At 44.2% G+C, this 72,089-nt stretch overlaps 1 long non-coding RNA gene across 1 annotated transcript; it reads right to left on the reverse strand.

Annotated features, from left to right (window-relative positions):
* Window positions 1-17,130: 17,130 nt before the first annotated feature.
* Window positions 17,131-51,684, reverse strand: LOC123373199. Its single transcript, XR_006580610.1, has 4 exons — window positions 51,553-51,684; window positions 49,789-49,944; window positions 19,288-19,392; window positions 17,131-17,486 (listed from the first exon to the last, which is right to left on the reverse strand). It is a non-coding gene; the product is annotated as an uncharacterized LOC123373199 (long non-coding RNA).
* Between the last annotated feature and the right edge of the window lie 20,405 nt (window positions 51,685-72,089).

Here is a 72,089-nt window from a genome sequence, read left to right on the forward strand (position 1 = left end):
GCCTAACTTAGGCATTCAGGTTTAAAAATTTTGGCGTTAATATTGAATGTTATCAATGTGCGATGAAGTTTATAAGTACAGCAAACACTATAATAGCAACTTCTGGTTTTTATTAGTGATTCTTAAAGCTCCAACCAAGTCAAAACACTAATACAACAACCTATAGTGCTATACAGTTTTTAATGCAATATATTCACTGCAGAGCAGTTATTCCCCTTCTCTGTGTTTTTGTCAACAACTGATCACTTGTCTCATTCTTACAGCCATGAAGTATTTCATGTACTCCAATCATCTCACACTCCTTTGCTGGCAGGGGCGGCTCTAGGCATTTTGCTGCCCCAAGCACGGCAGGCAGGCTGCCTTCGGCGGCTTGTCTGCGGGAGGTCCCCGGTCCCGTGAATATGGCGGCAGCCTGCGGGAGGTCAGCCGAAGCCGCGGGACCAGCGGACCCTCCGCAGGCACGCCGCCGAAGGCAACCTGCCTGCCACCCTCGCGGCGACCAGCAGAGCGCCCCCCCGCGGCTCGCCGCCCCAGGCACGCGCTTGGCATGCTCGTGCCTGGAGCCGCCCCTGTTTGCTGGATAGTAATACAAATGGTCTGTGATCATGCAACAATCTGTCCTAGTGAATGGCTGTCACTATTTGAATCCCCAAATCCCAGTCTCAGGGGAAAAAAAGGCATCCTAATTCCTCCATTTTCTGCTGCCATAGAAGAAGGTGACAATATATTCTAATTGTCTGCACTCTGTTTAGTTGTTTAGACTGAGAAGAGTATGGCTACAAATTACTAATTAATTTTGGAAGACACTATTTATATTTATCTTCCCTTAAATGTCAACATCATCTGCATTTTGGCTGCCCAGGTAAATGGAATTCTCTGCTTTTTCTCCTTATAAATGTCAACCTGTCTTCTTCTATTAATCCAGCCTTTGTCATCCGTGATTTGGCAGCAGAGCCACATAAACTATGGCTGCTGGATCTCTCCAACCTGCCCCTCAGCCTCAGTTATTCTCTGCATCTGCGACGGTCGCTGGAAACTCTAATAATATCATTAGCAAAGTCAAAATTGGCAAATTTCTAAGCTGAATGCATATTAAACTGCCTGGCCTTATCTCCCTTTCCTCACCAATAAGACACGTCACTATTTAGTGAGACCAAATGTGCCAATAGCTGTTTTTAGAACCCATGAATTCTATGAGAAAGAAAGGGAAGGGATACATATTTAGGCCCCAGTCCTGCAAACTCTCACGTAGGCTTAACTTTAAGGAATAGCCACATAGAAATCCATGAGATTATTTACAGGCACAAGTGTTTACAGGGCCAGGTCCTAAAACTGCAATCCGATTAGTATTAGTTACACATGACAATTATTTTCTATGCTTAGTAACTATATAGATTTTAAATTGATCATGCTGGTATTTTTTTTTGGTCTTTCCTTTAGTGGTAACTCCTGCTCACTTAACTCACCTGACTTTGGTGAGACTAAACAGGGTGACTACAATTTGGCCTCCATTGATGTTTGTTTAAATAACTCTCTGCCCCTCCAGCATGGAGCCTGGAACTTAAGGGGCTGTCTACACTGCAGCTGGACACTTGGGGCTGGCCGTGTCAGCTGACTCAGGCTGGCAGGGCTTGCTCTACAGGGCTATAAGATTGCAGCATAGATATTCGGGCTCAGGCTGGACCCCAAGCTCTGGGACCCCACGATGGGGCAGAGTCCCAAAACCTAGGCTCCAGCTCAAGCCCAAACATCTACGCTGCAATTTTTCAGCCCTGCAGCCCGAGTCAGCTGACATAGACCCATACGGGTGTTTAATTGCAGTATAGACATTCCCTAAGACACATCAGAACTCCTGTGGTTCTGTGGGCAGGAATAGGGAAGGACACACAGGAGTTTGCACCCACTATGGTGTACAGCATAGCTACACACCATTTCCCTGTGCACTGTTACACCAGGTCAGGGCCTGAGCATATCAGGTGAGGAGAGAGGCTTGGGAAAGGACCAGTGGACCTGCCATTATATGGATCCAATGGCCATTGCCCCTTCCAGAAGCCCTTGCCATCTCAGTGCTGTTTTGTGGTTGTTCTGTAGCTTCAGAAGGATTCCTTCCCTTTCCCCTACAGCAATCCCCAGCACACAACTCACTTGCTGTTCCTTCCACATATTGGTCTATACGACTGATCACCTGGGAGCACCTATTAAAGTATGAGTTCCATGACCAAAAGGAACGAATACCCCAACTGAAGACAGTTAAACGATCTCAAAATCTGCTGTGCAATGACCTTTAATAGGAGTGACCGGATGGATATTGCTGGGGAATTCGGGACTTTTTTATATTTTCAGTGGAGACCACTGCTCAATCTACTACATGAAAGCGAGTTACCATTTCACAGAGTTCCAGCTAAATTCCAGCACACCAAGGACAGCGGGAACTGGAAATAGATCTTAGATAAACTGTTCCTTGATTTTAGCTCTATCCCTCTAGCTATGACAGCATGAATAGGTTGTCTTCTCAAAACTGGACATAGTCTCTTGCCTGCAGATAATCTGCAACAAAAGCAGCAAAGAATGTGCACATGTTTATTTGACACTTGTCCTGATCTGAATGGGAACGGAAAGAACACCATTGTAACTGATTGTTCCAGACATATCTTGGTTGCATAAACAGCTGCTAGTAAATACGTTTATCAAGGCAGGCATAATTCTTGAGCCGATGCCACAATGGCTCTCTAGTGACACAGTCAAAGGTTACATGGATTAGAAGAAGCAACAGGAATTAAGGAAGAAATTAGATAGGGAAGAAAGGAGGAGAGGAGATGTGCAGATCCTTAAAGGTGAGTTGGCAACCTCTGATCTTAATGAAGGCCAGGGAAACAGGGGAGTGAAATATGCAGTACTGAATGCTAAAACATTTACCTTTTACATGGACTAGGAAGTTCGCAGCTTTCCATTGACCTTAATGGAAAACTCACAGGTGTTTTTTTTTATAAGCAGCACACAATATATTCACCCACAGAATAGCAAATATTCATTTTACAAAGGCAGTAGTGTGGAATTCCAATTTTATGATGTTCTCCAGGAACACCTGCAAACCTATATGAAATCAAGGGCTCAGCTAATCAGGCAATGCCAGAGAGCGTCAGTCCTGGAGCTCAGAAAATTAGGGTTTTGTAGCTGAGGATTTAAGGCACAATCATTTTCATTTTGAACAAAAAACAGTTATGGAAGGCCAATGGTTTTGGTGATTTCATTTTGCTTTTCTCTTTAGCAAAGTTTCTAACAGCACAGGGCCATGTAAACAGAAGAACATTTCAGCTGTATTCAAACTTCTCATGCAAACTCTGTTTACAGTCCAAGTGAGGTGGCCTTATCACAGTACTCTGTGCTCTAGCAACTTTTGTTCTTTTGTCATTTTCTGTAAGTTAGTATCTAACGGTGATTTTCAGTACTTTTGCCATGTGTCATCTTGGATTTTTTAGTTCTGTTATTTCAATAGTAACTTGTTCCAAATGGAAGCCATTTCATTGCAGATCTCAAAAGATACAAAAGTAAAATAATTTCAAGAATGTTGACTGTATTACTAGAGAGAATTTCCAAAATATACTTTCTAGACACATAATAAAATGGGGGTGGATGAACCAGTTTGGGAAAAACAGCATGAATAAAATACAGATGGAGCAGAATCTTTGCCCAATATTTAACCAAAGTATTTAAAGGATCATAAAAAGTCAGAAAACCCAATAAAAATGCACTTCTTGGTTTCATTTGTAAGTGGAAGTAGCAATTCCAAAATTAGAGCTAAGCAGAAAATGTTGTGTTTTCCCATCCTCTTCCTCCAGGAAAAATTTTGATTTTGGGCGGGCGGGGGGATTGCAAAAAGAAATTAAAAAATTTGAATATTTTGGCTGAAAACCAAAACAGTTTGATTCAGAAATTTTGCCATGGTGTCTCATGCGAGTTATAGTTCAGGTGCCTCTTACTCCTTTTTTACTCTATGCAGGATTTCATGGCTGGACTACTCTACATAAGTAAAGGGTAGAGATAGTGGGGAAAAAGGTAAGTAAATTTTGAAAAAAAAATTAAATGTTTTTATTTCATTTGAAATTTTTCATGAATTTTTTTGTTTTGCACCCAAAATGTTTTTATTTCCTGTTTCAGAGTGGTAGCCGTGTTAATCTGTATCAGCAAAAACAACAAGCAGTCCTAGTGGCACCTTAGAGGACTCCTCGTTGTTTTTATTTCCTGTGAAATTTTTCATGAAAATGTTTGTTCTGTGAACAAAATTTTCTGAACAATTTTTAAAAAAATTAAAGAATTTCATTTTGGAGGGGAAAAAAACATTTTCTCTCTACTTATTTTTCTTTTTTTCCACAGGAAAATGAGAAACAAAGAATTTAAAAATTTAAAAGTGAAAGAAAATAACCAACCTTTATGTCCTTCCCCCATTCATCAGTGAAAAAACCTAAATGGAGAAACTTTTGGTTTCTTTTCCATTTTCACTTACTTATTTATATTTTACCATTGAAAGGGGGAGGAAAAAAACTACAAGTGGGATTTTTTTCCCCACATGAACAAAGTTTCAACAAAAACTGAAATTTTGGTGCAAAAAGATGTTATGTCAACAAGCCATTTTTTGTTTAACAAAACACCAGTTGGCCAGCTCTGGTACAGAGATTTGGAGCAAGTTATAGGCGAGGCACCAGGGTTTAGTGGACAAGGGACTGCCTGACTCAAAGCCTGATTCTGCCACCCTTACTCAACTTTACATCAGTGGGATTACTCGAGGACTAAGGTACTACTCAGTGTCAAAATGGTGGCAGAATCTGGCGCTCGTGGATTAGGATTCTGTTCCCTGCTCTTCCACAAGCAGAGTAACTAACTGTGGTAAGTCACATACACTCTGTGCCTTGATTACCCTATTCTGAAAAGGGAATAATAGTTCTGGTCACCCTAGTGATGGGGACTCTACCTTACACTGAGTGCTACTAGCTCTCAAGGACAATTCTGGCATCAGAGGATCCTGGCATGCCAGGACTCACTAGCCACTTTCCAAATCCCAGTGGCCAAAGCAGGGGTGGTGGAGGAGCTGCTGCAGCAGTTCTATGCCACATAAGGATTCCCTAATACAGAGGGAAACCTGCAGTGGCCAGAGCTATGGAGCTGCTCCAGTAGAACAGCCAGGGGCGGCTCTAGACATTTTGCCACCCCAAGCAGGGCGGCATGCCGCGGGGGGCGCTCTGCCGGTCGCCAGGAGGGCGGCAGGCGGCTCCGGTGGACCTCTTGCAGGCGTGCCTGTGGAGGGTCCGCTGGTCCCGTGGTCCGCTGGTCCCGCGGCTTTGGTGGACCTCCCGTAGGCGTGCCTGCGGGAGGTCCACCGGAGCCACCTGCTGCCCTCCCGGAGACCAGCAGAGCGCCCCCGCGGCATGCTGCACCAAGCACACGCTTGGCGTGCTGGGGCCTGGAGCCACCCCTGAGAACAGCACAAAGCAGACCCCCATATGCCAATCAGAGCCCACATCATCTATTTCTTTGAGAATGTCTATTAGCTGTACAATGATTTTAAACACACAAAGAACTTTAAAACAGTACTGGCTCTACCTCCTAGGTAGTATGGGCAGCAACTTGAGTATTTGAGGTGCTAAAGTCCAAATGTTCTTGCTTCAGAGTCTAGTTTATGAAAACTTTAGGAGGGCCTAGTGAAAAGTGAGAAATCTTCTGAGTGAGATGCTGTTTCTCTTAATCTTTGTGTCATTCTTGACCTCTCTTCTGAAACTCTGCCAAAAGGTACCATGAAATTAGTGTTGGTCCTGCTCAGCGTATGGGCCTAGGACACAGCCAGTAATACTGAAGTTAGTTAGTATAGCCTGAGTTCATGCTAAGCACTGTGTACACAATAACTGAGCTACTTTTAGGGGAGATGATTTGTTTAAAACCAAACGATCTCTGGGGCACAGATTAATTCACTGACTGATTATTTACAAGATGAATTGCCTACTTCACACATTTTGCAAAATAAAAGCTAAAGACTTATGTGAACGCGGCTGGTGTGTTTGGGAGGATTTGTGAGCACTCAGTTTCATATGAAAGTCTGACTGAGTCTTGGAAAACATTTGGCTTGCTAGGGACAGGGAGATTTCTGGGGGCAAGTGAGCACCAAAGGGGCTCAAGCACAACCGATCTCGTTTAAAATGTATTACAAATATTTTCAGAAATTCCCCATCTCAGATAAACAGCTGCCCTCTAATCTAAACATGGGATGGCCAGCCCCAGAGCATTGTCATGTACTGCGGAGGGCTGGAAGTCTGAACCTTTTCAAATTAAAATGGTCTGATTTTACTCAAAAAACATGGCTTGTCAACTCTTTCCTCCCATGCCCCCTTCCTAAACCATGCACTGAATCTTACATGTTCACTTTACCCCAGTGTCAGAGTGCCTGGTGTTATAGGGCCGGAGGGAAATAAAGAGCTTCATCTGTTATTGTATGATCAGCTGGAAAGGCATGAAGGTGAACATTGGCTATTATGCTTGCAAACCATAAACTATATGATATTTACCAGAGGCGCTGACTTTCTCATTTCCCCAGGGGTGCTCAACCCCAGCTCCACTCTGCCCCACACCTTCCCCAAGGCCCCACCCCTGCCCCACCTCCTCCCAGCCCTGCTCTACCCCAACCCACCTCTTCCTGTCCCTACTCTACCCCGCCCCACCTCTTCCAGTCCCTGTCCACCCCCTCCCCCAAGTGTACCCCACCCTCACGCCACCTCTTCCTGCCCCCACTCTTTCCCCCCCCCCACAGCACCTCCTGCATGCCGCTGAACAGCTGATCGGGAAGGAGATGCTAGTGAGGAGGAAGAGGAGCTGATCAGTGGGGCTGCCGGTGGGTGCTGAGCATCCACTATTTTTTTTCCGTGGGTGCTCCATTCCCCGAGCACCCGCTGAGTCAGCACCTCTGTCATTTACAGCCCTGCCATAAATAACTCATTGCAATATGAATTCTAAATATAGGAAATACTACAGTAAAGTAAATATCATGGAATATCACAGGGTTGCGGGGAGGGGTTTTGTGTGTGTGTGTGTGTGTGTGTGTGTATACAGGTATGCTTACATATATATTTAACAATTTGGGATCCTAAACCATTTTTTAAAAATATTTACAAAAGTTACAAAAGCTTGTTAATTAGCTTTTAAATCTACATAATTTTCTTTTGTATCTAGAGGTCATGTTTTAGTTCAGGCCCAATCATAATCAATCAGCATAAGAGCTGGACAAGGATAGCCTGACAGCTGGGTTTTAGAAAAAAGCTCTTCTTCATGCGTGTTTTAAAATCTTCCCTGTTAATCTTGCCATGAAATCTCAGTGAAATGACTGTGGAGCACTACATCAAAGTTATCCAATGATCAGCAATGTGACTTATTTTCTTTCAGGCACAACTCTGTCATTTTTATCTTATGGCTATCACAGCTTTACACAAAAACAGCTTCTTTTTTCAGCTTAGCTCTAGTGCAGCCTTGGATTCCTGGCATCCTCTTCTTGTTTGATGAGTTTTAGAAGAGTCCAATTGTTATTTTGTCCCCAGAGCAAAGCGAAAACTGGCTTAACCTGATAACGACACAATTTTGCTGCCCTATAAACAGTCATTTTAACTCCATGATATGTGGCTGCAGCCTCAAAATTCAAGCAATGGAAATGACATCATTATCAGACAACTCTAGATGATGAAAAATGGCCTACATTAAGGAACAATCTGAACCCAAGAAAACTTCAGCTCTCAGTCATTACCAGTATAATGTACTTGTCTCGATCTGCAGATTTGGCGCTATGATGAGGTTGAACTTACAGGGAAAAGAAATACAGTTTCCAAAGAATGTCATTATAATTAAGCAATAAGACCACTCCAGGGGCACTGCATTTCTAGGGGGATCACTGCATGCCTCAGGCACAAAGAGAAGTATAAGGCTTGAAGGCTAAGGGATTTCAGCCATGCAAGAAATGCAATAATCCTCTATGAACATGCTGCCTGGGGTGCTCTTCAAATATGAATCTCTTGTACTTAGTCATTTTTAAAATGAAATCAGTCATTGTATGCACGTTTCCCAATATATGCCTTCTGCTATGAGCAATAGGTCACAGCTATACTGTTCAATACAACTTTATTCTAACATCTTTCCTACAAACTGTGTCCCCAAAGAGTTTAAAATAAAAGGTGACAGCAGCAAAAAGAGAAATTAAGAGCTACAAGGGGGAGGGGGGAAATACGTTTCCATATGAGATTTGAGAGCAAATGGAGATCTGATAAAACCAAGAGCTACAGAAAGGCTGTTCCAGATGGCAGGGGCAGCAGAGAAGGATCTTCCCTCAGCAGTGAGGATTATGTGACAGTACAGAGAGGAAGCCAGTGAGTCCTGACACACACCAGGAGCAAGTCCAAGGAGGGTTTTAAAAACGGGGAAGACAAGTTTGAACTGAATTCTGAAATGAATGGGGATGCTGGAGATGTGGTGGCAATTCTTGGGAGAGTGGCATGATTCGGGGAGCGCTTCGGGGCAACGTGGTCATGGGCAGCAGTGTTTTGAGATACAAATACCTGTCTTAAAATACTTGTATAGAATTTGTGCTGTGCACTTCCTGTTTTCAACTGGGACAGGAAAAGAAAGTATGAAGGTATTGCAAGAAAGCTTGTGCTCACCGTGCATCCAGGTTGGCTGAAACCAGAAAACAGTGGAAATCTTATAAGAAAGTCTGTTCTTATGAGATATTTGGAATAAACAACTGGAGAACTCCAAATAATTCTTTGAAATCAACTGATTGCTAATTATAGTCATACACAATGGCGCAAAGGAAACAGGCAGCTTGCCGAACAGCAGTGTGCAATCTGGATTTATTTGCATGTGCCATCCACCAATCCTTATATATGGATCCTGATTCTACTTCCACTAAGATACTGCAAAACTCCCATTGATTTCAATGTGAGCTGGTTCAGCTCCTTAAAGCTGCCGCATTCTCTCATGTCAGTCTCTTACACAAAGAATACTCCATCATAAACAATATGATGTTTTGTCAGCTCTTTCCTCCCATGCACCCTTCCTAAACCACTGGAAACGAAACCATGCACTGAATCTTGCATGTTCACTTTTCCCCAGTGTCAGAGTGCCTGGTGTTATAGGGCAGGTGGGAAATAAAGGTCGTCATCGGTTATTCTATGATCAGCTGGTAAGGCATTAAGGTGAACATTGGCTATTATGCTTGCAAACCATAAACTATATGAGATTGGTGCAAGGAATACCGGATATGCAAAATGTTTACAATGAAACCCATCAGATCTGGAATTGGCTAACGTTTTTTGAACCAAAAGTGTTTTTCATCAAAAAATGCCCTTTTATTAAAAACAACAAACAAAACCAAAAAACACTTCATCCAAATATGTTGATTTTTTTCAGTTGGTTGGCTTGTGCAAACATTTTCATGAACCATTTGTTCAAAATTATCAAAATTATCATCTGAATTAGCAAAAACATTATCAAAGCCATTATTGGAATTGTTATCAAACTGGGTTTTTATAACCAAAAACATGTGGTTTCCAGTCAGCAAAAAATGTCAATAACCCTTCAATAAAGGTTTCAGTGCCGGTTTTGATAAAGTTTTCAATTTTTAAAGTGACAAAATTTTAATTTCAAATCCGACGAAATGGAAAGCACTTTGATATTTCAAAATTGGTCTTTTTAAAATATTATGAACAGATGTACTTTGGAGCTTTATTATAAAAATAAATCTCAGATGGAGCCACATATGAGGTGAACAACACATTAACACAGTGGTGGCCAACCTGTGGCTCCGGAGCCACATGCAGCTCTTCAGAGGTTAATATGCAGCTCCTAGCATAGGCGCCAACTCTGGGACTGGAGCTACAGGCACCAACTTTTCAATGTGCTACAGGGTGCTCACTGCTCAACCCCTGGCTCTGCCCCAGGCCCCAGCCCCCACTCTACTCCTTTCCACAAGGCCCCCGCCCCTTCCCTTGAGTCTGCTGTGCCCTTGCTCCTCCCTTAGCCTCCTGTACACCACAAAACAGCTGATCTTGGTGCAGGGATGGAGGGTTCGGTGCTGATCGGAGGTGTTGCTGGCAGGTGGGAGACACTGGGGGTTGTGGGGGGAGCTGACAGGGGTCTGCTGATGTGTTACTGTGGCTCTATGGCAAAGCACATTATTAAATTCTGGCTCCTTCTCAGGCTCAGGTCGGCCACCCCTGCATTAACACTTCCAAGATAGCTCCATTTCCAGCAGTGCCAATTCTTGCAATGTTATCACAGGTTTTGTGATGTTTTGTGTTTTTCTTAAAGCTCCAGCTCCTGGAGTCAGGTGATTAAGGAGGTAAAGAATCTCAGCTTTCATTTTTTAATAATCTAAGTTTCATCCCCTCATGTTTGGTGGTGGGGGGAAGAAGCTTGAAAAATGTGACTTATAAATGCTCGAAAAGTGAAAAAGAAACAAAAAGAACCCCAAATGTATTATTTTTTAAATCTCACTATTTTTAAGCCAATCTCATGAATTTAGTGTGGCAAGCCTGACTGGTGGTTTTTGAATGCTTGGGCTCAGGAATACTTCATCTCTTCTGCAAAATTCAAACTTTTTTTAAAGAAAAAATGAGTTTCCAGTTCTTCTTGTCACAAAGATCTCCATCCAAATGTGAACTGATATAGTGCTGCCATTTTAAGGCTGCAGACAGCCAGCCCAAATTATAGGTGTAAGGTAGGTAGGAACTATCCCCTTTCCTCACAATGTGTCACTAACTGTGAAACTTAAGGGTCATTCATTTAAATATTACTATTGATAACTATTTCACTACTAACCATTTAGAAAAAACTTCCAGCAAGTTTGGCATTGTGGGCAAGTCTTTGGAAACTCTTGACTCCTGGTCAAAAGGTTCCTGTACTGTAGAAACTTAGGAGGTTGTGTCAAACCACACAAAATTCAGGGTTTTGCATGATTTTGATGAAACTCAGTTTTGTGGGTGTTTTAATTTGAAACTGTGGGTTCACTCATGAGGTGCAAATCCATGTGAAGCAAAACAAAGAAAAATTCTCATAAACTTCCACTTATCTTTCTGTCTTTAAATGTGAGCTCAGGATTGGGAACATCCCCTCTTGGCTGTCTGTAAAGCACTTCAGAGAGACAAGGTGGGGTGAGGTAATATGTTTTATTGGACCAGCTTCTGTTGACGAAAGAGACAAAAAAGCTCTTCTTCAGGATTTGTGCAATAGATGATAGCCAGAGGTGGACCCTACATACTCACTGCAGTTCTAAAGGATCTGTGAACTCTCCCATCTCTGTCAAGTATGCATGTAACAAACATATGACTAGCGGTATCAGGCAAAGTCTGAGATGCCCAATAAAAACAAATTAATATAAACCTGGCCCCTATACAAAACCATGCCACTCTGGAGGTGGAAACTGATGCGGTGAGAGATTATCATTTCCAGGAATCAATGTTCTTTGATTACTTGCTGTAATTAAGGTTACTGTGACTTAACTACTATATTCTGAAGATAGCCTAAATAGAAACCAGAAGAACCACATGTGAAGTCAGTTGTGCTCAGAGATCAGACTTACACTGCCTTGGGTCACATGATGTAACTGAGCAGCAGGAAATGTCATGGTATCCTTTGTCTAAGAAAAGAGAAAACCACATTATGAGTTGTTGGGCAACTATGTGCAGTTAAGACAGCACACTGTCTGTTGGATATTGCTAACTCCAATGGGTGCTTATTGCAGAAAATGGATATTGTTGAGTTTGTTTCTTTTTCTTAATCTATGGGTTTTTCTATATTAACGGTTTCGGTGGAGAGGGGAATGTACAAAATAGTGACCTGATCCCAAGCCCAGTGGTGGAAGTTTTTTCCAGTGGTATCTGTGAGCTCTGGATCAATCCTTAGCATGGTAGATATTGGCTGAACATCAATAGGTCACTATCAAAAATGAGGTGCAAGGGTCACTGAAAACAAGACAGGCCAGAATTGCTATAAAGGAGCCAGAATGACTCAGTCCAAACAGTTCTGTGAGAAAGCCAGCAGCAAGGAGAGGGATAGATGTGTGCCCCCACACTGAGAAAGGATGTGGATGTGTGAGTTCTGCAGTGAAACTTGTTTCAGTAGGAATGAGACTGGGACGCTGCTAGCAAGGATGATTGGTACCGATTTCTCTAGGTGCTGGTGTGGAGGGCTGGGATTCCTATAGGTGTCACCAAGGAGGAGCGAGTGGAGGAGACTAGGCTAGTCGTACATGGCAGCATTTATGAGCTAGGGAAGTTAATGCAGAAGACAGGGATTTCTATGAACCCAAATATCAATTACAAGAAAACTGAGATAATAGCAATGATCAGGAAAGGGGTCACAGGGGGAGGGAGGGCGCAGAGCTCCCTGGCTGTATGGATTAAAATGATCAAAGTAATTGCTTTCTATATTCATAGCACGCTCTGACATTTCCCATTAGAAACCTAACATTAGGAAACCTTTTAAGGGCAATGATCTTAAAAGATAATGCTTCATGGAAGGAAGGACAGATGCTGGTTGACAGTGGCTTTGATAAGTTTCATCTTGTGCTTCTGCTGGAGAACTTTTAAGCATGTTCTTGCCCAGAAGGAGCCTCTTACCAGCCTGTGGGGAGTGCATCTAGAATGCAAATTCTGAGAACAAGTGATCCATAGATTGCCTCTTACGATTTTAGCTATAATTGTCTCTCAATGTGATGCTGAACGGCACTTGAAATTATGCCACGGCTAATCCTGCTGCTGAATGGAATCAAGGCTTGGGATCTACTCACCTCTGCTTCTGTTTACAGCCTTTAATGCCACCAGTCTGAAGTGCTCCTCAAGCCTGCTCATTGACACTACCCCTAAATCCTGAGAAGGGATCTAAGCCAGGGGTCCCGCAGTGCATCTCATGCTAGTGGGCTCTGGGTACAGATAGGTGCCTACCATGGAGGAAGGATCTAGCCCCTGCCATTGCTGCCAGGCAGGAGTGGAGAAGGGTTCCACTTCCCCCTGCCACTTCAGGCTGTCTGGGGGGACTCCAGAGCTCCCTTTAATCACCCTTTCTCTCTCCTTTCTTTTCCCCCCGCTTTCTTTCTTTCTTTCTTTCTTTCTTTCTTTCTTTCTTTCTTTCTTTACAACAACCAGAGCTTGTGGGTAGGTCTCTAGGGGAAGTATATCAGTGTGTGCAAATACTGCGGCAAGTCCTTCTGAGCATAAAACCCCTCTGCACCGGGCATCTGTTTGCACTGAGTGCAGTTCAAATGATGGTTTTGATCTGTAAATGCCTGAATGGCCTTGGGCTACCTGCTTGAAAAGCTGTCCTTCCTCTAGAACCTGACAGCTGAGATCAGTTAATGGTCTTGCTCGCAGAACTCTCTCTTTCTCATGGATTATCAGCAGGTTATTTTGGGGGTGTTTCTTCATGATACAACACCACACATTTGTTCCACCATCTTTTAAATCAGGCTAATCAGGCAAAGAGGCAGTAATCTAGCATGGAGGGTTCACTGCTGTAATCTAGCCGGGGCTAGCCTGATAGTTTTAATCTCTTCCAGAAGCAGTGATATGGTGTACAGCAGAAAGGAACAACTGAAGACTCTGGGCTCGCCATCCCAGAGCAGGACAAAGGAACTCTGAGGCAACAGAGTCCTGCACTTAGGACGGAAGAATCCCATGCACTGCTACAGGCTGAGGACTGACTGGCTAAGCAGCAGTTCTGCAGAAAAGGACCTGGGGATAACAGTGCACAAGAAGCTGGATATGAGTCAACAGTGTGCCCTTGTTGCCAAGAAGGCCAATGGCATATTGGGCTGCATTAGTAGGAGCATTGCCAGTAGATCAAGGGAAGTGATTATTCCCGTCTATTCGGCACTGCTGACGCCACATCTGGAGTATTGTGTCCAGTTTTGGGCCCCCCACTAAAAACAGGATGTGGACAAATTGTAGAGAGTCCAGTGGAGGGCAACAAAAATGATTAGGGGGCTGGAGCACATGACTTAAGAGGAAGACTGAGGGAACTGGGCTTATTTAGTCTGCAAAAGAGAAGAGTGAGGAGGGATTTGATAGCAGCCTTCAACTACCCGAAGGAGGTTCCAAAGAGTATGGAGCTAGGCTGTTCTCAGTGGTGGCAGATGATAGAACAAGAAGCAATGGTCTCAAGTTGCAGTGGGGGAGGTCTAGGTTAGATATTAGAAACAATTGTTTCACTAGAAGGGTGGTGAAGCACTGGAATGGGTTATCTAGGGAGGTGGTGGTTAGAGTTTTTAAGGCTTAGCTTGACAAAGTTGGGGTTGGTCCTCCTTTGAGCAGGGGGTTGGACTAGATGACTTCCTGAGGTCTCTTCCAAACTTAATCTTCTATGATTCTATGAACACTGGTTCAGTTTGGTAAATGCAATCTTCCTGGGTGAACCCACCCCTGCAGAACCTCAAAGAAGACTTGTTACTAATCAACTGCACCGGTTTACCCAATCCCAGTGGTGAGGTGTATTGACTATCAGTACTGAGCCCTGCCAAGAGCATATAAATACATCAGGCATGATCCTTAGCTGATGTAAATCAGCATGGACCCACTGATTTCAGTGGAGCTATGATAATATATACTAGCTAAGGGTACATAGTTCATGGCTACGATTTCCTGGCTGTTCTGTTTGGAAGCAAATAGGAATGTCAATGTCTTGAATTTACCTTGTCCCCTCACCCTTTGAATGGCAGCAAGGATTCAAGAAAAAGAAGATCCCCTAATTGTGAGAGATGTGTCCAATCAAAGTGAAGGCAATAAAAAACTTGCTCTAGATTGTGTCATTGATGGGGAGTGAGCAAAGGTCTAAAGCTGAAAACCCACAGCACATTCTTAAGCACAATTGTAAAAATCTAAACCAACAACAAATACTCACAAGAAATCATTTTAGAAGTTAAAAAATGAGTGACCAAGTTCATCCCTCGTGTACAAGCCCAGCAACATCAGGGAAATTACTTCAGGGAGGAATTTGCCTCACAGTATATACAGCATGTATATGTCACGTGGTCTAATCATAGGACTGAAAGCAACATAGGAATTATATGGTCTATTCAAGCCTGTAAGGAGTGTGAACAAAGAATATAATTACACATCAAGCCCATTGATTAACCAATTACTAGTTAAAGCAGATTTAGACTTTAAATTAATTTGGTTCTGAATTCTGGGGATTTTTGGACGAAGATAAACAGTGTTTGAAGATTAATTATCCTTGTCTAAGATGAAGGCACTCATTTCAATTTTGTTAGCATGTCGAAAGACTCTGGCTGGTGCAAGGAACGTGGCAGACTGCAAGTCTCAGCAGTATTGAAACGCATGATTAAAACAAGTTCTGAGACTCAATCATTCTAATCCTCACAGAGAGTAGGGATATGGCAGGTTATAATGTGCAATTCCAAATTAATATTTAAATGAAAGACAGACTAACGTTTACCTAGAGGAGAATGTGTGCTATCTCCAAAGGTTCAATGGCAGTGCAGCCAGGGAGTTAGAAACTCACCAGCAAGGAAATTCTGGAGCAGAGCTCTTTGTGCACGTTTAATAAGAAATTGAAAACAATTGCCAGCCATGGTGATTTCTTCCTTTATTGCATTCAGATATAGAAGACAGTGTCAGGGTGGGAGAATTATGGCTGTAGACACCCCATTAATGGGCTACAAGACATTTTACCTCTAGGCCACCGGTTCAAATCTAATCTAGGGTAGGTAGTAGCTGAAAGATTGCACCACCTACAGCTGTTTGGTAGCCCAAACGGCCATGGCACAAAGTGTGCCTGAGAGAGGCAATATGCCTCCCAAAGCTCTCTGGGCTGTAGTGGGAGGACTGTTCCCCTCCATGACTTGCCAGTTCTGCTAGCCACACCAAGGTGCTGGGTACTTTGTACTGTCTTTTGGGAAGCTAATGCCCACTAAGATCAGGAGGGAGAGCTCAAGACAGCGCTGGCACTGCAACTGTGCTTGATGCCTGCACAGAAGTGGGGGCAGGGGAAGTAAGGCTCCCCCTTTGCACCCCCATGCAAGGGCCAGTCACCAGTGGTACCCACAGCTGTATCCATGTTATGCACAGTGTGTACCATTGGCAGGGGTGCCAAGTTGAGGAGAAGCAGTGTTGGCTGTCCCACCGCCCACTCAAGTTTGCCCTGCAGACCCTCTATCGTGAAAGAGAGGCTGTGGGGCCAAACCTGGGTAGCACTGTGGCCCTCATGCACCAGGTCACAATGTCACTCAGTTTGGCCCTGCTGCCATGCCCTTCCCCATCATGATGGAGGGCTTCTGGGCCAAACCTGAGCAGGGACTGGGGCAGCCAGCACTACTGCTCCTCACTGCTGCCATGGGGCCAGCTCCTGTACCAGGGGTCCCCTCCCCCCAACTGCCCATGTCCCCTCTGCTCTGCCCACAGTATTCACTCAGCAACAGCCCTTAGAGCTGCTACAAGTAGGGGGAGGGGAGCTGTGGTGAGTGCCTACACATGGGAGCTGGCAGGAGGCATGAAAGGGTTTGGGGTGTATCCTGGGAAGAATGTCTGAGGGAGCCCCTGCCAGACAATCAGCACCTAGTTAGTTAGCTTCCTGTAATAAGTTGTATCCCTAGGCAAATATCTTGGCAGCTGTTGTGTTCTGGGGTGCAATACGGATCAGCGAAGAGTTGTTTCACCTCTGACCCTGTAGCCCTTTAGTGCCTTGAAAGCTTTGCTATTGAAGCTCTCTGCCCAGGCCACTCGCAGTCAGCAACAAGTATGCACCCTAGGTCTATATATTGAGCAACCATGCTCAAATGCTTTGGATCCAGGAACCTGTCTGCAATACCACAGACTTCCACTGGTCTCCAGCAGCCTTGGCTAACAACTAGTAAGGTGACATCAATCTTTCCCCAGCCCCAGATTTCCCCAAGAACGTGTCTTCTGAAATATCCAGCTCTGCCCTGGAACAAACAGAAGAATGTTATGGTTCATTGCTTCTTTAAAGAGTCAATATCCAACAGTTTACCAGTAACTGGAATTTCCAAACAGTTCAAGTCAAACACAACACTAGAATGGTTTAAATTAAAAATAAAACAAATTTATTTAATTCTGAAAATGCAGATTTTAAATTGATACAAATATAAGGATTAAAGTCAGAAATGGTTAAAAGAGAAACAAAAATAAAAGGCTTTCTAGTGTCTACAACTTAACAAGCTAGACTTGGTTCAAGGTACTCATTTCATCAAGATGACTGACCAAACTCCTGGTCAGGATCTATCTCCTAAAATCAAAGGCCTGGTACCTTTGTCTTCTTAGGTGTAAGATAGATAACTTGGAATTTGTACCCATCTTTTTTATAGTCCATTGAATCATTGAAATGGATTCTTCTGAAGGATACCGCCAGTCTATTTCCAGCTGTGAGGTAAGGAAAATGGAGTCTGTTTTGAAGGAATTGTCCTGCTTCTTCTCCCACTGGAGCTGTGCCTGCCAAAATGTAATTTTTTTTTAGTTTCTGTCCCATTCAGTACAACTGAATGAACATGTGATTGTCAATCTCCTCCCCACTGTGATAGTGTGAGGTTTACCTCCACCCCCTGTTTTTGATATGTTAAGTATTTTATTGTCTTTCAAAGTACTTTGGAAGTAACTTCCAAGTGAGAAACCACACTCCTCTGTCTCAGGTAGGGTAATTCCTGGTTGACTGGCAAACACATTTTAAGAATTATAAGTTTCAATTTATGTCCATGACTCTGCATCAATTGCTTGCACCTACATTACACACTGATAATAACCAGTGAGTTATAAGCTTTTCACTCATACTTAGCATGATACTTAACAGATACAGTTCATGACAATAAAGAATTAGGGTACACTTGAACAGCTGAAATTCGTTAGCAGATATCAGGGTGCCCCTTGCCCTCAGGCTGTTCTTAATGTGACAGTAGCCCTAGTTACAAATAACCCCCCAACTTCATTCTAGGACAGGGGTGGGCAAACATTTTGGCCTGAGGGTCACATCGGGGTTCCAAGACTTTATGGATGGCGGGTGTAGTGTATTCAATTGCTCCCCATAGGAATGTGCTACTTACAGTGTACTACTTATGGCTGCCAGTCCTGGTGCCCCATAAGTAGCACATTCCTACGGGGAGCAATTGAATACACTACACCCAGTGGCTCTCGCAGCCGTGCTGGCTGGCAGGAACTTGTAGCTCCGCTGCCCAGAGCGCTGGCGGTACAGTGAAGTGAGGCTGTGGGGGAGGGGCCAGGGGCTAGCCTCCCCAGCTGGGAGCTCAAAGGCTGGGCAGGACAGTCCCATAGGCCGGATGTGGCCTGCAGGCCGTAGTTTGCCCACCTCTGTTCTAGGAGAACACTTGTGTCACGGTGTCACTCACCACTAGGTGCACCTCCTCCTGGCTGCTCTGGGGAATTAGCTCCACTCACATCCAATGCCCCCTTCTGTCACTCGTTCATGCGTCTTGTCCTTTATCTCTTTCTCTCTCTCTACAACTCAGTGTGCTCTCTCTTCATGACTTGGCCTTCTGACCAGGTCACTATATGTTTCCCCCTTCCAGGGGACCAAAGTCCCACTAGATGATTCTCCTAGGCAGTCTTCTGCTCCACTGACTGATCTGTGCAGCCTCTCCAGTACCTGGTAAAGGTCCTGGGCCTACCCACTACTCTAAGTTCCACCCCAGGGACCCTACAACCAGCAGCCAAAGTCTGCACTGTCCCAAACCTTGCTACTCTTTCCCTAGGCTGCTCTTACTATGTCTCTATCAGACCCTTTCTCCACCCTCCTCTGGGTACACCCTTTCCTCGGGGCCAGGATTTCTATTCTCCTCTTGGTTTCCCCCTTTCCCTCTCTAAGGCTAGAGAGTGACTGCAGGCCACACTGCCGTCCCTTTCTGCTGCCAACTTCCTGGCTTTATCTTTCTCATCTGGGCTCTACTGCCAATCAGGGGTTGCTTATCCAGTCTTATTCCCCCCCAAGTGTAGCCTATCAAGTTCATTCTCCACCTCTCCACCCTACTGCATCATTAATCCATTCAAGGCTGGTGTGGAATGAACACTCCATCACAACTTGACGGAAAGGATTTTTATAGTCTGATGAGCAGAGAAGTTCTGCTATCCTGCTGGATTTAGTAAGTAATCCAAACCCTACTTAAGATCACAAATTTTCATTTATGGACTGGCAACTGTAATCAGCAAAATTACCAAACTGTCATTGAAGAAACTCAAAGAGAATAATCACACTGCAATTGAAATGTTAAAGGTAATTCCAAACCTGTCTGCTGAGTGCTGATTCCTTGCCAGACAACCACAAATCAGTAGGAGAAAGCACGTGTTTCACGAAAACGCAATGCCATGTTTAGCAAGTAATGTGTGACAGCTGGTGTCAGGCATAGCAGTTCATAAGGGGGAGAGAAACAGAGGAAAAGATCTGTATTATCATTTGTATCACCATAATGCCTGAGAGCCCTAGTCATGGATCAGGACCACATTGTGCTAGTCACTGTATTAACAGAACAACAAGATGGCCTCTCCCCCAAACAGTTTACAATCTAGTGTGGAAAAATTGCCAGAGACTGCAATTGCTTTTGAACTATTCCATCAGATCAGGACCCACGTTATACTGAAGGTGGACTTCAATGGGCCAAACTCATCTTTGTTGTAATGTCATTGAAATAACTGAATTTGGCCCGACGTGTTTAGAATCATAGTTCTTGGTTGCCCAGCAGCTGTCCTGCTGTATGGTGCATCTGATTGTAAAACACAGTGGACCGCTGATGTGTGGCACTGCATTCAACAGAAGCTTCCTGATGCAAAAAGCTCTTAGATAATTCACAGACTTAATGCTCAGTCATCACCATCAGAAGAACTGCTGCTGCAGAATCCTGCACATTTCCAATGCTGAGTCACACAAAGAAAATGTAGCACGAACAGACACAATAAGTTGGGCCAAAGTGGGATTTCTAGAGCCCACAGAAGCAAAGCAAAGCCCACAGCAGCTAGGACTGCAGGACATAGCAAAAAAGTATAGTCCACTGACATCAATTAATGTTCCCACGTATCATAGTTTTCCTCTGTGTTCAGTGGAGATTATATATTTTATTTCTCAAACCCAGAGGATGACCACAGTGGATCAGCAATTACGTATATGAAGGAAGCTATGCATTTTGAGGAGTGGTGAATCAGTGCTGTTCATTTGCTGTAATAGTAGATGTGACACTAACCTCAGAATGAGTGCGATTTTTCTCTCTCACAATTTTGTGACTGGAATGGATCAATGAAACACCCACAATGTAATGTGGGTTTCTCACACTCTAAGAACTACTTAACATTTAAGGACTCTGCAGAGGACAGCAAAAATCTTCAATTTGTAAAAGAAGAGAGTAAGTATATGCCCTGTTTCTTCTTCTACCTATAAACCTTGTCCTGAGAACAGATTAATGTTGTGCTGTTTCCATTCTCATTGTAAGCTATGTTGCAAAAAGCATGTGTTATTGAAGCATGAAGTTCTGTTAGGTATAACTAAACCTGGAGCCATAGACTCAATTACCAGAAGTCTTGACTCAGCCCTTCAGCCATTAGAAGTTAGACAAATGAAATTCCGTGCTCTTTGTTTGTGTGGGTGTATGTCTTTCAGCTGGGACCTTAAAAACAGAGGTTATGTCTGTGCTGTGTGATCATTCGAGATCTCACTGCATTTCTCATAAGAACAGGACCCCACTCTGCTAAGTATTCTATACACACAGAACAAGGAGATGTTCCTGTCCCAAAGGGCTTATAGTTGAAAGCCCCACAACTGTGCACTGGTGTTACCTGTACGTTCCAGTGGTGCTAATTGTATATACATTCAAAGCAGTTTGGGTGCCTTTGAGAGGAAGGATACAGTATGAAGCTCAATTATTAGTATTACAGAGAAGTGATCTGTGTCCTTGACTGTAAGAGCATCTCCGCAATTTTCTGTGGTTAATATTTTACGCACTAGACCAGGGATGGGCAAACTATGGCCCGTGGGCCGAATCCGGCCCTTCAGGGCTTTGGATCCGGCCCGCGGGATTACCCCTGGTGGTGCTGCGGGCCCGGCGCTGCTCTCAGAAGCAGCCCCCGGGCCGGGAGGCAAAGGGCTCCATGTGCGCACGCAGAGCCCTCTGTCCCCTCCCCACCCAGGGGCCGCAGCACTTCCTGGAGTGGCGTGGGGACAGGGCAGGCATGCAGGGACCCTGCCCTGGCCCTGGTGTGCGCCACTGCCACCCCGGAGCCACTTTAGGTAAGCGGCACCGGGCTGGAGCTCAAACCCCTCCTGCCCCCCGCCCCCCAACTTCCTGCCCTAAGCTCTCTGCCTGTACCTCGCACCCCTCCTGCACCCAACTCCCTGCCCTGAGCCCCTTTCTGCACTCCTGTGCATTCCAACCACCTGCCCTGAGCTCCCTGCTGCACCCTGCACCCCATGCACCCCAACTCCCTGCCCTGAGCCCCATCCTGCACTCCGCACCCCTCCTGTACCCCAACCCCCTTCCCTGAGCCCCCTCTTACACTCTGCACCCCTTCTCTGCCCCAATCCCTTGTCCTGAGCCCCTTCCTCCACATCCCGCACTCCACCCCCCCCTGCCCCGGCCCTGCATATAATTTCCTCACCCAGATGTGGCCCTTGCCCCAAAAAGTTTGCCCACCCCTGCACTAGACTCACATTATATTCATCATTGTCTTACCATGAAGTTTCTAGGGGCCCTCAAGAAAACACACACACATATTACATACACAGAACATGGCCAATTTAAAGGCAAAATAAACAGTCAGTGGATTTTGTTTCTTTTCACTGAAGTAAACAGGTAGGATTAATCTGGATCCTTCAGTCAAAAATATGGTAGCCATCTTCTTTTCTCCCCCTTCCTCTCTTCTCTGACTCATGCTTTCTTTCCCCCCTTTAGCGTTCTCACACACATCACTTACTTGTCTATTCAGTTGTTAGGTACAACAAATCGCATCCCTTTAAAAATGAAACAAATATTTAACCTGCAACTTGTAAGGAGTTGCATTAAAATGGGCGACACTGATGATTACCTGTTCTGCTTATTGCCTCTGAAGCACCTGGCATTGGCCACTGATGGAAGACAGGATATTGGGCTAGATGGATCTTTGGTCTGACCCCGTATAGCCGTTCTTATGTTCTCATGCATTTCCAAACTGTGATGTTGGATTTATCATGTGACATTTTTAGTGAGAAAAACATACATTAACAAATAGTATGAAGCATAACCTCTTGCATGGCTCAGTATGAAATGTCTGACTGAAATGAGAGCACTTGAGAGAGTTCTGTGAGTTGCAAAGGACCCAACCCTGTGCTTCCTTGTGCCTTTAAAAGCTGTGGGGGCTGGACAAATAGTCAGGTAGCACAACGTCCTGGTAGTGGATCCTACACCACCACCACGAGCTGTTGGGGAAAGAATCATAGATGAGGAAAAGTGAACATGGCTGTGATTCCCTTATGATCAGCTGCCACAACAGCTGCTGAGAGTTACTGACTGCTGGAACATATTAAAGCAGCCAAAAGCCTGCTCTAAATTTATGCTGGGAACTGGACTAGAATGGCCCCATGGTTGAAGCCATCTATGCAAAATAAAACACCTTTTGCAGCCCCCGAATGCTACTAAGCCACAGCCCAGAATATGGCACTTTATATCTTCTGGGCAAAGGGGGCAAAAGCCTCAGAGACCCTGCAAGAAGAGATGTCTGTTCCCATGTGAGCCACAGTTAGTGGTGGATCTGTTCAGTGCACCGCCAGGGCATCCACACTGTAAAATAAATACTAAATTACACAGGAAAAAACCTACCTTAAAAGAATATTATCAAGGCTGCAAAGTCAAGCACTCAAAAATTAGGAAATGCCAGAAGTAAGGTAATATGTGCAACCTTAATTTTACCCCTTTGTTTTTCCCTGGAATCCCAGCTCCTTTTTAGATCTTTCTCCCCTTCCCTCCCCCTCTTTTCCCCACCCCACTATTCCAAGTCTCCTGCCCCGCCAGTCCCATTATTTCCCCCACCTCAGTATCCAAGTTTCATTCTCCCCTTGCCAGCCTCCAGACCAAGTCTCCTCCCTCCCTGACAGGTTCCATATCCAAGTCTACTCTCCATCCCCAGCTCCAACTCTGCTCCCTTCTGCATTCAAATCAGGTAGCTTCTTTTTCTAGGCTACCTATGCCTAGCACACGGGTGGCGACACTGAGAGCACAGGCCCACAGCAGCCCAAAACTGGGAAAGTCCTGCTTGCCCTGCTCAAAATCTTTGGGAAATGTAGCTGCAAAGTTCTAGCAAGTCTCCACTGAGTCTGTGTGAACTGTGATTTTCCAAAGGTGCACAAATGTAAGTGTGATATCCCAGAGATGGCAAAGGCACATCCCTGACACACATGCCCTGGCCAAAATTCAAGTCCCTGCTCCAGAGCATGGGGGCACTAGAGCTTCTCCAAGATAAAAGGTACCTGGAATTTTTTTAACCTGGGCAAAACAATGTCTTTTTCCTAGCCTTGCTCTTGGAAATGGCTGAACTGTTTTGGCTGAAATTTTCCAAAAACACTTAAGCTGAGGCAGGCATCTGTCATGCATTGAAAACTTTGTAGAAATTACAATTGGTCACTTGAAAGCCTAAAGGGCTTCCTGGTCCTCCTGCTTGCAAGCTAGGGGGCTCTATAACAAAGCATGTGATCAGAGTCAGTTTGCAGCAGCCAGCCAGCCTACAGTAAGGTGGGTTAAGCTGTGGCTCTCTGTTTTAGGGAGCAGCCTGCTTTGTCTCTCTCAGGTTTTGAGTTATGTGTGATTACTATGAATTCTAAGAAATCAAGTAGTGTTATGTTGCAACCTTCCAGCAAGAGTATTTTTTTTTGTTTTATATTTTATTCTGCTCTCTGTATGCTGTGAACATAACAGTAACCAGCATGGAAAATTTCTGCCCAAATGGTTAAAGGCTGGAGAAGTTATAAGCAACTGGAGACAGGGTCTTATAATGGGAGCATTAGGCAACCTTAATAATAAGTAGTGCTACCAGCCCTGTGTATAACTATAAATCATTCATTTCAGCCCCTGTGTCTGAGAGGAAATGATCAGCAACTGCACACCCAAATGTCACACTTTTCTTCAGTGAAGTTACTGTGCTGTAGAGAACCAAACCATTAATTCACTACCATGTGAAAGCTAACGGCTGGAGGCTCAAGTCTGTGCCAGAGCCTCTCAGAAGCAGCAGCTCCCAGTGCAACTCCCTTTTAGATGTTGAAAGCCTAAATTGAAGTGTCTGCTGTTTTAAATGCAGCTGTTTATTTTGCAGCATCCTAGGGGCTGAAAAAGTTACACGCCCCAACAAAAAATAAAAATGGAATTTTAGCTTGTTAAAATGGCACAGTGGGACTTAAAAAAGGATTTGTTTTGCTAAATTAAAGTGGACCTGAAAGGCATCTCTTCCCACTCCAGGTTCCTGGCCTCTGCCCCTACTCTGCTTGTTTTCATTTGGCTCAGTTCTGGATTTATCATTAACAGTGCTGCCCTTCGCTTTGTGTTCTGTAGTTGTTACTGTGATTTATTATTTCTACAGCGCGAGGGTGGGCCAGTCACTGTATACACTAGTGTAAGAGGGGAAAGAGGCCAGATTCTACTCTTGGTGACACCGGGGAAATCGGGCGTGTCCTATTGTTAAATATTTATGGCATTGCTAACCTGCGAGGATACAATGGACTAGGCAGCCAGTTAAAATACATCTTTTGAAAGGTTTTAGATATCCTAGACTATACTGAGTATTCAAACTATGCCTCGTTCCTACAAGAAGCATGGGACAACATTAATCCATGGGAGAAAAGATAGTAGTAAGAGCAGGGTCGCCCAGAGGATTCAGGCGGTCTGGGGTCTTTGGCGGCAGGGGGCCCCTGCCACAGGTCTTTAGGGCACTTCAGTGGCAGGTCCTGGGGCGGAAGGACCCCCCGCCATGGGTCTTCAGGGCACTTCGGCGGTGGGTCCCAGAGCAGGACCCCCCTGCTGCCGAATTGCTGCCGAAGACCCAGAGCGGAAGAAGTTCTGGGGGCCCCAGGCCCCACGAGAGTTTTCTGGGGCCCCAGGAGCGAGTGAAGGACCCTGCTCCAGGGGCCCTGAAAAACTCTCATGGGGGCCCCTGCAGGGCCCAGGGCCTGGGGCAAATTGCCCCCCCTCTGGGCAGCCCTGAGTAAGAGAGAAGTACAAATATCTCCTTTATAACTACAAATTGATACAGTTGCGAATCTCCTGATGGGCTGGGCCATGTCCTTTGCATAGCTCTGTTGGTGATACAACATTTTGGGGAGATCTGTAGCCACTCTTCTGGCACTTTGCCCTCCTCAGGTAGTGAACAGCAGCCAGAATATGTAAACGGGCATCTGAGGTGTCCCCTGATGTAGAGAAATCTTCAGGTGGCATAAAGCTAACTCAGCCACCTCTACATGACCTGCTCCTCCCCCTCCACATAAGGAGCATGTCGGGGCAGTGAGAGGTGGAGACCAACCAGCACTTTGGATGATCCTCAGCCAGCAGCATGGTGTCTATCAGCCCATTGCACCCGGTAGAATCATAGAAGATTAGGGTTGGAAGGGACCTCAGAAGGTCATTTAGTCTATCTCCCTGCTCAAAGCAGGACTAATCCCCAGACAGGTTTTTACCTCAGTTCCCTAAATGGCCCCCTCAAGGATTGAGCTCACAACCCTGGGTTTAGCAGGCCAATGCTCAAACCACTGAGCTATTCTTCCCTCCCTCCTTGGTCTGACTTAGAACAGCCATTAAGATGCTTTAAACCATGCTGGAGGATGTTTTGACCTATAGCTTGCCCCAAGATTAGGAAACCAGAAAGGTGGCTTAGAGCTCCCTTCCCTCCTTTCCCAGCTGTGCCAGGAATGAGCTTGACACAGCTGAGGATTTAGCCCACTGAATGTTGTATTTGACATACTGGACCGTATATTAGTTTGTCTAGTCCAGCATCCTATCCCAGGTAATATTTAGTTTAACATTTCAGAAGGAGAAAAACCTGTAGCGCACCTAGTGCTCTGTGCAATTCTGAACAAGGAAGGGAGCTACCTCCTGACCAGCCCCAGGCAACCAGTTTCCACCCTGATGAGCAAAAGCTGATCCTTGAATATCTTAGCTGCACACGTTGTTAGTGAACATGAAATTATCCAGGACTTTCTAAACATCCAGCTACCGGTACTTGACATTCACCCTCTGCAGCAGGGAAGTCCACAGGCTGTCTGTACAATGAGTAAAGTCATATTTCTTGTAATTCATTTTAAATGTAGTGGCTTTAATTCCACGGAGCCCCGTTGTTCTTGCATTATGGGACACAGTCAGGAGGGGGCTGATCAGTTGTCACTGTGCCCTTCAGAATTTTCAATATTTTAGTCAAGTCCTTTCTATTTCTGCTCCTTTCTAGGCTAAATAATTCTAAGTGTCGTCAATTTCTCATTCTTTAGAATATTTCTAACCAGCTCAGCTGATCTTCTCTAGACCCCTTCTCTTCTCTGCTGTATCTTTAAGGTGAAGTGAACCTACCTAGAGACAGTAGGCTAGAGGAGTGTATACATTTTTAGACATAATGGGCTAACATTCAAACCTTGTGCAAAGCTATTGGAATCAGTAGCTTTGCACCTGCTTACCTGAAGGCTTATCCCAAAAGAATAAACCTCTGCAATAGTTTAAAGTTTGCTGTAAATTAAACTCTGCCAGAAGTTGGTCAAAAAAGGGGCTGTACATTTCTGACAGAAGCCGCCATGGTCAAGCAACATGGTTCAGTGAAAATGGCCCCAGCCCAGGAATCAGGTTCTGTTCCTGGCTCTTTCGCTGACTCTTGGATTAATCTCTTGCACTCCCATGGCAGCGAGTCACCTGGGTTGACAGCCCAGCTCTCCCCACTTCCTCAGAACCTGAGCTCCAGCCTGAGCCACAACTTCAAAGCAACCAAATTAGGTCGATTTTTAGAGCCCTAGCACGAGCCCTGCTAGCCAAAGTCTATCAAGCCAGGCTGAGAGGCTAATAGACAGACCCTCTGTGCCTCACTCTCCCCAGCTGTATAATGGGAATAATAAAACTACCTACTTGCATTTGTGAAGAGCTTTGAGTGGGACAGATAAAAAGTGCCACAGAAGTGGTAAACACTCAGAGAACATAATGATAAGACCAGTAGAAACACCTTGATCTTCACTCAGCAATGGTGCAAACTAAGACTGTCACTTAGCCACCCAAGGACCAGACATAGGGAGATCTTATCTCGAAGATGGATCTCTAAGTAGAGGGCAGTCCATCAAGGAAAAGGCCCATGGAGGCTCAGTGCAGCAAATGATGTAAAAGCAGGCGCAGCTATACGTTGATACAATAAAGACCCCCTCCCCAGCCTCACTGTTACAACACTGTTGCCACCAAGCCAAGCGCCTCACATGGGGCCATCTGTGTTGTAGACCTACCAGCATTTCAGCACTGGTAATCTGCAGTGAAATGCCTCACTGACCATTGTATAATACAGTCATTTAAATGAAATAGCATGTCCAAGCTACACCAGGAAATTGACTCATAGCTAACAACAAGAATGGGGGCTCTGTACCAGCACTGAAAATGATTGCAGTAAGTTTCAGTCCTGCTTCTTGTTAGATCTGGTCAGGAATTTTTCAGCAACCCATTTTTTGGTTGGAAAATGCTGATTCATCAAAAGCGAGACTTCATGGAAATGTATCAGTTTCAAAGAAACTTTCATTGGGAAGGTTTCTCAGCTCTTGGATGGACTTTCTGCTCAGAGAGAGATCAAGCAGATGAAGGATTTGAAGCTTGAGCACCATATGAGAGCTCTAATCACTCAGCTCTTGGCTATTCTGGTATGACACTCACAAAAAAAATCAAAACATGTTGGGTTCATCCCAATGCAGCACAGGAAAATTATCTGAAATCTTGAAAATTTTCACAAGGTGGAGAAATCATTTCCTGTCCAGCTCTGCTTCTTGTAACATGGCTTTGCCCAATCTGCACTGGCAGTTAAATTGTTTTCTGCACAAGTTGAGAACAATCATTGCCAACAATGATCAGTTTTCTAGTTAGATGGGGCTTGATTGTAGCAGTACTGAATCATTCCTGTGATGTGTCTTTTCCCCAGCAAAACTCTTCTTGTGTTAAACTTAGCTAGAAGTAGTTTAGTAGCTATATATAAATAAAGATAACATATGGAAGTCTTATAATAGTTCTTAGCACTTAACTCGCTTTACATATTCAAAGCTCCATACCAACATTCATCCTCACAATATTCCTGTTAAGAATTCCACTCCCTATTTTACAGATAAGGTTAAGTGACTTGCCCAAAAATCACACAAGTCACTAGCAGAGCCAGGACTAGAAAACCTGGCTTCCTGTCTCTCAGCCTCAAGATCAGTCCATTAGCCTATGTTGCCTCTATAATTATAAGTCTTCCTCATGCCCTTATATCTTATAGTAAGATAATTAAGTGCTCTTTCTGGCTATCCCCTTTTACTCAAACAGTGCACTTAGCTTAGCGTGGTATTTATTAACTACAATGAGTTTTTTTAAACAATTTGAAGCAGCTGCTGACCTTTCCCGTGTGTCTATAGTGCTTGGCTAGCATTGTTCTAAATTTAATTATGCCATACAGCTCAGATCAGTCTCTTTTAGAAAGAGGTCCGTAACACAAAACATAGCCTCCAATTGCAGTCCATGCAGTCTGAACTAAGAACAGGCCCAGACTTGAACTAACACAAATAGATGTGCACTTCCTCCTCCATTTGAAGTAATCACAGTGGTTTATTAATTGTACGAGCAAGGTCACTGATGTACTTGTCTGCAGAAACTAAGGCCTGATCTAGACTAGAAAATTAGGTCAGTTTAACTACGTCGGTCAGGGGTGTGGAAAATCTCCTGACCTAAGCGGTATATTTAAGATGGCCTAAGGCCCTGTGTAGACAGCACTAGGTTGATGGAAGAATTCTTCTGTCGACCTAGCTACCACATCACAGAAAGGTCAGTTACCTACACCAACAGGAGTGTCTACCTTGAAGCGCTACAGCAGAGTAGCATTTTAAATGTAGACAAGCCCTAATTTAGCTGTACCATATCTGACGGGTAAGTAAATACAAGACTTCATATTCTGGTACTCCTGGTACTTCTTGGAGAAGCATAAATATATACCTCCGATTTAAAAGATCAAAGTATTGTTACATGTTAATATCTCAATTGCCTCGGCTGGCTTGACTAAAGATTGTTAGAACCACAGGGCAACCAATGAATTCCCTGTAGCAAAGAGCTCCTGGTGCTAAACTTCATGCTGGCCGTGAAGAACTGACTCTGGAGAAGAGGGTTGAAATGAACTGAATGAGACACCATGGCACAAAAGAATTATCTCCACACAGATTACTAAGAAGTTTCAGGTTTCAGATGAGACCATCCTTGAAATGTTCTGATTTAAAAAATACATTCTTGAGATCCTAGCTGTCAACTAATGTCAGAGGCTGCCGTGCAATTTGCCCTGAATTTTTTTCCTGGACTGGTACTAGAATAGGATCGGGATTCATTCTGAAGAAATAACCTTTAAAAGCACAGCAGGAAAAATAGCTTATAACTACTGTAATACAAGATGACTGGTGGTTTGAATTGTCTCCCTATCCCAAATTCCAAGCACACTTGGAAAGAGTAGGATAAATCTGGTTTGTGAGCTACTGAATGATTACCAAGGGTTGGTGTTAACACTGAATCAGGTGAACAATTCAAAATGGCAAGTTTAGTCCCTTCACATCTTTGTTAATTGTCCTTGAACAGACTCTAATTTGTACAAATGTGTTCACTATTTAAAATTGTTTGACCAATGTTTTGTATAATACATTTCAACCTGTGGCTGAATTGCAAACACTTCTCTGAAAGTATTCCTTCAAGTACTGAGTTTGATATTCAAGCTGAATGCTTGGTCATCTGAGTCACATGGTATTATTTTTGCTTTCTGGTTGGGTAACCTAACATTTATAAACTATTTTGCTTCCACCCAGTACAAATTTAGTTTAATCATTAAATGATTTTGTTTGTTTGTTTGTTTGTGATTAAAAGCATCTCAGCCCTAGGCCCAGACTTTGCTTGGCAAACATTCATAGCAGCAACATGAATGTTCAGAGAAAGTTATTATGCAGGGCTCAGAACAGAGATGGAGCTACATTGTGTTTAGAAACTGTCAAAATGTTTGCAAATAATTTTCCTCAGTATCTGCACAGTTCTAGCAGGAACCAGGCTTTACAGAAACGAGCTAACTACTTCCAATCTGAATGGAGAAGAAAGTTTCTAGTATCAGAGGGGTAGCCGTGTTAGTCTGATTCTGTAAAAGCAGCAAAGAATCCTGTGGCACCTTATAGACTAACAGACGTTTTGCAGCATGAGCTTTCGTGGGTGAATACCCACTTCTTCGGATGCAAGTGGTGGAAATTTCCTGGGGCAGGTATATATAAGCAAGCAAGAAGCAAGCTAGAGATAACGAGGTTAGATCAATCAGGGAGGATGAGGCCCTGTTCCAGCAGCTGAAGTGTGAAAACCAAGGGAGGAGAAACTGGTTCTGTAATTGGCAAGCCATTCACAGTCTTTGTTTAGTCCTGAGCTGATGGTGTCAAATTTGCAGATGAACTGGAGCTCAGCAGTTTCTCTTTGAAGTCTGGTCCTGAAGTTTTTTTGCTGTAGGATGGCCACCTTAAGATCTGCTATTGTGTGGCCAGGGAGGTTGAAGTGTTCTCCTACAGGTTTTTGTATATTGCCATTCCTAATGTCTGATTTGTGTCCATTTATCCTTTTCCTTAGAGACTGTCCAGTTTGGCCGATGTACATAGCAGAGGGGCATTGCTGGCATATGATGGCATATATTACATTGGTGGAAGTGCAGGTGAATGAACCGGTGATGTTGTGGCTGATCTGGTTTGGTCCTGTGATGGTGTTGCTGGTGTAGATATGTGGGCAGAGTTGGCATCGAGGTTTGTTGCATGGATTGGTTCCTGAGCTAGAGTTACTATGGTGCGGTGTGCAGTTGCTGGTGAGAATATGCTTCAGGTTGGCAGGTTGTCTGTGGGCGAGGACTGGTCTGCCACCCAAGGCCTGTGAAAGTGTGGGATCATTGTCCAGGATGGGTTGTAGATCCCTGATGATGCGTTGTAGGGGTTTTAGCTGGGGACTGTATGTGATGGCCAGTGGAGTCCTGTTGGAAGAAAGTTTCTGTGATTTATCACCAATTACAGCCTGATCCTGTAGTCTTCACACAGACAAAGCTCCTCTAACAACAGTGGGAGAGCTACCTGCATAATGACTGCAAGACTGGGGCACATGGCATTCAGGGCCTGATCCTGAGAGATTCTCAGCACCATATTAATTATTATTTGTATTACAGTTACATCTCAGGGTTCCAATTGAAATCAGGGTTCCTTGTGGTAGGCACGTTACAAATACATAGAGCTTACACTCTAGACAAATGTTAGAAGGCTAAACAGAGTCACAGAGAAGTGAAGTGATGAATTTCCATTGAGATTAGTGCAACTCCACGGTGCTCAGCACTTTCCAGCATCAAGATCTAAATGAGAAATAAACAGCTGAAGCTGAAGAACTTTCATATGGACCCTGTTTTTCTGCCAAAGAATTTAGTAATAAAACAAGAGAAAAATAAAAAACAGAAAATAGACAGAATTGCTTCTAAACAGAATGAGGCAAAAATCAGATCTGCTGTCCTTGGGTGCCACACCAGGCCTGAATTTAGCACATTTAAAAAAAAATGTCCATGAGACATTAGTGACTTTAATAAATCCTTCCCTGATGTATTAATTAAGCAGGGTTTACTGTAATATAGTCTATACACTTTATATCTCACCTGCATAAACAACAGTATTAATGGTCAGCAAGCACTAGACTTACAAGAAAATGTTGAGAGAGAAAGATGCTTTTTTAGAAATTGATACATTCTGTATGAACCCATTAAACCTCAAGAAATCGTTTCTCTTTTCTAAAAAAGATCATAAACCGCCAAAGTTTTGCATGTTGTACTATTAATGCTAGTTCATTACCTTCAGCTAGACTTCAAGGCTTTGTAACGGAAATTGGCTCTGATTTTTGAGATATGCATTACATCATAGTCTTCTTTTAGGGCATTATGTCATTCCTGCTGAGACGCATTATCTAGGGTTGGATCAGCATTAGCGATTTTTGTGGGCCTACTGCAGTGTTCCCAAAGCACTGCTGGGAACCACAGATTGAAATCTGAAACATTTATCTTTTACAAAGCTGAAAAAGAGCAAAGAAGTTAACATCAGGCACCACTGATTTCTTTAACCCTCTCCTGACTCAGCTTCTTATTGGAACTTGGTTTTAAAGTCTTTGAACACTGACCAGATGTGGTAATCTTTAAAAATTTACATTCAAGGGGCCACTTTACAGCATTTCTTCTCAGGACCCTCGCTGCACTGCTGCAGCTGCCAGTGTTACACCACACATGTTTTTACAAGATGTCGACGTGAGTCAAATTGCACTCATCTATACTGACAGTGTATGGTACTCAGAAATGTAGAGAACATGTGTTAAAAATGAAAAGGGGGATTGCAATGGGAAGCTCTGTGTGAGACCTGCCTGTTTCTAAAATTATTAATGCAGACTCAAACAATCCTTACATTTCATTTTCAGGGGTTTATAGAGATCCTACATATACATCCTGATTCTTTTGAGCACACAAAGGCAAAATTCTGAAAGGTTTATACTAGACAGCAATTTTTATGCAGGGAGCTGAGCAGATATTATCTCTTCTCATTTCAACCATGAAATTAGAAGCCCATTTTGTCTCACTACATCCAGAGCAGGATTAGAAACCGTGCCATGGAGGGAATAGGCAGGTGTTTTCAGGATAAAGCAAGGATATTCCCAAAACCCCAGAGAATCCCAATACCTCTCTCTTCACAAAAGCATAATTATAAAATGAGGCTGAGAATACGAAGAGGAAATGGAATACATTCAACCATGACTAAATTACAAGTCCCCCTCTTATTATAAACTGACTAATGCTATTCATTGGAGGGCTTTTACCCCTCTCTGCTCTAGTTTTACGGAGATTGTGTGTTTCACTGCTTTGTCACATTTAATAGTACTTTAAGGCTGTCTGCTACATTCATATTGCTTTTCTAGGAAGGTTGGAGGTGGCACCTGTGTACATTAGAAAGTAATGGGCACCTTAATAATCAAACAGAGGAAGGGAGGGGCATCACGTATACTTGCCAGGAATCTTTCCCATTTTGACTTGATGCTTCCCTTTATGATTTGAGCCGCTTCCTTTCAAATCACAGTCTGAATAATAAAGCGCTAGAGAGCAGAGCAAAACATTCACACTTATTTGGCCTTCTCCCCTACCGCTCCATTGGTAAGGTCACATTCTGGCTTTAAGTCACACTCTCCCAGGCAGCAAAGTTTTATGATTTGGGGCTAAGCTACCTTTAATGCTTAATAACAGCATGATCCCTTTGGGATACACAAGGAAAGCCATTTTCTTAGTTCATGCTGTGCTTTATAGTGCTGCCAGGGTTTTGTGGGTAAGTCCTCGTTAGATCTTCACATGTTACTAAAAGGCAGAGTCTGCCTTTTAGTAGCGTATTAAGAGCTAATGAGGAGTCCAACATATATAGCAACAGATCTGGTCGACAGAAAAAAAAAAACATTCCCAAACATTTTCACAGAGAAATGTTCTGTTTTGACAGAAATGTTATGAAAAGTTCCAGTAATTCATCCAAATTAAAGGCATGTATATCAGTATAAACCTGTGAATAATCACCTAGTTGTAGAAACAACACAGAAACCTACATATTGAGGAATAATTAACAACTGACTTCTGCAAAAGGTTGAGGAATAATACTGCATATAGTACAGCAGTAACTGACAGTACCTCAGAAATGAGAATCTATTACTTTATGATCCTGCATAGAGCTGGGTGACATTTTTCAACCAACACATATTTTTTTTGGTGAAAAATACAAATTTCATGATGCTGAAACATTTTGCAAATTTATGTCAATTTTGCCATATTTTCTCAATCAAAAAACAAAATGAAAAAATTTTGAAATAATTGACACCTTTTTTTATTCTAAATGACTTTTCCATTTAGAAATGTATCTTAATTTTATTTTTACACATCATATTTTTTAAATGCTCAAAACTGAAACAAAACATTTGTTTGGATCAAACCAATTTTTTAATCTTTTGATTATTTAAAAAAAATCATTGTTGGCTTGACTGGAAACAACTTTTTTTGTTGTTTTTTGGAATGGCCAACAAACTGAATAACCAATTATTTACCAAGGTCTAGTTTGCCTAGTACTGTTAAGATGAGAGATGATAATGGCTGGATGAATCTCAGACCTTGCTGAGATTGCTGGCTGTTACTACAGATAAGTCAATCACAAGCCCCCACCTGAGCCAAATGAGTTTTGGACTGGGTGTCTGGGGGTTGCCACAATATGTGAGTCATGGGTGGCAATTTTATTTGGGGGGAATATAATCAAAATATTTGGAGGAAGAATACTCATGTGAATGCTTCCAGAGAGGGGAGGGGCATTAGAGGGCAGAGGTTTGGGGGAATAGTAAGAGAGAGGTCTGGGGTTGCAGTGAGAGGAGAGGGGTCATGGGGACTGGGATTAGTGGGAGGAGGGAGAGGTTGGTGGCTCCAGTTACGGAGGTGTGGGGGAAGGATAATATGGGGGCAAGTGGTAGGAGGATGGGGGAGAATAGAGGCAGGGGCATCTGTCAGCCTCACATACTGCCCTCCCATGTGTGTGCCCTGATCTCGGGGACTCTTGCCCCTCTATGAGGGACTGAGCCCCCTTCCCTGCCCCCTCATATAAGCTGGGATTTCTGGGGGTGTCTGAGCCCCTCTCACATGTCCCCCATGTATGTACCAGGATCTGGGGTAGGGAGTGACCATTTACAGGGGCTGGACCTGAAAAAACAGCAGCTTTTCTAAAAGTTTCTAGGTGGGGTTTTTATTTTGGTTTTGTTTTGTTTTGGGTTTTTTTTTATCAGAACTGGGGATCAAAGTATTGCTGTGATGTCAAAATGGTCCCAACCAGTCATTTTTTACCCAAGGTAGTGCATGCCCCACTAAGTGTTTGGGGGGACCCAGATTGTGAATGGTATTTAAGCAGGGCTGGTGCAAGGATGTTTCACGCCCTAGGCGAAACTTCCACCTTGTGCCCCCCCCCGCACGCCCCTTGCGGCAGCTCCCCACCCTCCGCCCTGAGGCACCCCCCCTGCCCCAGCTCACCCCTGCTCCGCGCACGAGCAGGAGCACCCCGAGCACACCGTGGCTGCTTCACTTCTCCCACCTCCCAGGCTTGCAGCACCTAAGCTGATTGGCGCTGCAAGCCTGGGAGGCAGGAGAAGCGAAGCAGCTCACCCCTGCCCTGCCTCCTCCCCGAGCACGCCATGGCCGCTTCACTTCTCCCGCCTTTAGGCGGAGGGAGCTGGGGCGGGGAGTTCCCCTGCATGCCGCCCCTCCCCCGCTTACTTGCTGCAGGTGGCCCTCCCCTGCCCCAGCTCCCTCTGCCTAAATGCTGGTGGTGACCGGGGCGGCCGAAGATCCGGGCGCCGCAGTCGCTGCCGAAGAAAATGGCACCCCTCAAATCCTAGCACCCTAGGTGACCGCCTAGGTCGCCTAAATGGTTGCACCGGCCCTGTATTTAAGAATATGTTCACTTCTTTGCTTTTATAAATGTGCAGTCTGGAAGTGGTGCAAATGGGCCAATAAAGAAAAACCCAGGCAGGGGATTCTGTGCAGCCATGTTATGCTTGCCTGGGTAGCGCGAGTGAATGTGCCAACACCATTGTCCCAGTGAACAACCCACCACTGACGTCTCTCATCTGAACCTTTGCACACCTGTGCAGTAAAGATTTGAGATCTTATGTTGCTTGCTACAAATTGTCTCTGTTATACATATAATCTGCTTTTATTTTATGAGGAGTTTTACTGTGAACACAGCAGAATAGTCAGCAGACAGTCTTACCGCATGTTTTGTTGTATCAGGTGGAGAGGAGCCAGAGGACTTTGTGTGAGTGGGAGGGGGCAGGGATAGGGAGAAGGGTTCTGGCTGAGGAGGGGGCAGGAAATGAGGACAGGTGATAGACAAATCTTGGATTGGTTGTTTGAGAATGAGGGAGCAAATGGCTACTTTCTGATCTCAGGGCAGATTAATGTGTATTTCCAAAGACACAGCAATTTGGAACCAACAGTGCAGGTAACTTGACCGCAGCATGGAATGCACCATGACATGGGGATTGCTGGCTACAGGCTGATTTGGGAGGAGAGAGGTGGCCTGCATAGACATCATGTTGTGCCCACCCTACAACATTTAACTGATGACTTGGGAGGTTGTGCTCTACTGGACTCTCGGGTGATTCATGCACATGGAACTGACCTAAGCCTCTAGCAAACAGAACTAACTACCACCTCCATCATTTAGTATTGCTACACCTGACACTGACCATACTTGCTTTACCTGGAGTCTGTGCTGATAATAAATGCTTAGCCTGTTGTCATATCCCAGATCGCTACTGTCAATACCCTTTGCAATAAACCCCCTGTGCCTTGCTAATTACAGAACATGCACAACTCTGCACTGAAATGATCCATACTGGATGCTGAAGGTACACATGCAACTCATCCCTTTGCTCACACACATTGGAGAGTGCAAAACATATATCTCCTCATATCACAATCACGGCTTTGGCAAACACCTACAAGTAATCCACACATATCACAGACACAGCTTTACCAAGCAGGCCTAACTCATGCCTCCCCACCTACCACACTGACTGCACCAGAGTGTATGCAAATAATTTCAGCTGCCAGCTCCAAGGGTCCAGAAAGAAGGTGACACGGGCAATATTTGTTTTCCCTTTCAGCCATACAACACAAGACAGCTGCTGAAGAAAAGTACTCTACTCTCACTACCGGCACCTGCTCTGGCCCCCTTCGCACTGCTTTCCCCTCCCACCACTACTCCCAACAAATGCCACAACTCAAATTCCCTTGAAACCGCTGAACTCTCCAACTATAACCCTGCTCAGGCAAGTACGCTGACCCCTGATCCACCTCCAAGTTGTCAAACCCGCCTTCTACTGTTTCTCCAGCAGGTACCAAGGCCTGCCTAAAGTAGGTACCAAATTACATGTGCCTTTTACACATGCAATCCCATGTGAAATGTGCATGAAAGTCTAACTCACGACTTTTAACTTGTCATTGTCCTTTTAAATATTGTGGCTCATAGGTAGTAGGTGTGAGTTCTTTCCAATACACAGCCAGATGCCTTGTGCACTTTCTATAGCAATCTCTCACTGCCTGAAGATCTCAGTTCCACACCACCCCCGCTTCCTGGGAGTATACTCTGTCTAAATAATTCTCTTCAGCTACTGGAGGGACAAAGTTGCCAAAGCCCTGTCCTACAGAGCCACACCAGCATCAGTTAAGAACCCAGGGCCAACAGTAAATTATATTTGTGCTTTTGTCATTCACAGTCAGACACTTCACCCATTATTTAAACAAGGATTTTTTTGTCTTTTATTGAGTTAAAACTGTAATTTTTTAACAATGTGAAATTATAAACCCTAGGCTTGATTCACCACTGCATTACTCTGCCTTTATGAGTGGAACTCCTTTGATTTTATTCTGCATTGACTTATTCAACCCACTGGAGAAGGTCTGTTACAAGTCCCGCTCTGTGCCTGATCCACAGCGGATATGAGTCTGTTACAGCCCCAGGGAGAGAGTTTTAGTTCAAGGTGTAGCAGTTCATAACTAATCCTAGAGGTCCCCAGCTCAATCTCCAGTGTGTCAAGATGGTGGCAGCCACACTTACATTGATGTAAAACTGGAGTAACACAGTTGTAAATCAAGATCCTTTTGGTATGCGGGTGAACTTAGTATTCATGAAAGATGCTAGACTGGCAGCCAAGGTGACTGAAATCCCTTTCTGTAGCACAGCTACAACCTGGTACATTCTGTACCTCAGAGCCTGAGAAACCAACATGCTAGTGGCCCTTCCAGTTTGGTTGGTAATTGGGTAGAATCTTCTCTAAATGCAGAGCCGTTCTGGTCTGTTGGGCAAATCTGGATTGAGACAATTTTTTTAAATATGTGTTTTGCCCCAGTTCAAGTTGAGTGCCTTCTTTGAAGTTGCTCTGGTTTCTGGGTTTCAATATTTACTCATTAATTTATTTTAAAAGAATGCTATTTACAAAATAAATCCAGTCCACTGTGTCATTATTACCTATTGTGCAAGCTATGTAAAGTCACTGATGACCATTTATAGAAAAATACTGTCCTGTGCTCATGTGTCAACATTACCCAATTTGGACCTGATTCAAAAGTTATTGCAGACAATAGGAGTCCTTCCACTGATTTCAGAGGGCTTTGGACCATGGCGTTGTTGAATAGCAGGCTTTCAGCTGCTTTAATGAGGCTTTATGGAGGCTAGGAGATTTGGGTGAAGGTGTTTTCTTTACAAAAATACCCACAATAATTCAACTTTAATGGCATGATCACCTGCCAGATTTCTTGATTTTCAGTCAAAGATGTTTTTGAATTGGTTACACATGAGCAAAAGTAAAAGGAACATTTGTAACTAGTTGCATCAGGTGCTCATTTTGTCATCTTGTAACTCAAAGGCCATGGGGATTGTCACTCCCAGGGATCTTTGTACGCCAAGCATCAGCCCAGACTGAAATTTAAATCCATGATCTCTGGCTCTGAGAATGAGGTGTTAGAATAGTACTTTTTTTGCTCAGTGCAACATGAGAGTTTGAAGAAGTGCTAATATCTCCATAACTATGCAGTAGGTAAAAGATACACTTATATTATATTTCCATGTAATGATGATTTGCAAACTGACGTTCTCCACATTGCACCAGCTTGCATAAGGGTGGAGAAGGAAATGTCATGTGACAGATGAGGGGACATGTGCCCTGAGGATGCAAGGTCTATGCCAGGGATCGGCAACCTTTCAGAAGTGGTGTGCCGAATCTTCATTTATTCACTCTAATTTAAGCTTTCGCGTGCCAGTAATACATGTTAATATTTTTAGACGGTCTCTTTCTATAAGTCTATAATATATAACTAAACTACTGTTGTTTGTAAAGTAAATAAGGCTTTAAAAATGTTTAAGAAGCTTCATTTAAAATTAAATTAAAATGCAGAGCCCCCCATACCGGTGGCCAGGACCCAGGCAGTGTGAGTGCCACTGAAAATCAGCTCGCGTGCCGCCTTCGGCACCCGTGCCATAGGTTGCCTACCCCAGGTCTATGAAATGTATGCATTACATTGCATTTCATCAAAAATATACTGATATATGGGAGAAAGAGCCACTCAAAGTCAGTAGCAAAACACATCTTGAGCAGCGAGTAAATGGTCTTCACACTTCCTCTCCTGAACTAGAGTGAATTGCATAGGGTTGTAGCTTTATGGAGAGAAGGGCTCTGAAGAATAGGGAGGCACAGGGGCAGTCTCTTATGGAAACAATTACAGAGCACTATCATGTTCAGACTCAGATACTACTCCAAGCCAAATATTAAGCCAGGCAGGCAGCCAGTGTTTCACAAAAAATACTGCTTGTCCATTGTCTGGAGCCTCTTCTGTCTCTGTCTGCAACTCCAAAAATGTAATTTGACCTTTCTTCTGCTCCCAGCTCCTCCTCCCTTTCCTACTTCTAGCTGGTCAGTATCCTTGTCCTGGTACACCCAATCAGCACTAGCAGAAGCAACACCAGGTCCACATCACGCCCACTGAGCAGATGCAGAGCCTGCTGGGGTGCAACAGCAGCATGGAGACTTGGCTGGAGGTACTGAGCAGGTTCTCCAAGAACCTTTGTCACCCTTAACTGGGGTCCAGGTCCTGGCTATAATGATCAACACAAGCAGCTGCTTGGTCCCTCCCATTTTGGGGTTTCCTGTGTTGGTTGAGAGCTCCAGCAATTCATTAGTCAGGTTGAACCTCCCATCTAGTCACAGGATGTGGTGGGGAAATTAATTCTCCCCCAGTCAGCAAAGCCAGAGCAGAGTATGCCACTCTGAGGAGGCCCAATGTGGTTTTATTGCTTAGGGTCCTGCAAACTGTAAGCCCATACTTGCTGGGGAGACTTAGTGTTGGCGGGTTGTGAAGGACATTCCTCCTGGCCCTCATCCAATAGAAGTGAAGGTCTAAAGCACGAGAAGAAAGAGGGGGAAGGGAATCCTTTTACCCACATTTTCCTTTTGTCTTTAGTTTCACTCTGCTCAGTGACTTTATTATAGCTCATTGACAGGCTGAAAGGCCGGCAGTATGGGGAGCAACATGAGCTGAACTGACACAGTTTTAAAAATGAACTCAGTGAGGTGAAGAGATCATTTTTCTCTCCTGACATTTTCATCTACTTAGATGCTTAATTATCTGTTACCAGAATGTCTCCATGTAAGCGTCAGCAACTTCACCCATTAGCAATTAGTGAGAACAGTTATTCTACTGAACTTTGTGCAGTTGAACAAATAGATAAATACCATCCCCTTTGAGCATGAACACTTGGGGACAGATCCTCAGCTGGTGTAAGCTGTCAAGTCACCATTGAAGTTAATGGAGCTATGAGAATCTACAAAAGCTGAAGATCTGCTCCAGGGAATTGTTTAAAAAAAATATAAAAGCATTTTCTTACAAAGAATTGCTGCATCTTCTCTTATTTTGGGTATTGATACAGTGACCATATGCATTTCTGTCCTGTGAATAATCTGAGTATTGACCAGATAAATTTCTACCCTGTTGAGATTTTGGGTATTGATCCTGAAAGCCAATACATTTCTCTCCACACCAGCAATGCCAGTAAGTTTCCCTGCAACTTTTCTGTGTTCCACGGTAGATTAGGAGGGAATCCACCTTCTTATTAATGTCTCCAGCTCTAAAGTATCAAAACTATTTTAAAGAAGGGAACTGATTAAGAAGTTCAGCCTTATGAGTAATAACTTCCACAAGGCCATTAAAACTTGCCAAGGGAAGATTCATACCATAAAGGCTATGTAGTAATTAGAACCTTTTTATCAGCTGCAGATAAAAGAACTGCTCCAGAAGTAAAATGATCACTTCTTATTTTTCTGTGTCTTTGTGATACCACAAGGTTAGTGTTTCTCATAGTTATCTGCACATGTATTAAGTTAGTTTTAGGGGGCAGGAAGAATTAGGAAGGAGAGTCGAAATGTGTGCTAAAGGAAAGGAGGAAAATCATTTTAAAATGTGGGTGGAAAGAGCAGACTGCAGCAGAGACTCCAGTCTCTGGATTTTAATTTATATTTTTCCTAAAGCATTTCCAAAACTGTTCTTGGAAAGTGCTTGTTTTTAAAAAAAAAAAAAAAAAGTTTTTTCAACTTTCTGCAAAAATGCCGTGGTTTATCATTAATGTATTAGTTTTCTTCCACAGGAATTGCTCTCTTGTTACTGAAAAGTTGCCTTTTTTTAACATAGTCCTGCACAGAGCTCACTATGATTTTGATTAAAATCAAGAGTCAAAAAGGTCAGCTTCATCCATGTTTATGTCTGTGATTACCAACAGGACGCTGCTATCCTCATCTGTCAGGCAGTATGGATGAGCCAGCCAACTAGAGGGTGGAGTTCAAATGGAGTAACCCGATATAGCTTATCAGATATCTCAGAGCTGTAGGTGTGAGGTAGCTTGAGATACCTTTGCCGTTAACTGACCCAGCTCATAATGTCTGTGCATCTGAATCCGGTCTCTGCATGTCTGAAAACTGTAATATACTAATCCCTTTGCTGCCAGGGGCTCCAGGGTATAATTTTTGAGAATTGTTTGTGTGTGATGGCTGACATATTTGTACATGTATAATTGTGTGCGCATACACCCTGTGGTAACTGCATACACAAATCATTAGCTAAACCACAAACTGGTCTTCTGTACTCGCAATTGTGGTTAATTGTGCACTTGCCCTGTGGTAAGTACCATAATAATTGCACGTGTAATTTATACATAGGTACACTTCAGTCACTCTCCTTCACCAGAGACCCTGCAGGAGGGAGCCAGACAGTTCTGCAGCTCCCCTCACAGTGAGAGGAGCCTGGGGACACCAGCAGGAGCTGTCTACCTCTGATTGAGCCACCAAGCAGCTGCTCGACAGCAGCCATAAAGCAGCGGTTCCACAGGAGTTGATGCTGCTTCACTTACCTCATGAAATTCTGTATGGAACCTGGCACCTTGACAGTCTCAGCAGTGAGACCAAATGAGAATGGAGACTATCTGCCTTAGGCTTTTACATGAACTAAACTACCCTGGCACCCGTGGAGGTGTTGCGCCCAGCAGAGTGGCATGTGTAAACTTGCACTCTCGGTGCTATAGATAGAGGACTTCAGACTCCAGAGCTGTCAGCCAAGCACCTTTTATAAGCACTTAGTTCACACAGAAAATAAAGTTAGTGCAGGCCACTGCCAAGCCATGGACGCATGAAGATGATTAATGCAAAGGGTTTAAGAATTCATTAAAAGTGGCTCCTGGATGTTTGTCAAGTTGGGTTGATAAGGAGCAGTTAAGCAGAGGCTTACAGTCAGCTCAGAAAGGCTCCCTGTAGTGAATACCCACCAAATTCCTGCTGATTGTTAACAAAAAGGGCTCATTGTAGTGAGTAATGCCATGGTGCAGGCATTGCCGATGTACATGGTAATCGGGAATTTACAGCAAAGTATGCAAGGACTTTGGTTTAGATTTAGTCCTTTTCTAAAGGGTTGATTAAGCCACATTTAAACAGGACCTTAACAATGACAACAGTTACTCACTGGAACCTGAACGTAGTTTAATTATTTCCTGTCAGGGTGATTTTAACCCTTGGCTCTGGCGTCAGGACTGCTGCGTGATATACTCTGTTCTCAGCACTGCCACTATGGGATGAATGCAGGTGTACCGTGAATGTCAAGCAAGATTTTTCCTAAAACTGCCATTGGGCTGAATGAATCGTGTTGTAAATTTATGAGAAAAGCTTTTTTAAAAAAAACCCTTTTCCTCCTAATCCTTTCTGCTTACTAGCAAATAAAAATGCTTTCATATTCAAGAGCTGCTTCCACTCTCCCTCAGCTCGCCTTGCATCTGCTAATGTATCTATCCCTGCTCCTCCCCCAGTCCTCTCAACCTTCTCTCTTTCACTTGCTCAGAGCAGCTGCAGATTTTTTATGAAAGTCATTTTTTTTCAGAGAGATGTTTAAGGTCACGTAAAAGAACTGCTCAATAGACTGCAGAAGGAATTCCTCACAGCAATAAACAGAGGCTGATTTGCTGTAGAGATGGGCCTGAGATGTGAAGTAGGGAGATGAAGTGAAACTAAGGGAGGATTTAGACAGGCAAAATGCAGTTACCCAAACAGGAATTTGGCCAACACACTTAGACTCAGACCCCTCCTACTGTGCAAAGCGCACACAACTAGCCAGGACCTCTTATCTGAAAGACGAGTAAAGGACAGACTTTTAAAAGCAAACACGGCCTCCATGTATTTTATATTCCAGAGGAAAAATCTTGACCAAATGCAGCTTTGATTGCGCGAAAGCCCTCTGTAATGCGGAAAAATAAAGGTTATTTGCCTATAACTGGTTCTTTCAGTAGATTCTCTGTACTGATCCACACATCCTATTGGATCTTCCCTTTATCACCTGAAGAATTAATGGAATATCCTTTGAACTATCTCCCTGGTGATATTAAGAATTTTTATAACCTTCTCACTAATAACTGAGACTTAGAATGCAGAATTCTCCTCTGTACAGAAGAAATTTCACTAGCTATTTGATATGTTGGAGCCTTAGCACAGAGGGAGAATGAATGCCCCACAAGCTAGACAAATTCTGACTGGAAATAAGGTGCAAATTTTAACAGTGAGGGAAATTAAACATTGGAAAAATTTATGAAAAGTTCTAGTAGATTCTTCATCACTGGCAATTTTAAAATCAAGATATGATGTTTTTCTAAAAGATATACTCTAGTTCAAACCGGAATTCATGGAAATCCTATGGCCTGTGTTATACAGGAGGTCAGCCTAGATTATCACAATGGTGTCTTCTGGCCATATAATCTATGAATCTAAAAATGACGGTCTAATGGAACCAGCCTAAGACCGCGGAGTGACACCAGTGTCTAGTCCACTGAAATCAAAAAATGCTGACCAGCTCTACCAGATGCCTCCTGAGGAATCTGATTATTTTTTCACTCACCCACATCTGGTTCGTTGGTGATAACTGTCACAAAGGAACTAAAAAGATAAGTAACCATTACTAAAATGGTAGCTGCTGCTGAGTGCTGATCTCAGTTTTGAAAATCTGGTTACTTCATTTAGGTGTCTAAATGGGAGCTGGTGGGTGCTCAGCTCTTTTGAAAATCTGACCCCAATTGCGTGCAGTGGAGTTAATTTATGATGGCAAGGGACTTACGTTTACCCTTATTTAGATGACTTGTGGATAAGAGCTCAATAATTTTGGGAAGTAAATTCTATCCTACAGTCATTCTGCTTGGGGGTATAACTGCTTACTTAATCACAGTGATGCAGACATAATTGGACTTTGACCTAATTTGTTGATACATCTTTTATGTTGACACTTCAAATGTTTCATTAATTAGACTGCAGCTGTAACACCCACGATGCTGGCATACTTTCTGGGCTAATTCTTCAGATAACACTTCCTACTTACCTGTATTCTCTCCAGCATAATTACATATTTGAATATTATGTATGTTACCTTCTCTGGGAAAATGTCAATAACACAAATTATAGGAATCTCCTGCCTCCTAGCATCCGACGAAGTGGGTATTCACCCACGAAAGCTCATGCTCCAATAAGTCTGTTAGTCTATAAGGTGCCACAGGAGTCTTTGCTGCTTTTACAGATCCAGACTAACACGGCTATCCCTCTGATAATTTTGTAGTGTAGGCATATCCTTACAAATTAATCACACTTGAGTTTGTTGACCTTGATAAATGTATTCTAGTTACTCACCTCTCTTCATTATAAAGAGAAGAAAAGAATTTAAAAGAATATTTGTAGCTCTGTCATATGAGTGAGTGAGAGATTACCTTTGCTATTTATTTATCCAGCTAACCATTAATTGGTGGTGGTAATTGTTTAATGTTCAGGATCGATCAGGTATGATGGCAGCCTGGAAATACCTAATAAACAATGCAATTAACTAACTACTAACCTGTTATCTGGATAATCTCAATTTGCACATTGAATCCCTGAAGAAGACTAGAGGAGCTAAGTGAACTGGAAAAGGCTTATTTGTGTCTTTAGGCCAAATGCTCAAGAGGGTGCAATGAATGTGCAGACACACACTGACACTGAGATGCCCACAAATGGAAATTGTACCTGTTCAGTGTTAGGTACCCATGTTAGCCATATTGTTTGTGCAAATGCAGGAGTCTGTGATGGCAGTCCTTACTGTTCACATTTCCTTTTATAATGTAATGATGATAACGAACAGTGCGTGCCCTTGAAACATTTCCTTTTAACTTTCTAACATTCAGTAAAGTATCAACAATACTAGTGCCATTCCCTAGTCTACGTATGATGAAAAAGGGCACTTACTGGACAATTCCTTACCTACTGCAGAAAAGGCAAAAGGAAGCTTTTTAAGGGCACCTACTGTATTAGGTTACCTGACTACTGTTTGTTATATTTATTGAAGACGTATTAAAGAACTCTAGGCTGCTGTCTTTGACATGGCCCACCTGTCTGAGAACCCACTTTACTACAAGAATTAGAGCTGCCACCGCCAAGTACAGTGGCAACAATACTTGTCTCATTTGTTCCTTAGAATTATTTTTTGGCAAATATAATTCCTCTCCATCTCCTGCCTTTATTGCAGTGCAAGACTGTAGCTATGCCAGGAGTTAATGATTCTGAGATGAACATTTATCTCACTGGGTGCCATGTTAGCTTGTACCAGTCTCAAATGGTTTTTGCTCTTATGCACTCTGCTCTTCTGCCAAAAGTTGAAGAGAAGTAACCATTTGTTTTCCAAGAAGGAAAATCCTGTGACTTGATCCCAATTAACAGCACTCATTTTTAATATCATCCTTGTATTGCTTCTTTATTTCACCCCAACATCACGATTGCATACTTGTCAGACACTACCTTGTACCCTTTAAACTCTATTGTGACCTGTGCTGAGATATTTAATTCAGGATGTGCTGATTAAAGAATGACTTTCTTATACTTTTGACTCCAAGGGAAGAGGTCCCAAGGATGACTGATTTTCTAACATACTTTTACCAATAACCAACATGCACAAACTGCCCCGCTTGCAAATGTTTACTAAGTAGCTTTTCTTCTGTATTCTATATTCTTTCCATTTGAATTGAGGCTTGCCTTTCATTTTTTGTTTTGTGCTCAATGCAGCCTCTAATTATTGTAATCCAGCCAGAACTGCTTACAGTATCATGAGTGCCACTATTTGCTGTGAAATTGAAGATGGCACTACCGTGAACAACCAACTCTGCTAATGTAATTATTTACTTTGGGCTGATTCCTCAATTAACTTTCCAGCTAAGTAACTAGCATCTATGATCCCGGTTATCAAGTGTCTTGCTTTGGATCTTAAGTTCACTGATTCAGGGATCAAAATGGAAGGAGTTTTTCCCCCCAAGGGTGCCTTCCACGGTATCCAGGGATTTTCATCTCTGAAGCATTAGATATTGGCTGGTGTCATATGTAAGATGCTCGACTATATCTAAACCAACGGTCAGATCCAGTATGTCAAATCCTATATTGCTATCTGTATTGTCTGACTGAAAATTGGAAGTCAAATAACATTTCAAATGTTTAAAATTATCCCCTGAGTCAAAGTACATTTGGTGCATCAATGGTGTAGGGATGTGGAGTGGAGAGAGCTATTCTATTTACTTTAAAATCTAACCAAAAAATTAGGCAGTAAAATACAGAAAAATGTTAGTCTCAGAGATTCATTCTGTTAGATTTCCTGCCTCAGTATTTACCAGGCCTCACTTCCAGAAGCAAAGCTTCTCTAATGTGATTCATTGAAGAAAGGAACCCCAGTTCACATCCTGTACCTTTTTCTTTTCCACAGCTCCCCTTTGATCTACTGTAAATATTAATTTAATTATGAATGCTGCATTATTATCCCTTTCAATATATTTATTGTTCTTCCTTATTTTCCCCATGGTTCAATGAAGAGAGCATAATTTCTAGAATTACAAGGCCCATATTGTTACTACTAATAATAAATATTTAGTACTTGCTTAGCACATTTCCATCTCAAAGCATTTTACAAACATTAACTATTTAATCCTCACGACCCTTCTGTGATGTAGATATAGTAAATAAACCCCATTTACTCTTTGTTCTTTAATGTATAGGATTTTCTGTGGACATTATTGAACAACAGTCTATTGTCCAAAAGCTTACTGTAAGTAAACATTGTTACTGAGTTTGATTTACCCAATTAACTCAATTAAAAATATTGCTTACAACTTTGTTCCCTAAGCTAGCATGAAATATAAAAAAAATCTTCTAATTTATTTGTTTTGCAAAGCTTATATATATGATACTGATACCTAAAAGGGTCTGTGGTATTAAATAAATAAAGTAAAATAAATTCTAATCTGAATTAACCAGTATGATTCTTAAGGCCTCAATCTTGAAAAAGTTAAGCACGTGCTTAACTTCATACACTGAGTAATTCCATTGATTTATGTGGGATTCCTCACAGAGGGGATGTGCTTAAACCTTTTCAGGACTGGAGTCTAAATGTAACATGACTCCAGGTTTGCAATAAGAAGATATTTCAGGAGAAACAGAAATGCTAAACATTCTAATGGTGGGTGTGGAAAATTAAAAATCATGGACTGAAAGATCGTTTTACCAAGGAAAAGAGACTGCTCATTTGCTTTATGCTGAATGGTAAGTCTAGAAAATGGATTTTCTGATAACCTTTTTTTGTGAATTACCTGAAAATGAGTTATGGTGCCAAAAAAATTAACTACTATCTGTGTTACTACATGATGGGGTATCCACTCCTCACAAGGCCTGTAGGGGTTAAGGTGACTAGGTGGACCAATTATCTGCCTACGAAGCATCTGGAGGAGGAGCCAGGGAGCAAAGAAGGCTAATTCAAAATGAAGCTCAGCTGGACAGGAACAGGAGGGGCCTGTATAAAGCCCGGTAGCTGAGAGTAGAAAGGGGCTGCAGAGAGAGAGGATGCAGTCACTCTCAGGGCAAGAGAAGGCAAGGTAGGAAGTAGCCCAGGGATACAATGGTACCGCTTAGGACTGTGCAGGCCTTGACTGCTTGTTGTAGGGTCTTTGGGCTGGAACCCAGTGTAGAGGGTGGGTCTGGGTTTCCCTATCAGCCCCTGGAGAAGTGGCACGATTAAGGGAAGACTGCTTGGGACAGACAGTCCCGAGAGACTTGGAATACTGCACTCCTCCAGAAGGGGAGAACTACATGGACCTGGTCAGAGGACGAAGTGGGTGCAGTCGAGTCCCGAGAGAGTGAGACAGAGAAAGAGCAATGGAGTGAGCAACCACAAGAAAGTGTGTTGGACTGTCAGCTAATCCCCAGACGCAGCCAAAAGGAGGCGTACCAGTGATGAGGAGAACATCCCATGATATACTACTTATATAAAAACAGCCTTAGCCAGATTTCTGCCCCAATATCTAGAACTAGAAGTAAGAAATGGACTCTAAAATGTCAGGAAGAACATCCGAAATAATAAAATCCTACTACTATTTCTATATAAATCTTAAGCAATAGGGTTCAACTTGGTGTGATGCTGTCTAAAAAAGAAAACTCAGTTGGATGGATGTAGTACAGATTATTAATTCTATTTGAGAATGAGTAACAGAACACCTTTCAATGGGGACAATCCTATGGCATATATATGAAGGGCCTATACTGCAGCCTCCATTTATTAAACATACTTTGAGATGAGTCAAGGCCCTGAAGGCTTTCCTCACCCTCACTTTATGCTACAGAAACCCTAAGAGTCCCAGTTGAAAATGCCGAAAGGATGCTAGTGTGGCACAATAAAGCTCACAGCCATCATTGTTGCATTCTCATGCAGCTGACCATGAGATTCAGCTCAATATGCAGCATCTAGACTGCATCAGCTCAGCCTGAATGAAACTACACAGAGCACAGAGGAAGAAACAGTCCCTGCCCCATGGGGCTTGCAGTCTAAATAGAGAAATAAAGAAACAACATCCCTCTTGCTCACCCATTGTCTACCTTATTGCAAGTGTTTTTAATGAGCATGAAGTAGTGACAACATTAGCTTAGGAGGGACAACACTGGTAAGCTGGGCAGTAAATGTATCCTGACTTCTGTGCTGCAGGGAGACGCTGCTCCCATCTATCTCAGATGCGATGAAAAATTAGACTTGTTCCCAGAGAAATCAACAACAGCGATCAGAGGAACAAACAGTGAAAGTAGTGACATATTACATAGACAGAAAAAGATGTTAACAAAACTTTTCTAAAATAAACCCAACTTACTCATTTAGTTTCTTTCTTAACAATTAACTAAAGGAAGAATGTGCAAACTTTATGAGAACACTGATTTAAAGAAAAGGTCTCTCTAAAGCCTGGACCAGCAGGGAGCTGCACAGCTAAATGTACTGTCAGCCAAACAAAAGGAGATGACAACTGAACCAAAGTTTAGACATCATTGATAGATGCTAGATATAGAAAACTAAAGCAGGTAGATAAAACACTCCATACCCTAATTCCATCCGTAGCCTCCAGTCACAACAGTGGTTCTGTGTTTGAAATGCTTAGCTTCCTAGCCAGCTCAACCAGCCACACAACTAAGAAACAGACTCAAGAGTGGGATGCCATTGCTACAGATACTGCTGGAAGAATTATCACTTCTTTGACCTGCAGTAAAGACAAAGGTGAAAAAAATATTGAAAAGCAGTGATCAGCAAGATTATTTTTGCTGTATAGAACACATTTATTCTCAGCACTAGCAGAGTCAGAGTTTTTCCTCTTAAACATTAACAAGCTCCTTTAACAGTATTAAAACGATGGGCAAGTCTACACTACAAAATTAAGTGGATCTAAGTTATGTTGATGTACAGCTAGCACAGTAATTAAGTCACTTTTGCATGTCCACACTACGCTCCTTCTCTGGGCAGTGCGCCTCCTCATCAGAAGCGCTTGCACTGATTTAACTGCCAGTGTGGGGCATTGTGAGACAGCTTCTGAAAGGCAGCAACTGTTAATGTAAGCAATGCAGTGTCTGCACTGACATTGTGTCGACCTAAGCGCTATGCCTCTCATGGAGGTGGAGTTATTAAGTCAGTGTAGCAGGTGAGCTACATCGGTGGGAGCTACATTTTAGTGCAGACACTTACAGAGTTAGGTCAACATCTGCCTTACATCGACCTAACTCTGTACTGAAGACCAGGGCTAACCAATGGTGAACTGGAGCCGGTTCCCACCAGTTCCCAAGAACTGGTTGCTAAAATTAGACCTCCGTGGAGAACCGGTTGTTAAAGGGCCAGGGGGTGGGCGAAGAACTCTGGTCCACAGGCCGGACCATCCTGTTGCTCCCAGGATTCCCAGCGGGAGAGGCTGAGGTTCCTCCGGCCACTCCCCCGTTTCCCCCCAGCTGCAGCGTGGCCAGCCGCCGGCACCAGCTGGGCAGCTCAGCTGAGCTCCTGAGTCGTCCTGCTGCTTTGAGCTGCAGGCAAGGTAAGCGGGGGGGGGGGGGCGCTGCAAGCTCCAGGGCCACTGCGGGGGGGTAATTTTCCCCAGGCCCTGCATGAGCCCCTGGCCCCACGAGTATGTCTCCCCCTGCCCAGGCCCCTCCCCCGCTCCCCCTCCTTAAATCAGAACTTTTTATAGGGAACCGGTTGTTAAGATTTTGGCAGCTCATCACTGGAAATCCCATAATCCTTGTGCCCCCCTGGTTTAGTAATAGAAGCAATCCCCATCCCCACCCCCAACAACACCATTTCCAGAATTCAGGTAAAGCTGCCAATAGTTGCTGTTAATTAAGAAATTAAAACAGAACATGGTCAACCAGCTTGCTCTATGCAGCATGGAGGAAACAATTCGTTTCCATAACCATGACTAGAAGTTTTGTGCCACTGGCAGTTTTGTGTTTCAAAATCTTCATAACTTTCACATACCATGAGCTATGTTTCTGTCCCACTTCAATGCCAGCTCAGAGACTGCTATTTCTAGGGCCAATTACATCTGCCTATTACTTTCCTCCCGCTTTTTTCCTTCCAGACAATAGAAGGCACTTAAAAACATAGAGTAAATCCAAAATGTAGTGTCGAGTGCTACCTTTGCACTGAAACAGCATAATAGATTGAAACAGCATAATAGATTCCACTGATTCACCCAACAAACAGCATGGTTATTCCAGATAGGTGGACAACACTGTCTATAAAGGCTCAATTTGTCCTTTAGAAAAACGTTTGATCATTATTATTATTAATTTTTTTTGTAATTCTGCAGTAGATGCGGCATCACCTCAGGTTTGCTTCAGCCTCCTCATTTTTATGACTGATGTGGATCATTACTTGAGGTAATGAGGTTAAAATCGCTTCAGTTTTCTGAGCCAACACCTCTTCTCTGGAGAAAAAACTCTGAGCTTGATGTCTTTCAGGGATTCAGCCAAATGTTAACTGCAGTTCTACTGTAATGGGAAAATGCAGCAGACATAAGATAGAAAAAAAATGCCAAAAAAGTGGGGGTGGGGAGGAGGAAGGAACAGAAAGGGAAGAAAGAGACACTTCGAGCTGTGACAAACTACTGTGCTGGAGGAAAGGAAGGAGAGATATAACAGGAGGCTCAATCAGATGTGAAGGCCCAGTCAATTGTTTATACCATAGGCAGCGGAGCCAGGGAGGCCATCTGAGTCTTGGCCTGACTATTTGTTCTATGCTTTGCTGGTTGCCAATCAAGAAATGTAACCTTTTTGCTGTGCACATGTATGCAGCAATTTTGTAACTAGCAGCCATGCACACTATGACTGGGAGCACACCCCTGCCAGCTCCTGGCTCCTACTCTGCATGTGGGGCATGCGGCATGCCAGGCCCTAACCTGGCAGCTGCTGAAACCATGACAGCTCCTCTCAGCTCTGGGGACCAGCTAAGAAGTGGGATAGACCCATCACCCAAGGGTGAGGCTCACGAGCAGGGAGGGGTAAGGTAAGGAATGGGGTGCGAGAGGCAGAGACTCCTGGGAGGAGACAGTAGCAAGACTCCCTCGAGGGCCGAGGCTTCTGGGAGGGGGTGGGTATAAGGTCTCCTGGTCTGGGAGTAAGGCTGCTGGGGGCGGGGGGCACCTGAGAGGGAAAGAGGAGGGTCAGTGCAGGGAGCGAGGCGGCAGCACAGCATGATGGTGGCATTATGGTCCCACACACACACTTTAAGTGGTGCTCCACAGCCCCTGGTTTATACCGACATTTTAAAAAGCAGGCACAAGTAGCCAACGGGGCAACTGTTTGCAGACAGTTTGGAGCTGGGCATACATGGGATTTTGAGCCAAGTGCCCTGAGCTCTCTGGGTCCCCTGTGCCGCACACAGGTGGGTTTGAGGTATAGAATTGGGAGTGAGCTTTCCACAAGTGTTTTCAAAAGCAATTTGGGGCTCCCAGGGGCTGTTGCTTAGCTGAGTCAGAATCATGGCCAAGTCATGAACTGCAGGTAGCCTCCCATTGGCTGCCTCGCAGTGCAGACCCCCTGTAACCTGTCTCCAAACAGAATACAACACTCCAACAAAAGGTGATAAAAGGCAATCAGGCAAGAGGGACAGAGAAAGCTACACCAGGACACAGAAAGGAGTAGACATTTTGATGAGGATTTAAGCAAGGCTGGAGAAGGCTGACAGAGATGGGCACTCGTACAAGTCTGCTGGAAGAGGGGAAGGATTGAGTTGTATACATAGGAGTGGAAAAATCAATTGGGGAGACTGCAGGCAACCATGCTGAGTTTGTAAATAATGAGGCCACTCAGGGAAAGAAGAAGGTGAGCAAAGGAGGCCCCCTAGAAGCAGAGATGCCTATACCCTCTTCTCAGGAGCTTTGTGAGAAGAGAGAACAGTACCACAAAAGCCAAAAGAGGACAAGTTACCAAGGAAGAGGGACTAACCAACTGTACAGAAAGCAGCAGAGAGGTAAAAAAGGATGAGGATGTAGTGTGGATCCCAAGAACAGGTTACCACCAAAATCACCAAGCTTCACATCACTCCACTTACATTGTTTGAGGAACTAAAAATGCTTCCAGATCATATCAGTTCTTAAAAAATGTTTGAGAGAGAGAGAGCAGGAGAGAAAGAACTGGAACTATTTCCCATCCACTAGACTTGAGAGCTACAGGAAAATTCTTCTATTCCCACAATCCATTAAATGTTGAAACAGCTGTAATGCCAGTACCCATTTTCAGGACTTCATTGGGCCTAAGCAATTTTGAATACCCTCCCTCCTAAATTCCCATTTAATTAAAAAATGTGTATGTAAATATAGTTGCACTTCCAAATTTACCACTCTCCCCATTGTGCCAAGATCCATTGCCTTCTAAACACTAGTCATCTGGAAAACATGAAAATAAATCCCTTGGGTTTCATCTTTTACAGGATCAGACAGATCAGTTTTAGCATTCTGGCAGTTACTGTGCAGGACCATTATAGACCAGTGGTTTTCAATCTGTAGTCCGTGGACCCCTGGGGGTCTGCAGATTATGTCTAAGGGGTCCGCAAAAGATTGTCATTACCATAGAACAGTGGTTTTCAACCTGGGGTCTGCAGACTATGTCTAAGATTTCCAAAGTGGTCCGCACTTCCATTCAAAATATTTTTAGGGGTCTTCAAATGAAAAAAAGGTTGAAAACCACTGTCCTAGCCGATGTGTTTCCTTACCCCTGTCCTTCAAGATGCTTCTTTTTTCCTCTCCTGATTGTTCTGCATTGATCTTCCTAGGGCTCAACTAGATAATACTGGTTGTCACTAGAGATGGAGCATGGGTTGCTTCCAGTTTCTTAATCTCTCTTTTGTGTCTCTTCATAATCAATGCATTGAAACAGCATAATAGTTTCCACTATAATTTCAACAAGAGGAACTGGTGCTAACTGAATGGTGTTTTTCTGCCTACTCAAGACAAAATAGCAAGGTTTACATTTGATGTGTGCTTATTTTTCAGTTGATATAAATATATCTATTCTATTATCTCAGGCACATAGGCAGAAGTGTGAAACTCAGCAGTATTTGGTTGAACATAATTAGCATGATTAAACTACCATCACCACAAACAGGGGCCAGATCCTCAGCTGCTGTAAATCAGCATAGCTCTATTAGCATCCTATCTTTTCCATAACAATATAGAGTAAGGGACCCATTCTATAACACTTAGTCTGGTCAGGCCAAGGAAATCCAGAAATACCTCTCCATTCCAGAAGCTCAAGTACTTGATACTTGTTCTCCTACTGATCCCTGTTTTTCCTATGGTTTCCCATCCATTCCACCCTAATAGCCCTGAAACCATAATTTCTTCTGTGCCCTCCAGCAAAGAAATCTGCACACTTGTGCTAAGATAAACAACATTAAATCTGCTTTATCTGCAACATCCCAAAGAGTCATTCTGGGAAGTGAGAATTGAAACCTGTCTACAGCAAGGACTGGTTCATTGTGATTTGACAAATGTGACAATAATGAGTGAGAGGCTGAAGAAAGTGTTTTATGAAATAGAATTAAAGGGAATAATGTTTGGGCAACCAATTCCTAGGAGCAGACATAGGTCTACAAGTATATTATAGATATAAACACCAACAAGGAGGAAGAAATGTTTAGGATGCTCCAGTGCATGTAACTAGGAGTAACAACTAAGATGAAATTGAGCAAAAGAAAAAATTAGTCTGAATATTATCTGAATGTCCTCTGAAAGCTGAAACTAGACAAATACAGGCTAGCAAGAAGGTGCAAATTTTTAACATTGAGGGTGATTGACCTTTGGAACAACTTACCTAGGGATGTGGTGATTCTGTATCACTAACTGTTATTATATTAAGACTGGATATCTTTCTAAAAGATAGGTTATAACTCAGATAAAAGTTATGGGCTTGATGCAGATATTACTTGGTGAAAATATATGGCCCGTGTATGCAGGAAGTCCGACTAGATGATCAGAATAGTCCCTCTAGCTAAAAATCTATGAGTCTCTCAGGAAAAATGTCAAAACATTGAATTCAGTGATGTACACTGCCTGCAGATCTAGCTCTGGGAGAGCAGCTCAGAGTGAGCACTTGAGAGCCAAATCCAAAACCTGTTGAAGTCAGTGAAAAGACTTCCTGTGACTTCAATGGGCTTTGGATCAGGCCCTTCTAGCGGGAGGAGATATAAATACTGTTTTGCTGGCCAAGTATATCATGTCCACCAAGTATTAGGTGACACTGCCCTCAAAAGGCCAAGACAGAGTAAGCAAGCTCTTATTGGTTAACTACTGAAACAAATGTTAGAGGAGGGTTTAGCACCTAGCTAAATGCATTTCAAATATTAAGGTGTAAAGAACCCCGGAGTTTCTGCTTGACATTGGACTATTCAGGAAGAGCGTTGCTTTTTCTCTAAAGCCACAATTAAGTTGGAGGTGAGATTAGATGATCTAATGGTCTCTTCCAGCCTTAAAATCTACGACTCTATGAAAGTTGTGGACTCTCCAGCACTTACAAAAAGTGATTTGGGGGGGAACCCAAGGGGAGGGGCATTTCATAGGCCACAGAGATGGGCGACCACCTGGGCCACAGCCCAGCTCAGGGCAGGTGATCTGGCAACACCAGGGCCAGAAAAGGGGCAGGGCATCATGGGGGGAGAGCCCCGCCTGCACACCCTCCTCCCCTGCATCACACACCCTGCATAGCCCCCCCACCCATTTTAAATGGCACTCTGCAGCCCCCGCAACTCCTAATGCATTTCTAGTTTCCCTACACGTTTGTCAGTGCAAACCAAAACCAGTCAGAACAATGTGCAACACAAACATCACAGAACGTCATGTGCAAAGCAAGAACAGAAAAGAAATTAAAAGGAAAAATCTTCTTCCATAAAACCCCTGTACCATATCTAAATTTGTCTAGAACATTAACATTAAAGAAATCAAATGTGCACCATGAAGTCCTCCATTAGCTGGGAGAATATTATATTAACATCAGATATAGAATACAATTAGATTTTTATAGCATCAGTTATGCTCAAGGTATCAAAGTGCTTTGCACAGTTTGATACTGACAGTGCAGGACTCAGTAGCCATGACAGGCTCAGCTATAACTCGGGCACTGGAAATGTGTGCTGGGGTCTGGATAAGGGTACTGCCCAGACGAGGGTAGATTTAGGGTCTGTCAGTTAATTTTGGTATTCAGAGTGTTTTCTGCAGAATTCCAGTTTGCATTTTACAAAAGGATGTTGCTAGCCCTTGCCACATAGCTGCAGAGGCAATCTTTCCAAGGGGAACCAATTCAGTGCTGTTTTCCTGAGTCTGCACATGGAAACAACAGCTCTGAGAGCTGGGGACTGCCACATTCATTCCAGCTGAGGTTTGACTCTGAAACCCACTGACGACAATTTAAATGTGCCTGTGGCCGACTGACCGTTTTAACAAAAACACAGTGCTTTGTTTCCTGTGGTTGGATTTGTCCTAAAGGATCTTTCAGAAGGAAGCAGTGAGAAGGTTTTAAATCTACAAATCATTTAATGTTCTGTAACATTTTTGGTCCTTTCGGAGACACAATGGTAGATAATGTAGATGGATCAATGGTCTGTTTCATTATGACAAATATCTTCCTCCTTATTGAGGGCCAGATTTAAGCCTTTCTTTCTTCCCTCCCCCTCACCCAGCGACATATATACCCACTTCCAGGTGGAAATGGGGGCTCTGTAGCACTACCTGCCTTCCCTGCTGACCTGGCTGAGCCCCCTCCACATATCTAGAGTCCACAGGCCTGTTCCTGCTCCTATTCAAGTCATTCTCATTGCCTTCACTGGGGCAGGATTGGGTCCCATGCTGGGAGAAGACAGGGCTGGCTCTGCGTAGGGAAGATGCACTCTGTCCTCTCTCTGGCCCCACAGAACTTAACCAGAGAAGACAACACAGGGTAAAACTGTAATATCATTTCTGCAGAGTCTCCTGTCTCACTTCAGCTGTCCTGGTGGCCTGTCTGGCTCGTAGTATAGCTCCATAGGACCTGCCAGAGAACCAGGAGGGGCTGCCAGGGAATGGATCCAGTGCATGGGCAATGGACCTCTACAGAGATGGCCCTGGCCTCAAGGAGCTGCAAGGTTTGGGACAAATAGGGATTTCTTCACCAGAAGAAGCCCCTTCCCAGAGCTTTGTTTTGCAGCACTTTGAAATCCCTGGCACTTTTCCTCTTTGAATTCAAAGAACCTTTTCTGAAGCGTAACATCACTGGCTAACAAAGAGGGGACAATCTGGCCACGGCTGTTTGTTATTCCCTCCCGTTTATTGTTCCTTCTTGCCAGGGGTTCACCTGATCCAGAAGTGTTCCTAGTTTGCCATCTCCCACTGCGACAGGCTCAACACATTGATCTCTTGAGATCTCATTGATCTCTTGAGGGCAGAAAAGTGAGTAGCACTCAGATCCTGGCAATCTAGGTTATGAAAAAAACATCATGCTGCAGACAACAGGCCAGATTCTCATTTACACTGGCATAAATTCAAAGGAAACTAGTAGAGTTGTCCTGACGTAAGTCTGGAGTAAATGAAATAAGAAATTAGCTCAGTTTCCACACAGGATACTGCAGCGCACAAGGACATCGCTTGCATAGTGGCACCTTGCCATTAATCTCTTCCTCCTTGTCCATGCTAAACAAAACAGACATTTCAGTACAATCCCCCAAATTTCTATGGAATGCTTTCATACCAGACCAAAGGAGAACCAAGGCCTAAAATCCTTCCCAGGCATTTTCTTAGCTAGCAAGTAAAAAAAAAAAGACATCTTGTGTCTAACCAGATAAACCCTGGTTGCATTTTGAGAGTATTGTTGCAGGCAGGCAAAAAGTTAACCTTTCAAACATTCTGCATAAGGTCATTCCCATAATCAAAAGGAAAATAATCCTCTTTCTCTAGATAATTGGCTTAGCTAACCAATGATTTTACGCTTCAGACAAGGCTCTTTGAATTCAAAGAGGGAAAGTGCCACGGATTTCAAACTGCTGCAAAACAAAGAACAGCCTAATGCTGCGGGGAGAGTATTTGGGGGGAGGACTCTTTTAAAAAAGAAGCAGCATACTCCTGAGAGAACAAGGATACTTCTCTGTCTAAACTTTTTACACTTGTCATACACTCATCTCTTATTCGAAGACTGAGCCAACATAACCACAAGCTGTGTGACAAGTGTTCTGAAGAAGCAAACATGTGAACAGTGGGGTGTGGTGTATAAGTCAGTCATTTTCATGACCTCGTTTCTGCTAAGCTAGTGATCAGACATAGCTTGCTGCTGCCTGATCTGGCTACAATGAGGTAGAATAGTGTAGTTAAGAAAACCTACCTTAACATAGGAGAGGCTCCAACCTTTCTCAGCAATCACAATGCCAGGCAGGAACACAGAGCTACCCTTTGCCATCCCACAAAGCCTGCAGCTCTGGACACCCCTCATTTAGTTAATAAAGGATGTAAAGGAGAATCTCAACTTTCATGCTAAAAAGGCAGCACAGTCTAGTAAACTAAGCAAGGGACTCAGAACAGGTAACTTACCCCAGCCTTTGTCAAGTCACATGGGCCACAAATTCAAACCCAGTAGTCTCAGCTGAGGCACCTATCTGTGAGGTGGGGTTTTAGGGGCTTACATTTATACAGCCATGTTTGAACATGTTGGGCTTAATCTATTTGTGCCTCAGTTCACGCATCTGTGAATTACAGATAACAGTACACCTATCTCACAAAGGGGTAGTAGCAGTTAAAGAGTGAATGTTTTTAAAGTGCTGTATGAATATTAAAACTCAGCAGAGTGCACATGAAACCCTCCAGTGCCTGAGATCCAGCATACCCCAAAACTACAGTTTAATTGAGCAACTGTCCCCTGCAAAACTTCAGTCTTCTCCCCTTTCCTCTTCCCTTTTTGAGTTCTCTCATTCAGCTGTCCCCTCAATTCCATCAAATCCATCATCAGTCTTTCATGCCTGACCAAACTGATTGCCTTCTATGAGGAGATAACTGGCTCTGTGGATATGGGGAAAGTGGTGGATGTGATATACCTTGACTTTAGCAAAGCTTTTGATACGGTCTCCCACAGTATTCTTGCCAAAAAGTTTAAAAAAGTATGAATTGGATAAATGGAGTATAAAGTGAATAGAAAGATAGCTAGATCTTTGGGCTCAATGGGTAGTGATCAACGGCTCAATGTCTAGTTGGCAGCCGGTATCAAGCAGAGTGCCCCAGGGGTCAGCTGGGGGGAAGAGGTAGATACATTGGAGGGTGGGGATAGGGTCAAGAGTGACCTAGACAAATTGGAGAATTGGGCCAAAAGAAATCTGATAAGGTTCACAAGGACAAGTGCAGAGTCCTGCACTTAGGACGGAAGAATCCCATGCACTGCAACAGGCTGGGGACCCGACTGTCTAAGCGGCAGTTCTGCAGAAAAGGACCTGGGGATTACAGTGGATGAGAAGCTGGATATGAGTCAATAGTGTGCCCTTGTTGCCAAGAAGGCCAAGACCATATTGGGCTGCATTAGTAGGAGCATTGCCAGCAGATCGAGGGAAGTGATTATTCCCCTCTAGTCAGCACTGCTGAGGCCACATCTGGAGTATTGCGTCCAGTTTTGGACCCCCAACTACAGAAAGGATGTGACCAAATTGAAGAGAGTCCAGCAGAAGGTTATGAAAATGATTAGGGGGCTGGGGCACATGACTTATGAGGAGAGGCTGAGGGAACTGGGATTGTTTAGTCTGCAGAAAAGAAGAGCTGAGGAGGGGAGGGATTTGATAGTAGCCTTCAACTATCTGAAAGGGGGTTCCAAAGAGAATGGAGCTAGGCTGTTCTCAGCGGTGGCAGATGACAGAACAAGGAGAAATGGTCTCAAGTTGCAGTGGGGGAGGTCTAGGTTGGATATTAGGAAAAACTATTTCAGTAGGAGGGTGGTGAAGCACTGGAATGGGTTACCTAGGGACATGGTGGAATTTTCATTCTTAGAGGTTTTTAATGCCCGGCTTGACAAAACCCTGGCTGGGATGATTTCCCCTCTGCTCCTATTTGTTCCCCAACCACACACCACTATTATTTTTATTTATTATTCATACTGTGGTAGCACCAATCTTGTGCTCACTTGTGCGGTGTAAACAAGGTAGCAGGAGTATGAATTCCAGGCTCAGTCTCAGAGCCACTAACGCTGCTTTGCATTGCTCCAGCTCGATATAGTAGACCTTAAATTGGCCTAAGTAGCCTATTAAGGAGCCTCCTTGTTTAAAGAGAAACCTTGAATGGCATAAAGCCAGTCCTGCACCTCCACCTCTCTCCCACAGCCTCCTGAGTTCTGAGGAAACTCCCTTGAGCTCCTCCCCTGCCTTTCATCCACAGAAGCACCTGGCCCCAGGAGCTTTCAAGGGGATATCTTCAATACAGAGCACTACAGACCAATTAATCCAGCATCATGTTGCATTAATTTCTCCCCAGCATATCTACTGGAGTTTGAGGAGAATGATGTGGGTCCCTCTACCCCCCCACCCAGATCACCTGTTGCCCACCCTCTGCTGCTCCATTCCCAATCCTGATTACCAACCATGCAGAGGGTTCTCTGTATTGTGAAAAATCTCTTTTAACAAGTTTTCCAAGTGCAATAAATTAATGGAACAATCCAGCCCTGGTGAGGGAGGGAGCAAGGAATCTAAGAGTCTCCTAGAAGTCAGCAATGGAAAAGACTTACCATTCAAAGAACCCTCATTACAACCCTTTTCTAATCATAATTACAACCTATGATGGCTGGAAATCCTCTCTTGTAATGGAGAAGATGGCCGTCCAGGGCATGTACTGTTCTTTGCCTGATTTCTTTATAATAAAGTGCTCCAGGATAATCACATATCTGGACTGGCTAAATAATCCTATCCCTGCAACTGAAGGCAGAGGATGCTTTATGCTGTTGAAATGAACTGCTTGTTCCACTTTAATTGTAGGGACTGTTCATTTTAAAGTTACATCAAGGGAAAGAAACTCCAGCGAAGATTATTAAAATAAGCAGTATTTTGTTATTTGTCATATTTCTCTTTTGTTGTCATTCCACATTTCAGTATTTTATAATAAACCTGCACGGTACCCTGAGGTTACTTCATTGTTTGTTTTATAGGGTGCCTCATTTACCATTCATCTGGGAAAGCAGCATTGTTTTTGAGTCCTGCATCCCAAATCAGAACTCTTTATGAGCCACTCTATATAACACAAACAGAGGTACCCTCTGGGCACCATATAAATTAATAGCAGAAGTGTATTTCTTTTCAACATAAATGTTTCATCCAGGAAATTTGATTTCTCTGATGGAAGAGTTTCTCTTAATGAACTTGGCACTGTAGGCACAGACTGTTATCGAGGTATTTGTCTTCTACACGCACACCACGAGCTGGTCTGCATCACACTCAGACAATGGAGTTCCAGTACAGTAGCCTCTGTTGGCCTGATTTTCCAAGGTGCTGAACACTCACTATTCCTACTGAAGTCAGTGGGAGTTTGGGGTGTTCAAGGCCTTCTGAATATCAGGTCATCTATGAAAAAAAAACAACCCATGAAACAGAGGGTATGTCTACACTACAAGACTATTTCGAATCAACTTAATTCAAATTTGTGGAATCGACCTTATGAAGTCGAAGTTGTGTATCCACACTAAATACACTAGTTCGACTGTGCGAGTCCACAGTAACGGGGCCAGCGTCGACTTTGGAAGCGGTGCACTGTGGGAAGCGATCCCACAGTTCCCGCACTCCCCGCTGCCCATTGGAATTCTGGGATTTCCCCCCAATGCATGCTGGGGGGGAAAATGTGTCGAGGGTGGTTTTGGGTAACTGTCATCATTGAACCGTCAATCACGCCCTCCCTCCCTGAAAGCGCCTGCGGGCAATCTGTTCGTGCACTTTTCTGCTCAGTGACAGCGCGGGCGCCACAGCACTTTGAGCACGGATCCCGCTGCAGTTATGGCCGTTGTCAACTCCTCGCACCTTATCGTCCACCTCTTCCACAGTCAGCTGCTGAGAAATCGGGCTACTTTTCAATGGTGCTGCGAGCACTGGTGGACCATGGGGGACGTTTTACCAACATCAACGTCGGGTGGCCAGGCAAAGTTCATGACGTGCGTGTTTTCAGGAACTCTGGTCTGTTTAGACGCCTGCAGGAAGGTAGTTTCTTCCCGGACCACAAAATAAGTCTTGGGGATGTGCAGATGCCTATAGTGATCGTCGGGGACCCAGCCTACCCGCTAATGCCCTGGTTCGTGAAGCTCTGTGCAGGCGCCTTGCACAGCGACAAGGAACTCTTCAAGTACCAGCGAGCAGCGAGCAGCGTGACCTGTGACTGTTCAGTTTCTTTACAGAGAAGCTGAACCTGCCCCTGTTTCTTTACCAAGTGACTGTTGACTAGCATCTGCAGTTACATACCCCGCCCACCTCGCTTCCCCAACTTCCAACACACGTTTAAAAATAAAATACATGTTCCACTGTAACTTTACAAAGGTTTCTTTATTGATGACTTTGCATTACAGGGTTGAAACCGGGACACGGACTGTGCTGGGTAGGGTATGCAGTGATGTAAAGACCGCCTGTAAACTCGAGGAATGACAGGCTCCTGCTCCCAGAGCGGTCTGCAGTGCCAGACTGGATGTTTCAACGGAGCCTGCCATCCCTCCTTTTTGGGACTCTGTGTGCGGGGGCTATGTGGCCTTTTGGCGGGGGAGGACGGATACAGATTCCTCTGCTGCGTGGCTCTGTGGTCCAGGACAGGGACCGTTGCATGAGATCTGTAACCCCCCACCCCCGCTACAAAGTCACGTACCCCCCCACCCACACAGAATCTGCAAACCACCTCCCATACCAACCAGGGTGCGTACTGACAGCAGTGTGTGTGTGACCTGCTGCTGATCCTGCCCCCATGTCTGTACCCTGGTAAAGGTGATTGTCCTGTCAAATTACCAACCCCCTTCCCCCCCTTCAAACACAGTCTCCTCTAAAAGAACATGACGGAAACAGTAATTAACAGAAACGTATTTTTTATTATCAACTAGACAGTTAGGGGATGAAACTGGGATGGGGGCTTGGGTGAGGCGGGAAGGAAAGGACTTCTCAAAATTTAGGGTATGAGAGCTTTTGGGTACTTGAGCACTCTGCTGGGGTGCAGTGACAGTTTACACAGGCTCTGGCGCCCCTCCTTCTGGTTATTTTGGGGGAGGGGGGTATGGGACTTTGTGGCGGGGGAGGGCGGTTGCAGATACACTGCAGGGGGGCTCTGTCCTCCTGCCTGAGGTCCTGCATAACATGCACAAGGTGCAGGAGCATGTCCGTTTGCTCCCTCATTAGTCCAAGCAGCGTTTGAGTCGCCTGCTTGTCTTCCTCACGCCACCTCTCCTCCCGTTCGCTGAGTGAGCGCTGGTACAGAGAGAGGGTCTCCCTCCACTGGCTCTGCTGGTCCGCGTCATCTCGGGAGCACCCCATAAGTTCAGCGAACATCTCGTCCCGTGTCTTTTTATTTTGCCGCCTAATCTTTGCCAGCCTCTGTGAGGGGGATGCTGTGGCGGGTCTGGAGACAGTCGAAGCTGTGTGATGGGAAAAAGGGAGTGAATTCCTTGCAAAGATAAATTTTTGCGAACAATGAACACAGTCTAGTTTGTCTCTGTGAATTCTGGGTTGAGATCCCAGTGCCTGATGGGGCAAAAACCATTTTCGCGGGTGGTTCTGGGTAAATGTCGTCAGTCATCCCTTCCTCCGGGAAAGCTACAGCAGACAATCATTTCAAGCCCGTTTTCCCTGGATTGCCCTGGCAGACGCCACAGCGTGGAAACCATGGAGCCTGTTTTGCCTTTTGTGCCTGTCACCGTATGTGTACTAGATGCCGCTGACAGAGGCGGTCCAGCAGCGCTACACAGCAGCATGCTTTTGCTTTTGCATGATAGCAGAGATGGTTACCAGCCATATTGTACCATCTACCATACCATAAATTGGTAATAAGATGGGCATGGTTACCAGTCCTTTTGCACTGCACCATTTGCTGCTGTCATAAGTGCCCCTGGCTGCTCTTAGCCAGGGGCACAAAAGCCAAAATTGGGAATGACTCCCTGAGTCAATCCCTCCTTTTTGGTATCTAAAAATAGAATCAGTCCTGCCTAGAATATGGGCAAGTGTACTAGAGAACCACTGTATCAGAGAACCAGAGAGCACAGCCGCTCTGTGTCAAATCCTGCATAGATTATGAGCTGTATGCTATTCACAGGGGGTGCTCCTGCAACAACCCCACCTGTTCATTCCATTCTTCCCCAGCCTTCCTGGGCTACCATAGCATTGTCCCCCCACTTGTGTGATGAAGTAATAAAGAATGCAGGAATAAGACACAGTGACTTGTTAGTGAGAAATGGTGGAAGGCAGCCTCCAGTTGCTATGATAGTCCAGATAGGACATTAAGGAGTGTGGAGGAGAGGAGCCCAGCATCCTGCTGCTAGTCCAGGGGCAATTGAATCTTTTCTTTACACATGAAGGGTGGGGGCTGATGAAGCTCAGCCCCCTGTTGCTATGATGAGGACGGTTATCAGCCATACTGTACCATCTACCAGGAAAAATTAGGGCCAGGCGCCCTTGATAGACCTAACGGATGCTAGTCTGCATGGTTACCAGCCCTTTTGCACTGCCCCATGTGCCAATAGGCTGATGATGAGGATGGGTACCAGTCGTTTTGCACCATCAGCCATCCATAGCGTGGGGGAAGCAAGGATGTTGGTGTTGAGTGCTGCACCATCGCGTCTATCTGCAGCATTCAGTAAAGATAGGGTGACATGTAAAAGAGTCAAGAGAGGATTGTTTTCCCTTTCACTTCTGGGGGTGGGTGGGGGGCTGCGTAAATTGCCTAGCTATGCCCTGACCCACCGCGGACACTGTTTTTGACCCTAGAAGCATTTGGAGCTCAGCCAAGAATGCAAATGCTTTTCGGAGACAGCAGGAACTGTGGGATACCTTGCGTCCTCAGTCCCCGCTCCCTCCATGAGCGTCCATTTGAATCTTTGGCTTTCCGTTACGCTCGTCACGCAGCAGCGTGCTGAGTCTCTGCTATGCCGTCTGTCCGGAGATTTTTTACAAATACTTTGGACCAGGCGTAACATTACAGTAATTCCCCTAATTAGATGCAGGAGATCACCCTGAGGACGGTCACTGAAGGAGATAGAGAGCGCATGCTGCGTGAAAGCCAGCACAAACCAGGGCCCTATGCAGCCGTGCTCGGGGAGGCAATGCTCCCTGAGTAGCTCATGAAAGCCTCGCACAGAAAACTGTGCTACCACGGAGCACCCAATAAGGCAGCTCTCCCCAGGAACCTCCTGCGGAGGCTTTTCGATTACCTCCAGGAGAGCTTCGTGGAGATCTCCCAGGAGGATTTCTGTTCTATCCCCATATATAGAGAGACCTCCTTTTCACATACTTCAGATTCCTGTTATATTAAGAATAAAAGTTTACATGGTTAAAGCACTTACCGACTGCTCCTTCCCCTGATTCAGGATCCGGGTTAATGGCCGGGGACGGTTGGTAGGGGATCTCCGTGACGGTGATGAAGAGATCCTGGCTGTCGGGGAAACCAGCATTGTAAGCGCTGTCGCCTGCCTCGTCATCCACAAACCCTTCCTCATCTTCCCCGTCCACGAACATCGCCGAGGAACTGGCTGTCGACACTGTCCCATCGTCAGAGTCCACGGTCACTGGTGGGGCAGTGGTGGCAGTCTCCGTAGCGTCCGTTTGCCGCTTTGATTTTTTGGTAGCCTTGTCTGGGGTCCTTGATTTTCACACGGCGCTGCATTGCATCCCGGCTGTATCCTCTGTCTCTCATGGCTTTGGAGACCTTCTCGTAGGTCTTTGCATTCCGTTTTTTGGAGCGCAGCTCCGAAAGCACAGACTCCTCGCCCCACACACCGATCAGATCCAAGAGTTCCCGGTCAGTCTATGCTGGGTCCCTCTTTCTATTCAGAGATTACATGAACTCCTCTGCTGGAGAGCTCTGCATCGCTGCCGGTGCTGCTGAGCTCACCCCGATGTCCAACCACGAAATGAGATTCTAACTGTCCAGACAGGAAAAGGAATTCAAATTTTCCCGTGACTTTTCCTGTGTGGCTGGTCAGAGCATCCAAGCTCGGACTGCTGTCCAGAGCGTCAACAGAGTGGTGCAGTGTGGGATAGCTCCCGGAGCTAGTAAGTTCGATTTGCATCCACACCTAGCCTAATTCGACATAGCCATGTCGAATTTAGCGCTACTCCCCTCGTCAGGGTGGTATTCGAACTAAAGAGCCCTCTAGGTCGAATTAAATGGCTTCCTGGTGTGGACGGGTGCATGGTTAATTCGAATTAACGCTGCTAAATTCGAATTAAAGTCCTAGTGTGGACCAGGCCAAAGATAGCAATGCAGCTGCCATTTAATGGACAGTCACTTCAGACAATGATCCTTCATAATCTGACCATGTCTATCCATGTTGCAGTGCCTACACTCACCTTTTTTAAATGATGGGCTTCATTCTTTTTTCACTGATTTGAATCAGCAGTAACATGGCTGAAATCAATCCAGTTACATCAATATAAAACTGAGGGAAGTGAGAGAAGACATAGGCCCAGCATACTTACTTGTGATCTAATCAATGTGGGTAGTTAATTGTCTCAGTGCTAAGCTTTCCTTCCTATGAGGTCTGACATGTATAATACTTGCTAGGAATCCTTGTCTTGCTCATCCAGTTTCCTGAGCTTCAGATATGTTCGTCTCTTGGTGATCACGTTCTAGCATCTAGCAGAAAGCAGAGATGGCTAAACCTACAACAATTTAATTTAAGAACATTTGGAATGGAAGGTAACCTTCATTTTAAATCTATGTCCCACAAAGATTTTTAGGCCATAAAATCTACATACAAATTGCATTCCGTGGGCCATATTCTGATCTCAGTTACACCGGTATATATCCAGAGTAATACCTCTGACTTCGATTAAGTTACTCCAGAGTCATTCTCATGGAAATGAAAGCCGAATCTAGCCCCTATAAAACCCTTCCTTAAACAAATCATCACCCCAGAACCTAGGTCCCAATTCTGATCTTTCAGCTGTTTTACGCTGACTTCAGTGCACATATTCCTGATTTAACTGAGGTCAGAATCAAGCCCCGAGACTGGCATATTGCAGATTCATACCTCCTCAGTTCAGAAGCCTATTATCCTCTGTCTTAATATTTTTTCTTATCTTTTGTTGCCCTGATGAGAAATTAGAGTGCTTTCCCTCTCCCTGCCCTCTTTCCCCCTCGGTTAACTGGTTGCATTATGGTATTGTATAGCTAGAACATCCAATACACAGCCAGTTAATGATTGTAAAGGAAATACTGAAATGTGTTAGGCTAGTGAAAATTATCTCGGATTAGCTGTTTGGTGCATCTTCTGACAAAACTGTGTATTTAGACTCTAATTGAAGTGTAGTTCTCTAGGCTGAACGTGAAACGCAGTGAATCTCGCTCCTCACCACTGACATGCAAACAATAGCAATATAACGCCTATTGTATTTTTCAGTTCACCGACGGAGTTTTCTGAATTCACCAGTCTGCTTCATGGTTTTACTTTTGTGAATTTAATTTCATTTAAACAAATGGAGCAAAACATGTGGGGTGGGGGCTTCTTCAATTCTTGAAAGCGAATATCTGAGATAGACATTCTGGACCCCACTCTGGATGCTTTTTGCCTCCCCTTCAGTGCAAAGCAGCAAGATTACTGGCTTAACCAACTACTTGGGAATTCCCTGAGTCAGATGAGATTCCCAGTTGGCATACAGACAGTTTAACAACTCCCGGCACGTGGGACAGGCTATGGTGTCCTTATGTCTTGGCAACTCCTGAAAGCCATGGAAAGCTGGTGTAAATTAGGCAGCCTTCAGGCAGTCTTCTCTCTAGATACTTCCCAATTTTCTTTTACATATTTATTAATTTCTCAGCCATTTTCTCTTCTATACTCTAAGCCCTGGTCTACACACAGCCCCTGGTTCGAACTAGGGTACGCGAATTCAGCTACGTGAATAATGTAGCTCAATTCGAACTACCCTAGTTCGAATGACTTACCGTCCAGACGCCGCAGAAGCGAACTCCGCGGCTCCAAGGTCGACTCCGGCAACTCCTCCTGCCGCGGTGGAGTACCGGAGTCGACCGCGGTGCTTCCAGAGTTCGAACTATCGCGTCTAGATCAGACGCGATAGTTCGAACTCCGAGAAGTCGAACTCGCCGCGTCGACCTGGCGGGTAAGTATAGACGTGGCCTAAAATAATCTCTAACCCACAAGATTTAGCCCTAACAGTTTCTCATGAGTCCAGTAGGGGTATAATTAACCCTGTTACCCTAAAATCTAGCATTTGTAGGGCCAGATGCCTTTATCTGGTTCACTTGGTGCAGGGCCTAAGGTGGGTAGGGAAAGATGGCTCTAAGCCAGGGGTGGGCAAACTTTTTGGCCCAAGGGCCACATCTGGGTATGGAAATTGTATGGCGGGCCATGAATGCTCATGAAATTGGGGTTGGCATGTGAGAGTGGATGAGGGTTCCAGCTGCGGGTGCAGGCTCGGGGGGGCCAGAAATGAGGAGTTCAGGGTGAGGGAGGGTGCCCTGGGCTGCAGCAAGGGGTTGGGATGCAGGGGGGGTGAGGGCTTCAGCTGGGGGTGCAGGCTCTGGGGTGGGGCTGGGGATGAGGTGTTTGGGGTGCAGGATGGTGTTCCGGGCTGGGATCAATGGGTTCAGATAGCAGGAGGGGAATCAGGGCTGTGGCAGGGGGGTGGGGCATGGGAGGGGGTCAGGGGTGCAGGCTCCAGGCGGCACTTACCTCAAGCAGCTCCCAAAAGCAGTGGCATGTCCCCAAACCAGATCCTATGCGAAGGCACAGTCAGGTGGCTCTGTGCACTGTCCCATCCACAGGCACTGCCCCTGCAGCTTCTATTGGCCGTGGTTCCCGGCCAATGGGAGCGGTGCTTGGGGCAGGTGCAGCGTGCGGAGCCCCCGGCTGCGCCTACATGTAGGAGCCGGAGCTGCTTCCATGAGCTGTGCGGAGCCATGGCACATGCAGAGCAGGGCAAGCCTCCAACCCTGCTCCCCAGCTGTAGCGCCAGAGCGGGAAAAGCCCCAGACACCGCTCCCTGGCAGGAGCTCGAGAACCAAATTAAAACATCTGATGGCCTAGACATGGCTTGCAGGCCGTAGTTTGCCCACCCCTGCTCTAAGCCATGGCCCCTAGGGCTATTCTAAATTACATTGGCTACAATTGCCCACTAAGCACTGCTCCACCATCCAGGAATCACTGAACTTTACCTTCACGCACACTCCTCCCACTTCACACCTGTGGGATGGCCAGGGATGCCCCCTATATATGAATATGAGTGGATGACATTCAGGGACTCTGTTACTTTAGGAAAACCCCCAGAAGCCTGGCTAAGGCAGTCCTCCATCCCTTATGCACTGACAAAGAGACTCAAAGAGGACGTAGCCATGGACCACAATCTGTGCTCTAACATATAACTGTCCACTTAAGCACAGCTCTATTAAAGGAATAGGGCTACTAAAAATAGACTTGTTTGTGACTCAACCCAAAAGATCCTGTATGCAGAAATATGGTGAAGCTCTTTTAAACTAGCTAAAACAACACATGTCATCAGCACATTAAGAGATGTACTGTAAAAACTAGATTAACTTTCTGGGCCTAGTGCTGACCTCAGAGCAGTTTTAACTTCAATGGGAGTTAGTCCTGATTCGCATAAGTGTAAGTGAGATCAGAATCAGGCCTATTTTCTGTGTACTAAATCAAAACTGATGTAACATAAATGACAAAGCCCTGTTAAATGACTCTGTTAAGATACATGATGTCTGAAAGGCAAAAAAAGTGCTACAACTTGGTTACACTTTAACCCGGTCTCTACTGTCTTTGGAATTGCCTTATTTTAACATTCCTGTTTCTTGCATTTGTATTCAGACAACTTAAAAACTCTCCCCAAGTGACCACCTTATTACTTTCAGTGGTTTGGGGCCAGTTTCTTCACCCAATCCTCAAACCTCTCAACCCATTCTAGGAATTACATGTCCTGTTTCACTGCTGCTGTACATGATAGCAGATCTTTCCACATGGGTAAAAATAGTAAAGGAAGTATTTGTCAATTTTTCAGTATTTTCAAAGCCACTAGTTCTGGCTAACTGCTAGAGGAACCATTCGTGGACTGATCTCCATCGCAAAGTACTGTGTCACCAGATCTCACTGTTCTACAACATGCTGCAGCACGCCGATGGGCAATATAATCTATATGAAAATGAAGGAGCAAAATATATGCAAAGCTTCACTGCTGGTGCAGAGGGCTGGAAAATATGTTATATAGTACATCATTTCACTGGAATTTCTCATTTTCAGGACATTGGTTCTAATATTACTGCCGTCATAGTGTTTAATGTCCCTTTAGTGGAATTCCAGCATTAAAAAAAAAAATCTATGGCTCACAGCCAGGAATGCATGTCTCACTAATTTTAACCTGTCTGCCTATTTTAGGACCTGTGTCTAGCTGTGTCGGGGACTGAGCTCCCAGGCACTGAGGTGTCAAATAACTGGTGAGAAAAATTAAAATAAACAAGCACACACTCAATCCCAACATTTTTAAAGTATCTGTAGAAATTCTATAACCACAAAAGGTCTTGAGGGGCAATATGTCTTCTTTCTATGTTCTTTTGATATTTTTCCTTTTGTTTGACTTTAATGATTGTAAAGTGATTTAAGATGTCCTCAGGAAAGACACTTTACACTGTGAGAGATGGAATTATTGGTAATGACTAAGAATCACCTGTTGACTGAAAACTCACCATTTGTACATGTTCTCTGTCTTCATTGTTGCCTTAAATAATTCTCTATATCCATGGTATTAATTAACATTTCTCTGCCAGGTTGAGGCTGACCCTGTATGTCTTTGAAACAGAGTTATGATTTGACACACAGAAAGTTTAAAATGGGTTAGAATGACACACTTCCATTCTCATCATGTTGTCCTCTCTCTTTGGAAAACTGAGTGATGTTACTCACACTAGGAAATATGCTGTGCCATCAACTGTTTCTTATCTATTATACAACTACAACAATGGCTTTGTAGCCAGCTTTGGAAGTGCAGAAATAAATGTGACTCCTAGCACAAGATAAAATGAGAAGACTCCTGCGGGGTGGCCAAGCTGTTCATAGAATCATAGAATCATAGAATTCAAGATCAGAAGGGACCATTATGATCATCTAGTCTGACCTCCTGCAAGATGCAGGCCACATTAGCCGATCTACCCACTCTTTTAGCAAGCGACCCCTGCCCCATGCTTCGGAGGAAGGCGAAAAACCTCCAGGGACACTGCCAATCTGCCCTGGAGGAAAATTCCTTCCCGACCCCAAATATGGCGGTCAGCTGAACCCCGAGCATGCGGGCAAGACTCTCCAGCCATACCCTCTGAAAGAGGTTAAGAATATCATATTATTGACCCAATTTGACCCAATTAAGTACCAGTTTGGCACTCAATTGACCTATTGACTAAGCCCGTTATCCTATTATACCATCTCCTCCATAAACTTATCTAGCTTAATCTTAAAGTCATGGAGGTCCTTCGCCCCTACTGTTTCCCTCGGTAGGCTGTTCCAGTATTGCACTCCCCTGATGGTTAGAAACCTTCGTCTAATTTCAAGCCTAAATTTCCTGACTGACAATTTATATCCGTTTGTCCTCGTGTCCACATTAGCACTGAGCTGAAATAATTCCTCTCCTTCCCTGGTATTTATCCCTCTGATATATTTAAAGAGTGCAATCATATCTCCCCTTATCCTTCTTTTG

This window comes from Mauremys mutica, chromosome 6 (assembly GCF_020497125.1).
Source record: "Mauremys mutica isolate MM-2020 ecotype Southern chromosome 6, ASM2049712v1, whole genome shotgun sequence".
Lineage (NCBI taxonomy): Eukaryota > Metazoa > Chordata > Testudines > Geoemydidae > Mauremys > Mauremys mutica.